The 53,668-nt window shown below is 63.2% G+C and overlaps 4 protein-coding genes across 5 annotated transcripts; all 4 read left to right on the top strand.

Annotated features, from left to right (window-relative positions):
- Positions 1-4,946: 4,946 nt before the first annotated feature.
- Positions 4,947-9,436, top strand: LOC120390567 (transmembrane protein 47-like). Its single transcript, XM_039513299.1, has 6 exons — positions 4,947-5,048; positions 5,299-5,492; positions 5,964-6,110; positions 6,571-6,705; positions 8,336-8,484; positions 9,377-9,436. The coding sequence occupies exons 1-6, from the start codon at positions 4,969-4,971 to the stop codon at positions 9,434-9,436; spliced, it is 765 nt and encodes a 254-aa protein (XP_039369233.1). The 5' UTR covers positions 4,947-4,968.
- A 7,322-nt stretch (positions 9,437-16,758) lies between these two features.
- On the top strand, positions 16,759-21,880 carry LOC120390704 (protein NKG7-like). The gene is made up of 5 exons (XM_039513522.1): positions 16,759-16,919; positions 18,265-18,481; positions 19,221-19,367; positions 20,146-20,280; positions 21,600-21,880. The coding sequence occupies exons 2-5, from the start codon at positions 18,307-18,309 to the stop codon at positions 21,650-21,652; spliced, it is 510 nt and encodes a 169-aa protein (XP_039369456.1). The 5' UTR covers positions 16,759-16,919; positions 18,265-18,306; the 3' UTR covers positions 21,653-21,880.
- Positions 21,881-25,909: 4,029 nt separating this feature from the next.
- On the top strand, positions 25,910-32,714 carry ETFB (electron transfer flavoprotein subunit beta). The gene is made up of 7 exons (XM_039513520.1): positions 25,910-26,094; positions 26,624-26,779; positions 28,905-29,063; positions 30,078-30,140; positions 30,833-30,991; positions 31,932-32,113; positions 32,578-32,714. Exons 1-6 carry the CDS (start codon positions 26,038-26,040, stop codon positions 32,100-32,102), a joined length of 765 nt encoding a protein of 254 aa, XP_039369454.1. The 5' UTR covers positions 25,910-26,037; the 3' UTR covers positions 32,103-32,113; positions 32,578-32,714.
- Positions 32,715-34,071: 1,357 nt separating this feature from the next.
- VSIG10L (V-set and immunoglobulin domain containing 10 like) lies at positions 34,072-41,047 on the top strand. 2 transcript variants are annotated; one of them, XM_039513518.1, is made up of 11 exons: positions 34,072-34,192; positions 35,694-36,026; positions 36,391-36,654; positions 36,829-37,113; positions 37,406-37,660; positions 38,380-38,652; positions 38,799-39,068; positions 39,571-39,684; positions 40,373-40,434; positions 40,561-40,704; positions 40,887-41,047. In XM_039513518.1, exons 1-11 carry the CDS (start codon positions 34,132-34,134, stop codon positions 41,031-41,033), a joined length of 2,208 nt encoding a protein of 735 aa, XP_039369452.1. In that variant the 5' UTR covers positions 34,072-34,131; the 3' UTR covers positions 41,034-41,047. The 2 variants fall into 2 exon arrangements, with proteins under 2 accessions (XP_039369452.1, XP_039369453.1); XM_039513519.1 differs by having other exon boundaries at positions 40,882-41,029.
- The last annotated feature ends 12,621 nt before the right edge of the window (positions 41,048-53,668 follow it).

A 53,668-nucleotide genomic window follows, 5' to 3' on the forward strand; every position in this document is an offset into this window, starting at 1 on the left:
TGCTGCCTGGTCTTTCCAAACTTGACAACTCAACGTTGGCTTGACACGGCTTGGAGATGTTCCTGTGCAGAAGGAAAATGCTGCTCTTGGTGTCACTGAAACACCGACACTGTTTCATGGCCTCGTCCGATCTAACGGGAGTTTTGCGAGGGAGTTTACGGGCGGGGGTGGGGGAGGGTGGCGCTAGATACACTTAATATTCCTTAAACGTAAAGCCCAAATCACCCCCAATAGAAAGAAAACAACAGAGGAAGGAGCTTTGGGAGTAAAAAGACGATGCAGGCAGAAGTCCAGCAACCGGGTGGGAACTACCCGGCTGATTGCACCCAGTGCAGCATGTCTGATGACCCGCACCATGAGCAGGTGGCGTATGGGTGCGTTCGGTGCAAGGAGCTCCTGGCCCTCAGAGACCACGTACGGAGTCTGGAGACCAGAGGGGCTGAGCTGGAGGAGCTGAGGGAGACAGAGGTACATAGATGAGACTTTCTGGGACACAGTAGAACGGTCCCACCCCCGGTCTCCCAGCCTCTGTGCTGCTGAGGGGGATGAAAGCCTCAGGGAAGGAGAACGTCCAACTGGAGAAGACGATGAGGTGGTTTCCTCTCGCCCTGAGGACACCTTGCCGGGGGAGGGAACTCCAGTTATTAGGAAGAGGAAGGTATTAGTAATAGGTGATTCGATTATTAGAAACATACATAGCTGGGTTTGTGATGAGTGGGAGAACCGCACGGTGACTTGCCTGCCTGGGGCGAAGGTTGCAGATCTCTCGAGACATCTGAATAGACGTATGTGTACTGCTGGGGAGGAGCCGGTGGTCGTGGTACATGTAGGTACCAGTGACATGGGGAAGGACAGGAGAGGGGTCCTGGAGGTCAAATTTAGGCTGCTAGGGAAGAGATTGAAGTCCAGGATCTCCACGGTGGCATTCTCTGAGATGCTCCCAGTTCCACACGCAGGGCCAGGTAGGCAGAACTGCAGCGTCTCAGTGTGTGGCTGAGATGATGGTGTGGGGAGGAGGGGGTTAGATTTATTAGGAACTGGGGAAACTTTTGGGAAAGGAGGAGCCTATCCAGGAAGGATGGGCTCCACCTAAGCCAAAATGGAACCAGATTGCTGGCGCCTAACGTTAAAAAGGTCGCAGAGCAGTTTTTAAAGTAAGCACTGGGGGAAGCCAACAGGTGCGGAGGAGCACGTGGTTCAGACAGAGACATCCCTTAGCGGAGGATCGATTCATGGAGATTCTCTGTGTCCTAGTGAGGAGGAGAGGATGGAAGATGATCAAATACAGGCAGGGTCTGATGAGAAACAGTCAAAGGAAAAAAGCCCCATTCAATTACGTCGTGTGATGGCAGACAGCTAAAAAGTGACATTTTTTAAAATGCTTCTATACCCACGCTGGGAGTCTAAATAACAGGCTGGGTGAACTCGAGAGCCTCGTGTTAAAGGAGGCTGTTGATACAAGAGGCATCACAGAAACCTGCTGGAATGAGGATCAGGAGCCCTGGCAGCCGTTTTGGCGCCTGAGGCGGTGGACGGTCCCACCCCCGAAATACCAACGACAACCGGATGTTCGGCCCCCATGGTCGCCGCCCCCCAAACGTCAGTGCCCTCGGCGACCGCCTAGGTCACCTAATGGGTTGCACCCGCCCTGATGAGGATAATCACTGGGATTCTGTGATACCAGGGTACAAAATGGATCCGAAGGACAGACCGGGTGGTGCTGGATGGGGAGCGGCACTATCGGCAAAAGAAAGCGTAGAAGCAAATGAAGTCAGAATCTTAAATGAACCAAACTGCACCACATAACCACTGTGGATAGTGTCAAAGTCAGACTCAGGACTCACAATTTGTCAGCCCGCTCTGTTTTATTAGCACAGCGCTCTGCTAACACACCCAGACAATGGGAGCACCATGCAGGACCCACCCTACCTTATTTTATACAGATAAGAAGGGCGCGAACTTAACAAGAGGACAAAGGAAGCAGAACTGAGAGGTTTACCTGAGGCCGGACGTACATCGTTAATTTCCTTACTAACTTTTACCAATCTCCGGCTAATGTTCCACCATTAGCTTAAGTGGAGTCATTTATGCCTTAATGTTTCTTTTCCTGACACCTGCAGTTCAACAGTTCTTATGTCTGCTTAAAGGTACATCCAGCGTTTCTTTAATCCAGTCCTTTTTCCAGTAGAATTCATTCTACTTTCACAATAGTAATCCCATGCTCTAATAATAATATAGTGGTAGGGATCTATTACCGACCACCTGGCCAGGATGGTGACAGCGATTGTGAAATGCTCAGGGGATTAGAGAGGCTGTTAACATTTAAAAAAACCCTCAATAATAATGGGGGATTTCAACTGTCCCCATATTGCCTGGGTACATGTCACCTCGGGACGGGATGCTGAGATAGTTTCTTGACACCTTAAATGAAGAGGTCGCGGAGCAGCTGGTCCTGGAACCCCCAAGGGGAGAGGCAATTCTTGATTTAGTCCTGAGTGGAGCACAGGATCCGGTCCAAGAGGCGAATATAGCTGGACCGTATGGTAATAGTGACCATAATATAATATAATGCAACATCCCTGTGGTAGGGGGAACTCCCCAGCAGCCCACCATGGTAGCGTTTAATCTCAGACAGGGGAACAACGCAAACCCGAGGACGTTAGTGAAACAGAAATGAAAAGGTTCAGCGGCAAACGTGAAATCCCTGCAAGCTGCGTGGGCGCTTTTTAAAGACGCCATGATAGAGGCTCGACTTAAAGGTATCTGATCAAATGAAAACACATAGTCAGAGAACCAGAAAAGTGCCCCCGTGGCTAAACACCAAAGAAAAGAAGCTTTGAGAGGCAAAAGGCCTCCTCTAAAAAGCGGAAGTTAAATCCTAGTGAGGAAAATAGGAAGGAGCATAAACTCTGGCAAGTGGAGTGTAAAAATATAATTTGAAAGGCCAAAAAAGAATGTGAAGAACAGCTGGCGAAAGACTGGAAAGTTACAGCAAAAATTACAGCCGAAGCAGGAAGCTGCTAAACAACCAGTGGGGCCACTGGACGACGGAGATGCTAAAGCAGCACTCAAGGACGATAAGGCCGTTGCGGAGAAACTCAATGAATTCTTTGCATCCGTCCTCACGGCTGAGGGTGGGAGGGAGATTCCCAAACCTGGGCCGTTCTTTCTGGGTGACAGATCTGAGGAACTGTCCCAGATTGAGGTGTCAGTAGAGGAGGTTTGGGAACAAATTGATAAACTAAACGGTAATAAGTCACCAGGAACAGATGGTATCACCCAAGTGCTCTCTGGGGACTCAAATGTGAGATTGCAGAACTACCAACTGGTCTGTAACCTAGCACTGAAATCAGCTTGTGATAGCGACTGTGACTCCAGTTTTTACAAACGGCTCCGGAGGTGACGCTGGCAGATCCAGGCCGGTGAGCCTGACCTCAGCACCGGGCTCACTGGTGAAACTTCCCTGAGATTTAATCTCAATCGACTCTGCTGCAGTTTGAACCCGTTGCCCCTTGTCCTGCCCTCTGGGGCGAGAGAGAACAACTTTTCTCCAGCTTCTCTCTGGCAGCCTTTCAAACGCGATCATGTCCCCCTCCCCCAGCTCTTTTCCACACTACCCCTGCCCGGTTCCCTCAGGCTGTGCCCCTAGGGCTTCCATTCCATCCCTCTGATCAGCTTCATCCCTCGCCCCTGAATCCTTTCCACTTTCTCTGCATCCTTTCTATACATTGGTGACCTGAACTGGACACAGTCCCCAGCTGAGCCCTACCCAGCGCCGAGTAGAGCGGTACTGTCACCTCCCGTGACTCGCATGCTCTGCCTCTGTTCATGCAACCTGAAAATGCATTTGCTTTTTTGCAACAGCATCGCATTGCTGACTCCTGTCGAGGTTGTGATCCGCCCCAACTCCCAGCTGCTTCTCAGCAGTGCTGCTGCCAAGCCAGTTCTTCCCCATCCTGCATTTGGTTTTTCTTCCCTAAGTGGAGCATCTTCCGTTTGTCCTTGATGAATTTCATTGTGTTGTCTACAGCCCAGTTCTCCAATTTCTCGAGGTCCCTCTGAATTTTAGCTCCATCCTCCAAAGCGTTGGCAACTCCCCCCAGCTTTCTGTCCTCTGCAGATCTGATCAGTCTGCTCCCTAGTGCTACACCCAGGTCATTGATAAAGACATTAAACAACACGGGACCCAGCACCGATCCCTGTGGAGCCCCACTTGGGACCTGCCGTCAATCGGCCAGTCCATTCTCCGTCACTCCTTGTTTGCCATTGAACCAATTCTGTATCCACCTAACGGTAGATCCGCCGAGCCCTCTGGCACGGTGACAAGCTACGAACCTCTGGCAGGTCCTGCACTGACACGGCCACCCCCAGGCAGGGCCACGCCCGGCCGAGTTCCAGGAATGGTCTCCCAGCCCCTCGTGAACCATCAGTAGGGAGGCTCCAGCCAGTTCCACCCCTGCCCCCGGCTCCTCGGCCTCGCACCCCAGAACTGTCCGGCCCTGCCCTGGTCACAAGCCCGGCCAATGTAGGCTCACTGGAGAGGACACTGCCCGGCCTTCCGAAACTCAGCTGAACACAGCGCCCCCTAGTGCTGCCCAGGGGCGTCGGCGCCAGCCCTGAGTGCCGGGGAGACCCCCACCTGCCCCCTGCAGCACAGCGCCCCCTAGTGCTGCCCGGGGGCGTCGGCGCCAGCCTTGACTGCCAGGGAGACCCCCACCTGCCCCCTGCAGCACAGCGCCGCCCTGGGGCATTGGGGCCCGCCCTGTCTCAGGGGAGACCCCCCACCTGCCCCCTGCAGCACAGCGACCCCTAGTGCCGCCCAGGGGCATTGGGGCAGCCCTGAGTGCCAGGGGAGAGCCCCCACCCCGCCCCCTGCAGCACGGCGCCCCCTAGCACCCGGGAAGGTTCCATGGCAGTTGGAGGCGGCTGCAGACAGGCCGGGGCGGACGGGGTCTCTGGGGCCATGGGATGGAGCCGCGATCGGTTCCCCGACCTGAGCCTGCAGCCACGATGGAAACAAGGGTCCCAATGCCGGGAACAGCCAGTGAGTGAGTGAGGCCGGGAGGGGAGAGATCTGGGCCCCAAAAACACCCTGAGAGCAGCCAGGCCCAGACAGAGAGAGAGGGAGGGAGGGGGTGTGTCTGGGGATAGATAGAGGGGGTGGATGGGGATGGCTAGACAGACGGGGTGTAGGGGGCTGGACGGACGGACAGATGTGGTGTTGGATGAGGGGTGGGGGATGGGGACGGTGCCAGAAGGGGTCTCCCCGCCCCCGCTCAGCCTCTCGTCTCCCCGCAGGGCTCCCCCGTCCCGTGGCCCGTGGCCCCTGCGCTGTCTGGGCGCTGGCACCACCTGCTGCAGCCTGGCGCTGCTCCTCTGCGCCGTCCTGAGCCCGCGCTGGCTCCTCATCGACTCCGAAGACGACGGGTACCACAGCGGGGTCTGGTGGCTCTGCTCCCGCCCCGTGTGCGCCGGCATCATCACCGAGACGTGTAAGGGACGGGCCTGCCCCCGCCTTCACCCCCCCCCCAGCTCTGCCGGTGCCCCCAGCTCTGCTGGTGCCCCCCTGCCCCGCCTTCACCCCAGCTCTGCCGGTGCCCCTCAGTCCCGACCCGCAGCCCCCTGCGCCCAGGCCGTGGGCTTCCCCAGCTCTGCCCCTCACTCCCGACCCGCAGCCCCCTACCCCCGCCTTCGCCCCCCCAGCTCTGCCGGTGCCCCTCACTCCCGACCCGCAGCCCCCTGCACCCAGGCCCTGGGCTCCCCCAAGCTCTGCTGGTGCCCCTCACTCCCGACCCGCAGCCCCCTGCGCCCAGGGCCTGGGCTCCCCCCAGCTCTGCTGGTGCCCCTCACTCCTGACCCGCAGCCCCCTGCACCCAGCCCCCCCCCCACTCTTCTCCCAGCGCGGCCCCCCCCAGCTGTGCTGATGGTTCCGTTGAGCCCGCCGGATTCCTGGTTCCCCGCAGCTTCCTTTAAGGCGATCCGGGCCCTGCTGCTGTTTGCGCTGCTGGCCTCGTGTGTGGCCGTGGCGTCGCTACTCGTCTCCGTCAGACCCTTCGCCCGATGGCGGGGCGCTCACTTCCTGCTCTCGGCCACGGCCAATTTCATCGCAGGTAAAATAATCACCTCCCTTCCCTCCCCCGTGCCCCACGGGGCACACGCGCCCCAGGCAGCCGCCAGCCCCGGCTACCTGGCACCAAGATGCAGCCACCTCTGGGGCGGGGCAGTTGAGGAACAGCCGCACATAACGATGCACAGGGACAGGTCGCCCCGTGCTGAGATGCAGCCACCTCTGGGGCGGGGCAGCTGAGGAACAGCCGCACATAACGGTGCACAGGGACAGCTCATCCGGTGCTGAGATGCAGCCACCTCTGGGGCGGGGCAGCTGGGGAACAGCCGCATAGGCTGTGCATTGCCCCCTGGTGGCTGGTTACGGGTGGAGCAAGGAGCCAATGGGAAACGCCCCCTAGTGGCCCCAGCTATGGGAGCAGTTTACCTGTAGATCCCATCACAGGTGCATGGCGGGGGGGGGGGGGGGGCTGGCTCCATTCTGGGGGTGTCTGGTCTCCCCAGGGCTGCTGGTGCTGATCAGCGTTGTGATCTTCACGGCCCATGTGATGCTGGACTCCGTCAACCCGCAGGCCAGGGCCTCCTTCCAATGGGCCTTTTTCCTCGCCTGGACCCTCTGCCCCCTCTTCGTCCTCAGCGGTGAGACCTCCACCCCCCCGCCCCGCTCCTCCTCTGCCCCCCAGGGCTCTGCCCCGGCCAGGCCGGAACCTGGAGCCGCCCGGGGAGCCCCGGACCCCCAAGAGCTGCCCCAGCCCGTGTCCCTGCCCCCCAGGGTGCGCCGCTGCCCACGGGACCCAGAGGCGGGGGCTCCGGTCTGGGCTTCTGCCCCCTCCCCGGGGCCTGCAGCAGGGCTGCCCAGAGGATTCCGGGGGCCCGGGGTCTTCGGCGGCGGGGGGCCCTTCCGTTCCGGGACCCGCCGCCGAAGTGCCCCAAAGACCCGCGGCGGGCCCCCTCCCCCCGCCGCCGAATTACCGCGGCGGACCCACCGCCGACGTGCAGCCCGGTTCGGCGGTAATTCAGCAGCGGGGCCCCACCACGGTCTCGGGGCACTTCGGCGGCGGGTCCCGGAACGGAAGGGCCCCCCGCCGCCGAATTACCGCCGAAGACCAGGCTGCACGTCGGCGGTGGGTCCCGCTTCGGCAGTAACTCGCCAGTGGGCGGTCCTTCCGCCCCGGAGTGGAAGGACCCCCTGCCGGCGAAGACCGGGAGCGTAAGAAGCTCCTGGGCCTGGCCCCGCAAGAGTTTTCCGGGCCCCCCAGAGCGAGTGAAGGACCCCGCTCCAGGGGCCCCGAAAAACTCTCGTGGGGGCTCCTGTGGGGCCCGGGGCCTGGGGAAAATTGCCCCTCTTGCCCCCCCTCTGGGCGGCCCTGGCCTGCAGACGCGCTCTGCGGGGAGCCCCGGGACGGTGCCAGGGAGTGCCCCCAGGTGCAGCCCCTGCGGCTACTGGCCCAGCCTACGCGGGCGCCACCCTCTGCCCGGGCTCACTCAGAGCCTGTGCCTGGGTCCCTCCGCTGCCAGGCTGCGCCCCTGGGTCCCTCCGCTGCCAGGCTGCGCCCCTGGGTCCCTCCGCTGCCAGGCTGCGCCCCTGGGTCTCACCGCTGCCAGGCTGCGCCCCTGGGTCCCTCCGCTGCCAGGCTGCACCCCTGGGTCCCTCCGCTGTCAGGCTGCGCCCCTGGGTCCCTCCGCTGCCAGGCTGTGCCCCTGGGTCTCACCGCTGCCAGGCTGTGCCCCTGGGTCCCTCCGTTGCCAGGCTGCACCCGCCGGGTCCCTCCGCTGCCAGGCTGTGCCCCTGGGTCTCACCGCTGCCAGGCTGCGCCCCTGGGTCCCTCCACTGCCAGGCTGCGCCCACCGGGTCCTTCTGCTGCCAGGCTGCGCCCGCCGGGTCCTTCTGCTACCAGGCTGCGCCCGCCGGGTCCCTCTGCTGCCAGGCTGCACCCCTGGGTCCCTCTGCTGCCAGGCTGCACCCCTGGGTCCCTCCGCTGCCAGGCTGCGCCCCTGGGTCCCTCCTGCGCCCGCTGCCACCTGGGCTTTGTGCCTGAGGCAGCAACCACATGCGGCGCCGCTCCTGCCGCCCCTGGGCCGCGGCTGCCAGTTTGGGGGGCAATGGCCCCCCCAGCCTCCCTGGCCCCCAAGTGTGGGGGGGGAATTGTTCTCTGTGCCCAGGGCCCCTATAAATCTTCATCCACCTCTGCCCCCCCCATCCCTCCGCCCCGGGGGACAGACCGGGGGGGGGGCCTCTGCCATCTAACCCCCCCTCCTCTGCCCCCAGGGATCCTGGCTCTGTTCGTCCACAGCAGCTGCCCGGGGCCGAGCCCCCGCGTGGGACCCTGGGGCCAGCCCAGCCAGGACCTCGAGGAGACGCCGGCCCCGGGGGGGCTGGAGGGGGGGCCGGGGGCAGAACCCCTCCCACTGGGGCAGGTGACGCCGGCCCAGGGGCTGGAGGGGGCCGGGGCAGAGCCCTCCCGCTGGGGCAGGAGACGCCGGCCCAGGGGGGGCTGGAGGGGGCCAGGGACAGAGCCCCTCCCACTAGGGCAGGCGACACCGGCCCAGGGGTTGGAGGGGGCCGGGGCAGAACCCCTCCCGCTGGGGCAGGCAACACCGGCCCAGGGGGTTGGAGGGGGCCAGGGACAGAGCCCTCCCACTGGGGCAGGCGACACTGACCCAGGGGTTGGAGGGGGCCGGGGCAGAACCTCTCCGCTGGGGCAGGTGACGCCGGCCCAGGGAGTCTGGAGGGGGTTGCAGGGGGCCGGGGACAGAGCCCCTCCCGCTGGGGCAGGTGACGCCGGCCCAGGGGTTGGAGGGGGCCGGGGGCAGAACCCCTCCCACTGGGGCAGGCGACGCCAGCCCAGGGGGGACTGGAGGGGGTTGCAGGGGCCGGGGGCAGAACCCCGCCCGCTGGGGCTGGTGACGCCGGCCCAGGGGGGGCTGGGGGAGGGTTTGGAGGGGGGGCCGGGGACAGAGCCCCTCCCACTGGGGCAGGCGACGCCGGCCCAGGGGGGGCTGGAGGGGGGGCCGGGGACAGAGCCCCTCCCGCTGGGGCAGGTGACGCCGGCCCAGGGGTTGGAGAGGGGGCTGGGGACAGAGCCCTCCCGCTCAAGCAGGCGACGCCCGGCCCAGGGGCTGGGGAGGGTTTGGAGGGGGCTGGGGCAGAGCCCCTCCCGCTGGGGCAGGTGACGCCGGCCCAGGGGGGGCTGGAGGGGGGGCCGGGGACAGAGCCCCTCCCACTAGGGCAGGGGGAGGCAGAGGACCCCGAGGGTGAGGTCAAAGGGGGTGTTTTGCCCTAGGCCCCTTTGGTGCCAATTCGCCCCAGGACGCAGCGCGGGCCCTGGGCCGGGCGCTATGGCGGGTGTGCGATGGGGCGATTGTGTGATTGCACTGGGGGGGGAGATTGTGCGGTTGTGTTGCCGGGTGTGATTGTGTCTGTGTGTCTGGGGTTTGCTGCCTGGCGTTGCCCCGGACACGCGGGTCGCGGCTCTGAGCGCAGAGGCTGTTTCTCCGGATTCACAATTATTCCGATGAATTAATTCTCAATCCCTCCAATGAAGGCTCCATTGGTGACACATCCGGCCTGTCGGCTCCTGAGCTTTGTGTGTGTGTGTGGGGGGGGGGGGGGGGACTGACCCCAAACTGGGTGTCCCGGGCGGGACCCGCGCCCCACAGGTATTTGGGTGCCCGACTCCCCTGGGCTGCGGGAGTGTTGGGGTCACTGGGCAGGGGGCGAGAAGGAGGCAGGAAAGGCCCCAGCGCGGCTCTCCACAGCCAGGGTCCGCCCACCCCCGGGACACGGCACCGACCGGCCCGGCCCAGCTCCGGAGAGACACCCTAGAAATGGCAAAGGCCGAGCCTGGGTGCGAGGCAGCTTCCGTACAGGAAGAGCCGGAAAAGCCAGCACGGGTCAGCGTGGGAACGAGCCGGCAAAGGGGACCAGGTGGGGGCTGGGGAGTGATCCGAGAAGTGGGTCTGACCCGTCCCGGGGGACGAAACCCACCGGTCGCCCGATGCCATGAGTGGTGCTGGGTCTGTAACCCCGCGTGGCCCTTGGTGTCCCCGGAGATCTCCAGGGGCCACGCGCATCTGCCTGACCCTCGCCGCTCTCGCCGGCTTCGTGGCTGCTGTGGCCAGTGGTTTCCCCAGGAATTGAAATTGGGGGGGTGTTCGAATTTACAGGGGCGGTGTCAGGACCAATGAGATATATAAAAGAGATATGAATAAAGTAAATGTTTTGTTGGGATTATGCAAATTTAACTTAAGAATAATGCAAGTTACACCAAAACACATAACAGGTCTAGATTTCTAAAAAAACATACATTTTAAAAAAAAGTATTTAATTTAAATTGACTTTTGAAAAGTAAGCCATCATGGGGTAAGAGGAAAGTCCTCTCATGGATCAGTAGCTGGTTAAAAGATGGGAAACAAAGGGTAGGAATAAATTATCAGTCTTCAGAATGGAGAGAGATAAATAGCGGTATCCCTGAAGGGTCTGTACTGGGACCAGCGCTGTTCAACATATTCATAAATGATCTGGAAAAATGGGTAAACAGTGAGGTGGCAAAATTTGCAGATGCTACAAAACTACTCAAGATAGTTAAGTCCCAGGCAGACTGCGAAGAGCTACAAAGGGATCTCACAAAACTGGGTGACTGGGCAACAAAATGGCAAATTAAATTCAATGTTGATAAATGCAAAGTAATGCACATTGGAAAGCAATCTCAACTATACATACAAAATGATGGCATCTGAATTAGCTGTTAACACTCAAGGAAGAGATCTTGGAGTCATTGTGGATAGATCTCTGAAAACATCCACTCCATGTGCAGCAACAGTCACAAAAGCAAACAATGTTGGGAATCATTAAGAAAGGGATAGATAATAAGACAGAAAATATCATATTGCCTCTATATAAATCCATGGTACGTGCACACCTTGAATAGTGTGTGTAGATCTGGTCACCCATCCTAAAAATATATATATTGGAATTGGAAAAGGTACAGAGATGGGCAACTAAAATGATGAGGGATATGAAACAGGAGTCGAGATTAAAGTGACTAGGAATTTTCAGCTTAAAAAAGAGATGACTAATGGGGATATGTTAGAGGTCTATAAAATCTTGACTGGTGCGAAGAAAGTGAATAAGGAAATTTTATTTAATCCTTCACATAACACAAGAACTAGCAGTCACCCAATGAAATTAATAGGCAGCAGATTTTAAAAAAACCAAAGGAAGTATTTCTTCACACAATATAAAGTCAACCCAGGGAACTCTTTGCCAGGGGATGCTGTGAAGACCAAAACTATAACAGGATTTTAAAAAGAACTAGATAAATTCCTGGAGAACAGGTCCATCTGTGGCTATTAGCCAGGATGAGAGGGATCCAACGCCATGCTCTGAGTGTCCCTAGCCTGTTTGCCAGGAGCTGGGAATGGGCAACAGGGGATGGTCACTTGATGATTCCCTGTTCTGGTCATTCCCTCGGAAGCACCTGGCCTTGACCATTGTTGTAAGACAGGGCACTGGGCTAGATGGACCATGGGTCTGACCCAGTATGACCATTCTTATGTAAAAATTAATTATAATAAAAATGTTTAGTACAGAAACTCCCCAACATAATGACCTCCCAAGATAGCAACAATGTGAGATACCAACCTTGGCAAATACTGCATTTTAAAAATCTTGGCCTACTGGGAAACATATTTATATAAGTTTCCATTCCCAGTCACAAATCCAGCATTCTGGAGCAAAGTGACTAAAATATAGTCCAACAAACGTTTATTTAATGTGCCCCTCACTTTTCCCTCCACCGCACTCCACTCACCGGTGTTGTCCTTGGTCAGTGGAGACTCAGAGTTCAGAGGTGCTTTCACGTGAGTACCCCTTCCAGGTGGGGGACAAAAAGGCACAGTTCGCTCTGGCCACGGCTGTTCGTTGTGCCACCGTTCACTCCACCGCTCTGTTGCCAATGGCCCTGCACGGTCACCTTCTGCTGTCACCTACCACTGTGACCTCTGCGAGTTGGTCTCTTGAGGTTCCACCAGCACTTGGACCTGATTGTCAGTGAGTTCAGCTGCAGTGGTCACTTAACAGAACAAAAGACTCTCTATGGAGCCTAATCAGCTCTGTCTTTAAACAGTGGAGAGGGGCAGGTCCCCACCCTCTCTCTTGATGCCTTCAGATAATCACAGGCTAAGCACAGTTCTACTGCCCTTTACTCATACAATAAGAACAACATTTCATCCCCTCTTCCCCCCACATTCAAGTGGTTTGTAACCCAACCCCAGCCAAAATCTATCACTTGGACAACACAGCTCTGTGTGCTGGATCCCTAGGTAGATTAGGTGTGAATGTCGAGACCTGTGGATCCCCCCGTTGGACTCTATCCCCTAAGCCCTGAACCCACCAAACCGACCTCCACCATGTGAGGGTCGTCCTAGCCCCATTATTCAGCCCGTTTATTCATGCCCATGACTATCTGTAACCCGGTTGTATGAGTGATGTACCCTCACTGTTTACTGGCTGTACCGTGAACTCACCCACCGTATACCCCGCATTGGGGACAGGACAGACTGTATATGGTATATGCCGCCTAACACCAAAACGTTAACATCCCCCCACAACCTGTATGCTACCCCCAATGACACAATTACTGACGCTTCAAACACTTGGTATCGTTTATTTTTTAAATATTCTCTAATAAACTTTTAATCTGGCCCTGAAGCCTTAGCCCCAGCGCATCACCAGCTGTCAGGGAGAGCTCATTTCGACTTTGCTTACAAATCATCATTTGAAATGATTAGGTTGGCCAACATCACCGAAATGAATGCACTGACATTGTCATAAACAGCTGTATAAGGAAGCTAGTCTATGTTCATACTTTTAAATCTATTATATTTTTCAGATACACGTATTTTATCATACACTGTATAAGCTTTTAAAGTGTGTATTAATGTTTCAGTTTAAATTCAGATTTCCAAACAGTCACTGAATTGGGATGTAACTAGCTCACAAAACTGGGGGGGGTGTTGGGGAAATTCGGGGGGGGGGGTGTAGGGAAATCACTGGCTGTGGCCGTTCTCAGGCGCTGCTCCCGGCTCGCCCGCGTTGGGAAGGTGCCCGGCCTGCTGAGCTCCGCAGCAGCCAGCTTCACCGCAGGGAGCCAGGGCCGCCCGGGGGGGGGGGCAAAGGGGGCAATTTGCCCCGGGCTCCGCAGGGGCCCCCAAGAGAACAGCGGAGGCTCCCGACCCCACCCCCATCCTGGAGCCTCAGCGCATCGAGCGCCGTGTCTCCGGGGGGCCCCTGAGCCCCGCCCCCTCCGAGCCGCGTGGGGAGGGGGTGGGGCTGGGAGCTCCGGACTGAGCTCAGCTCCCGCCGCTCGGCGTGGAGCTCCCAGCCCCGCCCCCTCCCCATGCGGCTCTGAGCGGGACGGGGCTCAGGGGTCCCGCCGGAGACGCTGCAGCTGTTCAGCGCGGCGCTGAGGCTCCGGGTGAGGGGGGCGCCGGGGGTAAGAAGCTGGGGCCGGGGGGGTTGATAAGGGGCAGGGAGTCCTGGGGAGAGTCAGGGCACAGGGAGGGGCAGAGGTTGGGGGCAGTCAGGGGCAGGGAATGGGGTCATTGGATTGTGGGCATTGGGGGCTGTCAGGACTCAGCGGGGTGGATAGGGGTTGGGGCAGACAGGGAGCAGGGTGGGGTCCCAGGGCGGCGGTAGTGGTGGGGGTCTCTGGGGACGGTGAGGGACCAGGAGCAGGATGGGTCAGGGATTCTGAGGGGGGCAGTCGGGGGGCAGGAAGTGGGTGGGGGCCGGATAGGGGGCAGGGCCAGGCTGTCTGGGAGGCACAGCCTTCCCCACCCTACAGCTCATTCAGCAGTTTGAGGCTTGCAGAAGAGCCGAGCTGTTAGCTTCTCCATTAGGGCCACCGTCCCTGTCACTTCTCAAATGCCAAATTATAGTCTACAGGTAATTTCAGTGCCACAGGGAGATTCACAGGGCCGTAGCAACAAAGAACGTGGCCCCCTCTGAACATATGACCGGGGCCCCTTACAATGCAGAAACTGGATTTTTTTTGCCACTTTTAGAGGCCCCCTTCCTTGCGGGGCCCCCTCCGGTCGGAGGGTACGGAGGGTGCTCGCTACGTCTCTGGAGATTCAGGTCAGGGGAGGGAGCTTCATTTCAAATTAGCCACTGGGGGGAGGGATCACATGAGAAGAGCAATATCCTACACCACCTACCTCCTTCCCAACCCTACCAAGGGAGACCCCCTCCCCTGCATTCCCTGAGGCTCCAGAGGGGTTAATTCAGGGGTTCTCAAACTTTTGTCCTGGTGACCCTTTCACAGAGCAAACCTCTGAGTGCGACCCCCCCCCTTATAAATTGAAAACACTTTTTTATATATTTAACACTATTATAAATGCTGGAGGCAAAGCAGGGTTTGAGGCGGAGGCTGACAGCTCATGACCCCCAGTAATAACCTCGTGACCCCCTGAGGGGTCCTGACCCCCAGTTTGAGACCCCCTGGGGTAATTTAATTTTAGCACCCTGTGTCCATTCACATGCATGTGCTATTTTGAGCATTTCAGTTTTGACAACATAGGATCATCCCAGATTCTGGAACAAGCTCAAATGCTCGGTTTGTGGAGTATGTACATAAGCTTTACTAAAGACAAACCCACAGTAACCGTCTCCAGTTTGTGAGGGACCCCATGGAGCCAGTCTTTAGGAAACAGATAAATCCATGGAGGTTAAGTCCATTAACAGCTATTAGCCAGGATGGGTAAGGAATGGTGTCCCTAGCCTCTGTTTGTCAGAGGATGGAGATGGATGGCAGGAGAGAGATCACTTGATCATTATCTGTTAGGTTCACTCCCTCTGGGGCACCTGGCATTGGCCATTGTCAGTAGACAGGACACTGGGCAGGATGGACCTTTGGTCTGACCCAGTCTGGCTGTTCTTATGTTCTAGCCTAAATGAACCCAAAGTTATGGAGACAGATATGAGTCAAGGAAGCCAGCAGAGGATCAGAAACCTGGAAAAATCTCTGCCTGGATGAGCTCAGGCGTTTGGTCACGAGCCGAGGTGCTTCAAAAGTTTTGGATTTTTTTTTAAGCAGAATTTTTTTATTGTTTCTTTAAACAATCAAACACAGCCAGCAGCAGATATTTGGCCACACACTTCTGAAACCTCAAACCATGTTCAGGGTTTGGCAGACTAATTTCAGCTTTTCAATTAAAAAAACAACACATTTTGAGGGAAAGCAGACAGTGTCCGTGATTTTTTTCTGCTTTTTAAAACCCCCTAGTTTTTGATCCAGAAAAATTTTTGATGGAAAATATTTGTCCAACCCTTTTAATGAGCTTTAGTGCCTTCTAGCACTAGCTGATGCTGAGAACCGGTGATACCTTGTAAAGAAGTTTTCTCAAAACTGGGTTTGTGCCGAAATGCGGAAGGTTTATTTTTCCCAGGGGCACCCGTGGGGAGCAAGTGGGGCAATTTGCCGTGGGCCCCGCAAGGCCCTCAGGAGAATATAGTATTGCAATTTTTTTTATAGAAGGGGCCCCCAAAATGTCTTTGCCCCAGGCCCCCTGAACTCTCTGGGCGGCCCTGCAGGTAGCGCCGTGTTTCCTCCCTGCCTGGCGCTGGCACACAGACAAGTCTGGGGTGGGGCGCGGGGGCTGGTTATACAGGGACCCCTCACTCAGTGCTGAGATGCAGCAACCTCTGGGGTGGGACACGGGGCTGGTTATACAGGGACCCCTCACTCGGCACTGAGATGCAGCCCCCTCTGGGGTGGGATGCGGGTTATGCAGACACCCCTCACCCAGCACCGAGATGCGACCACCTCTGGGGTGGGGTGCGGGGGGTGGTTATGCAGACACCCCTCGCCCAGCGCTGAGATGCGACCACCTCTGGGGTGGGGTGCAGGAGCTGGTTATACCCCTCGCTGGTGCTGAGATGTGGCAGGCTCCCAGAGCCAGGGAGAGAACCCAGGAGTCTTGGCTCCCACCCCCCTGCTCTAACCCACCAGCCCCCACAGCCAGGAGAGAACCCAGGAGTCCTGGCTCCCACCCTTGAAGCAGCAGCATCCCACTGAAGTCAAAGTGGGCCGAGTGGGGGTGGGGTGGGGATTTCTTGTCTCCTTGTCACTGGCGAGTTGCTGAGCTGTGTCTGCGAAGCCCCCCCCCCATAACCACAGAGACAGGAAGCCGGGGGGGGGGCGGGGGAGGAAGAGGGGGGAGGTGGCCGGGTGCAGAGAGAGACACGACTCAGCCGGGGAGAGAGAAAGGGCTGGGTGTGGGGATGGGGAGATACAGGGGGTGTCAGGGAAAGGATAGATAACGGGGTACACAGGGATGGATGCATGGAGGTACACAGGGACTGGGGTACACAGGGGTGGTTGGAGGGATGGATGGGGGTACACAGGGATGGGGGTACATGGGGTGGTTGGAGGGATGGATTGGGGTACACAGGGATGGGGGTACACGGGGTGGTTGGAGGGATGGATGGGGGAACACAGGGATAGGGGACACGCGGTGGTTGGTGGGCTGGATGGGGGTACACAGGGATGGGGGTACATGGGGTGGTTGGAGGGATGGATGGGGGTACACAGGGATGGGGGTACATGGGGTGGTTGGAGGGATGGATGGGGGTACACAGGGATGGGGGTACATGGGGTGGTTGGAGGGATGGATGGGGGTACACAGGGATCGGGGTACACAGGGCTGGACACACACTGTCTCCTTGGACACTCACTCGCCCCACCCAGCCCCACAAGCTCCTTTCTGCTAAATATCAGCCCCGCCCCCCGTGACCCCACCCACCGGACGTGGGTGCAACCGGCCAGACTGTGCAGGGGGCACCCAGGAAGGTAAGGACACGCCGTGCTCTGCTCCCCAACCCCTGCCATGCACCCCACTCTGGGCCCCTCCACCCTACAGCCCCCCACAATCGCTAGACCCCACCCCCCTCCCCGAGCCAGGGAGAGAACCCAGGAGTCCTGGCTCCAAGCCCCCCCTCCTCTAACCACTAGACTCAACTCCCCTCTCAGAGCCGGGGACGCCACCCAGGAATCCTGAGCCCTGTGGGTGGTGTCGCGGGTCCCCAGTACCAGAGAGGGGCTGGGGGGCAGAGTCCATGGGGTGGCCGTCCAGGGGCAATGGAAAGAAATGAAACCAAAGTGGGGAGGGGGGATGAGGGGCCAGATGCTGGGCTGGGGGGGCCCATGGGGCTGAGCTGGGGGGACAGGGAGGGGCAGGACACCAGGCCAGGGGGGCCCATGGCGCTGAGCAGGGAGGGGGCAGGATGCCAGGCCAGGGGGGTCCATGGGGCTGATCCCGGGGACGAGCTGGCTGAGGGGGCCCATGGGGCTGAGCTGAGGGGACAGGGAGGGGCAGGACACCAGGCCAGGGGTCCATGGGGCTGATCCCGGGGACGAGCTGGCTGAGGGGGGCCCATGGGGCTGAGCTGAGGGGACAGGGAGGGGGCAGGACACCAGGCCAGGGGGGTCCATGGCGCTGATCCCGGGGGGGTGGGGGAGGAGCTGGCTGAGGGGGGCCATGGGGCTGATCCGGGGGGGGTGGGGGATGAGCTGGCTGAGGGGGGCCCATGGGGCTGATCCCGGGGGGGGGCGAGCTGGCTGAGGGGGGCTGGGTTTACGCGGGTCCCAGGCTGACGAGAAGGTGTAAGAGCGGCTCAAGGAAGTGGCTGGGGTGTGAAATGCAGATGCGAAGAACAGCAGCTACGCTAACCACTAGATAACACTCCTCCCTGCCCCCACCGGGGCTAGCGAGAGACCCAGGTGTCCTGGCTCCCAGCCCCCACCCTCTAGCTACTAGGCCTCACTCCCCTCCCAGAGCTGGGGAGAGAACCAAGGCGTCCTGGCTCCCAGCCCCCCCCCCATCTAACCACTAGCCCCTACTCCCCTCCCAGAGCCAGGGAGAGAACCCCGGCGTCCTGGCTCCCACCCCCCTGCTCTAACCACTAGCCCCTACTCCCCTCCCAGAGCTGGGGAGAGAACCCAGGCGTCCTGGCTCCCAGCCCCCCCTGCTCTAACCACTAGCCCCCACTCCTCTTTCCAGAGATGGGGGAGAACGTGAGTCACTGCAGCAGTTTGACTCAGCGGGGCCCAGCTGGGGCGACGGGGACGCGGGGTGGGGGGAGGGGGTGTCCCCCGATTCCAGGGCTCATGCGCCCAGCTCGGGTTCCTCTTGCAGCTCCGGGAGCCAGGACTCTGCCCGGTGGCGGCTCGGCGGGAGATGTTGGCCTGTAGGGTGGGGAGCTGCCTGCTGGCCGTGCTCAGCCTGGTGCTGCTCTGCATGGCTCTCTTCACCGACTACTGGCTCGTGGCCCTCGGCCCCAGTTTCACGGGCCACAGCGGCCTCTGGCAGGAGTGCGTGGCCGGCGTGTGCGTGAGCCCAGCCCCCGTCACCGGTGAGGAGACGCCCGGGGCTCGGATGCGGCCACCTCTGGGGTGGGGCGGGGGGGCTGGTTATCCAGGGGCCCCTCACCCAGCGCTGGGATGTGGGATGCAGCCACCTCTGGGGTGGGGCGGGGGGCTGCTTATCCAGAAGCCCCTCACCCAGCGCTGGGATGTGGGATGCAGCCACCTCTGGGGTGGGGCGGGGGGCTGGTTATCCAAAGGCCCCTCACCCAGTGCTGGGATGCGGGATGCAGCCACCTCTGGGGTGGGGTGGGGGGCTGGTTATCCAGAGGCCCCTCACCCAGCGCTGGGATGCGGCCACCTCTGGGGAGGGGCGTGGGGGGTGTTTATACGGGGATCCCACGCCCGGCGCTGAGACATGGCCATCACTGGGGGTTGGGGGGGGCTGGTTAACCAGGGCCCCCTCACCCGGCTCTGGGATGCGGCCACCTCTGGGGTGTTGCACCTGGCGCTGCGATGTGGCCCCTCTGGAATGGGGTGAGGGCTGGTTACACAGGGGCCCCTCACCCTGCCCTGAGATGCAGCCACCTCTGGGGGGGGACATGGGGGGTATTTATACAGGGCCCCCTTGCCCAATCCTGGGGTGTACACGGACAGCTCTGCCGGTGCCCCTCACTCCCGACCCGCAGCCCTCTGGTCTCCCAGCCCTGGCCTCCCCTGGTGCAGGTGGGGGGTTGGGACTTGGGCTGGGGGGGGGGTTCCTCATTAACCCTTCTTGTCCCCCCCCAGAGTATATACAAGCCACACGGGCCTTCCTGATCCTGGGCGCGCTGGCCACCGCCGCGTCCCTCCTGTGCCTCCTGCTCTCCCTGACCTCCTGCGTCCACATCCCCGTGAGCACCAACCTCCTGGCCTCCATCGCCGCCTTCACCGCCGGTAGGGACTGGGTTCGGGCCTGGCCCGGCGGGGAGGGGGCTGGCTGGCCCGGGGGGGCGGGGAATGGGGCTCGGGGCCTGTCCCCTCTCGGGGGCGCCGGCTCCCATCCGGCCCCAGGGTGGGGGACTGACAGGCTCAGGGGGTCTGATCTGGCCCCATGGGGGGAGGGGGCTGGCCCAGGGGGTCTGATCTGGCCCCATGGGGGAGGGGGCTGGCCCAGGGGCTCCGATCTGGCCCCATGGGGGAGGGGGCAGGCCCAGGGGGTCTGATCTGGCCCCACGGGGGGAGGGGGCCGGCCCAGGGGGTCCGATCTGGCCCCATGGGGGGAGGGGGCTGGCCCAGGGGGTCCGATCGGGCCCCATGGGGAGGGGGCCGCCCAGGGCTCCGATCTGGCCCCATGGGGGGAGGGGGCTGGCCGAGGGGGTCCGATCTGGCCCCATGGGGGGCGGGGGCTGGCCCAGGGGATCTGATCTGGCCCCAGGGGGGGCGGGGGCTGGCCCAGGTGGTCCGATCTGGCCCCACGGGGGGAGGGGGCTGGCCCAGGGGCTCCAATCTGGCCCCACGGGGGGAGGGGGCTGGCCCAGGGGGTCCGATCTGGCCCCATGGGGGGAGGGGGCTGGCCCAGGGGGTCCGATCTGGCCCCACGGGGGGAGGGGGCTGGCCCAGGGGGTCCGATATGGCCCCATGGGGGGAGGGGGCTGGCCCAGGGGGTCCGATCTGGCCCCACGGCGGGGGGAGACCGTCCGGCTCGGGCGCTCTAACCCCCCCGCCCCCTCAGGCAGCTGCACCCTGGTGGCCATGGGCGTTTACACCGGCGAGTCCTGGCACAAGAACCAGGACGGGCAGATCCAACTGACCTTCGAATGGTCCTTCTACCTGGGCTGGGCCGCGCTGCCCCTGCTGGCCCTGAGCGGTGAGAGCCGGGCCGGGCTACCGGGGGGGCAGGAGCCAGTGGGTGGGGGCTGGGGGCTGGGGCAGGGAGCCATGGGGGCAGGGTGCTGGGGAGAGGACAGGGGATGGGGTGCTGGGGGCAGGAGAGGGGTGCTGTGGGAGCAGGGTGCTAGGGGCGTGGTGGGAGGGGCGCTATGGGAATCTGGGGCAGGGTGCTGGGGGAAACGGGTGGAGCCATGGGGGAGCAGGTGGCGGCTGGGGTTGTGGGGGGCGAGGTGCCGTGTTGGGGAGGAGGCTGGGGGCTGCAGGAGGGGATGCTGCACAGGGTGAGGGGAGGCTGTGGGCAGGCAGATGGGGGCGCTGTGGGGGCTGGGGGCTGGGGGCAGGGCTGCTGGAGGGCTGTGGGGAGATGGGGGCACTGTGGGGACCGGGGCTGTGGGACAGGGGTGCTGCAGGGGCTGTGGGGCAGGGGTGCTGGAGGGGGCTGTGGGACAGGGCTGCTGCAGGGGCTGTGGGGAGATGGGGGCACTGTGGGGGCCAAGGGCTGTGGGGCAGGGGTGCTGCAGGGGCTGTGGGGAGATGAGGGCACTGTTGGGGCCGGGGCTGTGGGGCAGGGGTGCTGGAGGGGCTGGGGGAGATGGGGGCACTGTGGGGGCTGTGGGGCAGGGGTGCTGCAGGGGCTGTGGGAGATGGGGGCACTGTGGGGCTGTGGGGCAGGGGTGCTGCAGGGGCTGTGGGGCAGGGGTGCTGCAGGGGCTGTGGGGAGATGGGGGCACTGTGGGGGCTGTGGGGCAGGGGTGGTGGAGGGGCTGTGGGAGATGAGGGCACTCTGGGGCCGGGGCTGTGGGGCAGGGGGTGCTGCAGGGGGCTGTGGGGAGATGGGGGCACTGTGGGGGGCTGTGGGGCAGGGGCGCTGCAGGGGGCTGTGGGGCAGGGGTGCTGCAGGGGCTGTGGGGAGATGAGGGCACTGTGGGGGCCGGGGGCTGTGGGGCAGGGGTGCTGGAGGGCTGGGGAGATGGGGGCACTGTGGGGGCTGTGGGGCAGGGGTGCTGCAGGGGCTGTGGGAGATGGGGGCACTGTGGGGGCTGTGGGGCAGGGGTGCTGCAGGGGCTGTGGGAGATGAGGGCACTCTGGGGCCGGGGCTGTGGGGCAGGGGCGCTGCAGGGGGCTGTGGGAGATGGGGGCACTGTGGGGCTGTGGGGCAGGGGGCGCTGCAGGGGGCTGTGGGGCAGGGGGTGCTGCAGGGGGCTGTGGGGAGATGGGGGCACTGTGGGGGGCTGTGGGGCAGGGGCGCTGCAGGGGGCTGTGGGGGCGTCTCCAATCTCTCCCATCTCCCCCCAGGTACCTTTGCCCTTGTGGCCCACCAGCGCCAGGAGGGGTACGAGAGCCTGTGACCGGAGCCCCAGAGAGATGGGGGGCGGGACGGACCCGCTGTCCCCTGCTGGAGCAGAGCCGGCGCCCCCGAGAGGGGAAAGGCCTCGGGCCCCATTCCCTGCCCCAGCCGGCCCCGCCCCCTGCCGTGGGGCTGGAGGGCAGGCGGCGCCCCAGAGGCTCACGTCGGTGGTTTTAGGGTCTGTTCCTCGCTGGGCCTTTTCCTGCTTTGAAATAAATCGTCTCTTTGCATCCGAGCCCCGTCGCCCCCCGTTCCTGGACCCACGCGGGGACCGGGCTGGGTGGGCCCCGGGGCCGATCGGGGGGGGCAGCCTGGACCATGGGGGTTCCAGAATCTTGGGGTTACCATGGGAGTCCAATGTGATTAGAGCCGGGGGAGGGGGGCCTGGCTCTTTGGCTCTAACCACTAGGCCTGACCCCAAGGGATACCTGGCCAGTTCCCAGCAGCGGGGAGTCCCAGGGGTTAACCCCACCAATGCCCAGCGGCAGGGAGTCCCCGGGGTTAACCCCGCCAATGCCCAGCGGCAGGGAGTCCCGGGGGTTAACCCCACCAATGCCCAGCGGCAGGGAGTACCCGGGGTTAACCCCACCAATGCCCAGCGGCAGGGAGACCTGGGGGTTAACCCCGCCAATGCCCAGCGGCGGGCAGTCCTGGGGGTTAACCCCGCCAATGCCCAGCGGCAGGGAGTCCTGGGGGTTAACCCCACCAATGCCCAGCGGCGGGCAGTCCTGGGGGTTAACCCCGCCAATGCCCAGCGGCAGGGAGTCCTGGGGGTTAACCCCGCCAATGCCCAGCGGCGGGCAGTCCTGGGGGTTAACCCCGCCAATGCCCAGCGGCAGGGAGTCCTGGGGGTTAACCCCACCAATGCCCAGCGGCAGGGAGTCCTGGGGGTTAACCCCACCAATGCCCAGTGGCAGGGAGTCCTGGGGGTTAACCCCGCCAATGCCCAGCGGTAGGGAGTCCTGGGGGTTAACCCCACCAATGCCCAGAGGCGGGCAGTCCTGGGGGTTAAGCCCGCCAATGCCCAGCGGCAGGGAGTCCTGGGGGTTAACCCCACCAATGCGCAGCGGCAGGTGGTCCCGGGGGTTAACCCCGCCAATGCCCAGTGGCAGGGGGTCCCGGGGGTTAACCCCGCCAATGCCCAGTGGCAGGGAGTCCCGGGGGTTAACCCCACAGTTTTTTCAGCGTTGCTGTGCCTGGTCTCCCCTGTCTATGATGGGCTCCAAGCTGGGGGAAGCCGGGCTCTGTCTCTCCTGCGTGGCGACTGTCCTGCTGGCGGTATCTGCTGCCACCGAGTCCTGGCTCCGGCTCTGGGTCCTGGGCATCGTCATTCACCGGGGGCTGTGGAGGCAGTGTGAGCTGGGGGCCTGCACCCCCCTCCAGGGCCAGCGAGGTAGGGACGTCGGGTTAACCCTGCTCTGATCCAGTGGCGGGGAGTCCCACTGGTTAACCCTGCTCTGATCCAGTGGCGGGGAGTCCCACTGGTTAACTCTGCTCTGATCCAGTGGCGGGGGGTTCCACGGGTTAACCCTGCTCTGATCCAGTGGCGGGGAGTCCCACTGGTTAACCCTGCTCTGATCCAGTGGCGGGGAGTCCCACTGGTTAACCCTGCTCTGATCCAGTGGCGGGGGGTTCCACGGGTTAACCCTGCTCTGATCCAGTGGCAGGGGATCCCACTGGCTAACCCTGCTCTGATCCAGTGGCGGGGAGTCCCACTGGTTAACCCTGCTCTGATCCAGTGGCGGGGAGTCCCACGGGTTAACCCTGCTCTGATCCAGTGACAGAGGGGGAGGGGGTCCACGGGTTAACCCTGCTCTGATCCAGTGACGGGGGGGGCGGGGTCCATGGGTTAACCCTGCTCTGATCCAGTGGCGGGAGGGCGGGGTCCACAGGTTAACCCTGCTCTGATCCAGTGGCGGGAGGGCGGGGTCCATGGGTTAACCCTGCTCTGATCCAGTGGCGGGGGGGGGGGCGGGGTCCACGGGTTAACCCTGCTCTGATCCAGTGGCGGGGAGTCCCACGAGTTAACTCTGCTCTGATCCAGTGACGGGGAGTCCCACGAGTTAACTCTGCTCTGATCCAGTGGCAGGGAGTCCCACGAGTTAACTCTGCTCTGATCCAGTGGCGGGGAATCCCACCAGTTAACTCTGCTCTGATCCAGTGGCAGGGAGTCCCACGAGTTAACTCTGCTCTGATCCGGCGGCGGGGAGTCCCACGGGTTAACCCAGCTCTGATCCAGTGGCGGGGAGTCCCACGGGTTAACCCTGCTCTGATCCGGTGGTGGGGAGTCCCACGGGTTAACCCTGCTCTGATCCGGTGGTGGGGAGTCCCACGAGTTAACTCTGCTCTGATCCGGTGGCGGGGAGTCGCACGGGTTAACCCTGCTCTGATCCAGTGGCGGGGGGGCGGGGAGTCCCACGGGTTAACCCTGCTCTGATCCGGTGGCGGGGAGTCCCACGGGTTAACCCTGCTCTGATCCGGTGGCGGGGAGTCCCACGGGTTAACCCAGCTCCTATGTAGTGGCAGGCAGTGATCCGCCTTAACCCTGCCAGCTTAAGGCCTCATGCTCCATCATCAGGGAGTAGCTGGATGGGGAAACTGACTGAAAGAAGCGGTGGGGGGGGCTCAGCTCTACCCCCCAGGAGGAAGGCCTGGGTTCGGGGGGAGGGGCAGCTCCCCCTTTTCCTCCCCACGTTGCTGCTGTCAATGCACCGCGCATTGAGCGTTGGCGCCATCCACCGGCCACATGGGGACCCGGCAGGGCACGGAGACACGTCCTGGGGGTTGGGGTGAGCCCAGACCAGGTACTGGGGATCCCAGGGCAGGAGTTGGGGGGACCCCAGGGTGTGCAGAGGCGTGGGGGTGGCAGGGTGAGGTCTCACTGACACCCCCATTTCTGCTCCCCCCAGGGTATGTGGGAGCATCGAGGGGCTGCCTGGTTCTGGCCATCCTGGCCGGGTACCTCTCCCTGCTGTGTGGGGCCCTGGCACTCGCCCCCCGCCCGGCCCCCAGGAGGCTTGACTGGGCCCGGGGGGCTGCGGCCCTCTGCTTCCTCACAGGTACGGGGAACCCCCCCAACCCCTCTCCTACCCTCTGACCCCCATAATGCCTCCCCCCTTCCCAGCCCTCCTGACCCCCAACCCAACATCTGACCCACAACTCCACCCCTGCCCCATCCCCTGCCCCCCACCCTCCCTCCATCTGCCCCCCAAATCCCTCCAGTACCCCCCACCTTGACTTCCCACCCCCCAGCCCCACATCTTGTGTCTCGCAGGCACCTTGGCCGTGGTGGCTCTGGGCTGTTTCATGGGCGGATCGGCCGGGGAAGCCGGTGGCAGCTGGGCCTGGTCGCTGGTGGTGGCCTGGGCGGCGGTGCCCGCGGCCGGGTTGGCAGGTGAGCACCCAGAGGGCACAGGGAGGGGGGGACACATGGAGGAGAAGCGTCTCTCAGCCATGCTGACCCCCCCGATCTGTTCCAGGCACCTGCCACTGCCAGGCGCGGAGGAGGGAGCGACACCCGCACGGCCGCCCGAGAGGATCACCTGGCTCGGGGTGATGCCCCCGCAGGGCGCTCGGACGCCTGGGTCCCCCGTCTCGCCTCCCAAGCTGAGCTATTAAACCCTCTCTGCCAGCCAGAGATGCCCCGCAGGACTCGGGACCAACTCGGCTCCTCTGGTGTTGGGATGCAGCCACCTCTGGGGTGGGGCCGCGGGGGAACAGCCGCATATAACAGCGCGCGGGGATCGATGGCCCCGCCTGGGGGCGCAGCTGGGTGTAACTAACGGCCCGGACGCCTGGGTTCCCTCCCGAGGGGGCGGGGCTCCAGGGCCCGGGCGGGTCCAGCCCCGTCAATCTTCACCGGGGACGTCAGAGACCCGCCCTTTGTGACTGGCAGCTGGCGCTGGGTCACGTGGCCCTGCCCGCCTCATCCCGTGGCCGCGGAGATGCAGGCTGCGCGCCGATTGGTCGGCGTGTTGAGGCCCGCCCATCGGGCACGGGGATTGGTTCCGGGAGAGGTACTGCCCCCATCGTGCTTGGTCAGGTGGCTAAAGCCCGGTCTGGCCGCCATGATTGGCTGGTTCACGAACCGTTGCACGTTTTGATTGGTCGGCTTCGGGCCCTCTATCCACTGATAGCGCCGATTGGAGTCACTCTCTCCTGATTGGACAACCGCGCGGCCTGGCTGCGACTGGCTGAACGCCCCACATGCCGCGTCCCCATTGGCCGAGACTGCGGTCACGCCTCTGAGCTACGCCGGTTGGTTCCGCCGCCGGCCCACCCCTCAGCCTATTGGTCGCAGGGCTCCAGCCCCGCCCTGCGGCCTGACCCCGCGCGCTGATTGGCTCCGATCCAGGAAGGGGGCGTGGCCAGGCGCGGAGCGGGGCGATGGCGGCGTTGCGGGCGCTGGTTGGGGTGAAGCGGGTCATAGACTATGCCGTGAAGGTGGGCGGGGCTCGGACGCCTGGGTCCCTGTCCCGCGGGGCGGGGGGCGCTCGGACGCCTGGGGCCCTGCCCGGGGGGGGGGCGGGGGGCGCTCGGACACCTGGGTCCCTGTCCCGCGGGGCGGGGGCCGGGGGCGCCCGGGCACCTGGGTCCCTGTCCCGAGGGCGGGGCAGGGGCGCCCGGGCACCTGGGTCCCTGTCCCGAGGGGGCACTCGGACGCCTGGGTCCCTATCCCGGGGGCGGGGGGGAGCGCCCGGACGCCTGGGTCCCTGTCCCGGGGGAGGGGGGGAGCGCCCGGACGCCTGGGTCCCTGTCCGGTGGGGGCGGGGGCGCTCGGACACCTGGGTCCCTGTCCGGTGGGGCGGGGAGCACTCGGACGCCTGGGTCCCTGTCCCGCGGGGCGGGGGGAGCGCCCGGACGCCTGGGTCCCTGTCCGGTGGGGGCGGGGGGAGCACCCGGACGCCTGGGTCCCTGTCCCGAGGGGGGGCACTCGGACGCCTGGGTCCCGCGGTGACGCTCTGCCCCCCAGGTGCGGGTGCGGCCGGGCGGCGGGGTGGTGACGGACGGGGTGAAACACTCCATGAACCCCTTCTGCGAGATCGCGCTGGAGGAGGCGGTGCGGCTGCGGGAGCGGCGCCTGCTGCAGGAGATCGTGGTGGTCAGCTGCGGGCCGCAGCAGTGCCAGGTACCCCATGGGCCCCCGGGCCAGGTACCCCCATGGGCCCCCGGGCCAGGTACCCCATACCCGCGCCGCCCCGGGCCAGGTACCTCCCATAGCCACCCCTCCCCGGGCCAGGTACCTCCCATAGCCACCCCTCCCCGGGCCAGGTACCTCCATAGCCACCCCGGGCCAGGTACCTCCATAGCCACCTCCCCCGGGCCAGGTACCTCCATAGCCACCACCCCGGGCCAGGTACCTCCCATAGCCACCCCTCCCCGGGCCAGGTACCTCCATAGCCACCACCCCGGGCCAGGTACCTCCCATAGCCACCACCCCGGGCCAGGTACCTCCCATAGCCACCCCTCCCCCGGGCCAGGTACCTCCCATAGCCACCACCCCCGGGCCAGGTACCTCCCATAGCCACCCCGGGCCAGGTACCTCCCATAGCCACCCCGGGCCAGGTACCTCCCATAGCCACCACCCCGGGCCAGGTACCTCCCATAGCCACCACCCCGGGCCAGGTACCTCCATAGCCACCACCCCGGGCCAGGTACCTCCCATAGCCACCACCCCGGGCCAGGTACCTCCATAGCCACCACCCCGGGCCAGGTACCTCCCATAGCCACCACCCCCGGGCCAGGTACCTCCCATAGCCACCACCCCCGGGCCAGGTACCTCCCATAGCCACCACCCCCGGGCCAGGTACCTCCCATAGCCACCACCCCGGGCCAGGTACCTCCCATAGCCACCACCCCGGGCCAGGTACCCCTAGCCACCACCCCGGGCCAGGTACCCCATAGCCACCCCGGGCCAGGTACCCCCATAGCCACCCCTCGGGCCAGGTACCCCCATAGCCACCCCGGGCCAGGTACCCCATAGCCACCCCCGGGCCAGGTACCCCATAGACCTCCTCTGCCCTCCTACTGCCCCCGCTCCTACAGACACCCCTGCCAGGTACCACCCCCCCACGCCAACAGACCCCACCTGCCAGGTACCGCCTGTCACGGCCCTGCACCCCCGGCTTCCTGCGATTCACCGCGACTTGCATCCGAAGAAGTGGGTATTCACCCACGAAAGCTCATGCTGCAAAACGTCTGTTAGTCTATAAGGTGCCACAGGATTCTTTGCTGCTTCTACAGAACCAGACTAACACGGCTACCCCTCTGATACTTAACGCAGAAGGTTTATTCAGACGACAGGACACAGGCCCAGACAGGTCTTGCAGGCACAAACAACAGGATCCTCCCCAGTTAGGGCCATCTTGGGGTCCCAGGAGCCCCACATCCCCACTGGGGGGTCAGAGCCCTGTCTGGGCTCCCTCCATCCCCAGCCAACTCCTCAAACTCTCACCCCCCAGCGTCTCCTCCCCCCCTTTGTCCAGCTCCCCGGGCAGAGGGGTCCCCTGGCCTCTCACCCCTTCCTGGGTTCTCCCGTTACCTGCTCAGGTCTCCTCCCTCAGGTCAGTCTCCCCTCCCCCAGTGCAGCCCCCCCCCCCCGTCAGCATTCACAGCCCCCAGTAAGAACAGTCCCAGTTCCTCACCCCACCCCCCCCGTGCTCCTACAGACCCCCCCCCCCCATGCCAGTACTGTCCTGCCCGTCTCTGGCAACATCCCCTGGCTCCCCTGACCCCCACTGCCTCCCTACAGCCCTCATCGCCTCCCAGACCCCAGTGCCAGGCACTGCCCCCAAGCTTGTATAGACCCCCAGTGCCAGGTACCAGCCCCCAGTGCCAGGTACCAGTCCCCCTCCTCTGACAGCCTCCTTCCCCACAGCTCCCCTGACCCCCGCCTCCCTACAGCCCTCATCACCTCCCCAAACCTCCAGTGCCAGGTACTGCCCCCGGCTCATATAGACCCCTGCCTTCCTACAGCCCCCTCCCTGGTGTCAGGTACCGTGCCCCCTCCATGTTTCCTGACCCGACCCTCTTCCCGGTACCAGTCCCCACCCCGGCTCCTCCTGACCCCGGCCTCAGCCCCATTGGCAGAGGAGAGCTGCTGACCCCGGCCTCAGCCCCATTGGCAGAGGGAGAGCTGCTGACCCGCCCCCTCTGGCTGCGAGGCCAAGGGCTGGGCGGGCCCCGGGCTCGGGGGCGCGTGTGTTGGGTGGGTCCTGCCCAGCCTGCCCTGAATTCGAACTCCGCCCCCGCAGGAGACCATCCGGACGGCGCTGGCCATGGGGGCCGACCGGGGGCTGCACGTGGAGATCCCAGCCCCCCAGTACGACAGTCTCGGCCCCTTCCAGGTGGCCAAGATCCTGGCGGCGCTGGCCAAGAAGGAGGGGGTCAGCCTGGTGCTGCTGGGCAAGCAGGTGAGCTCCCCTCCCCCACCCTGCCCCACGGGCCCATCTGCCCCGGTATCCCGCCTGCTCCCCACTCCTCCCCCCTCTGCCCCACGGGCCCATCTACCCCGGTATCCCGTCTCCTCCCTGCCCCTCACCCCTCCCCCCTCTTCCCCACGGGCTCATCTGCCCCGGTATCCCACCTCCTCCCTGCCCCCACTCCTCCCCCTCTGCCCCACGGCCCATCTATCCCGCCTCCTCCCTGCCCCCCCCTCTACCCCACGGGCCCATCTACCCCGGTATCCCACCTGCTCCCTGCCCCCCACTCCTCCCCCCTCTGCCCCGGTATCCCGCCTCCTCCCTGGCCCCCACTCCACCCCTCTGCCCCACGGGCCCATCTTCCCAGGTATCCCGCCTCCTCCCTGCCCCTCCTCCCCTCTGCCCCACGGGCCCATCTGCCCCGGTATCCCGCCTCCTCCCTGCCCCCCACTCCTCCCCCCTCTGCCCCACGGGCCCCTCTACCCCGGTATCCCGCCTCCTCCGTGCCCCCCACTCCTCCCCGCTCTGCCCCCCGGGCCCATCAACCCCGGTATCCCACCTCCTCCCTGCCCCCTCTCCTCCCCCTCTGCCCCACGGGCCCATCTGCCCAGTATCCCGCCTCCTCCCTGCCCCCACTCCTCCCCTCTGCCCCACAGGCCCATCTACCCGGTATCCTGCCTCCTCCTCCCTGCCCCCCACTCCACCCCCTCTGCCCCACGGGCCCGTCTACCCCGGTATCCCGCCTCCTCCCTGCTCCCCACTCCTCCCCCCTCTGCCCCACGGGCCCATCTACCCGGGTATCCTGCCTCCTCCCTGCCCCCCACTCCTCCCCCCTCTGCCCCACGGGCCCATCTGCCCCGGTATCCCGCCTCCAACCCCCTCTGCCCCACAGGCCCATCTACCCTGGTATCCCGCCTGCTGTGCCATCCCGGCTCGTGACGCTGCTCCCTGCGGCAAGTGATGGGAAGGGCCCGTCCTGGGTGTGACTTGTTTTCTCCTTCCCAGGCCATCGACGACGACTGCAACCAGACGGGGCAGATGACGGCGGCGCTGCTGGACTGGCCCCAGGTGGTTGCCCCCCTGGTCGGGGGGTCCTGGCAGCGGGGGGTTCTGGAAGCTGCTGAGGGGGGGCATCCCAGCCGTGGCGGGGGGGCAGGGGGTTGGATCCTGGCAGAGGGCATCTCTGGGAGCTGCAGGTGGGGGAGGGTCGGATCCCAGCAGCAGGGGGGGCTCTGGGAGCTGTGTGGGGCAGGGTCAGATCCCAGCAGTAGGGGGCTCTGGGGAGGTGGATCCCAGCAGCGGGGGCTCTGGTAGCTGTGTGTGGGATCCCAGCATGGATCCCAGCAGCGGGGGCTCTGGGAGCTGTGGGGGGGGGGAATCCCAGCAGCGAGGGACTCTGGGAGCTGTGTGTCGGGGGGAGGATCGCAGCAGCAGGGGGCTCTGGGATCTGTGGGGGGCAGGGTTGGATCACGGGAGTGGTGGGTTCTGGGAGCTGTGGGGCAGGGGGGATCCCAGCAGTGGGGGGCTCTGAGACCTGTGGGGGGGAGGATCCCATCAGCGGGGGGCTTTGGGAGCTGTGGAGGGGGAAGGGGGTTGGATCCTTGCAGCAAGGGGGTTCTGAGAGCTGCGGGGGGGTGGTTGGATCCTGAGAGTGGTGGGTTCTGGGAACTGTGGGGCAGGGGGGATCCCAGCAGTGTAGGATTCTAGGGGCTGGGGGTGAAGGATCCTGGGTGATGGGCGCTAACCCCCGGGCCCTGCAGGGGACCGGCGCCTCCGCGCTGACGCTGGAGGGGGAGCAGCTGACGGTGGAGCGGGAGGTGGACGGGGGCCTGGAGAGCATCCGGCTCCGGCTGCCGGCCGTGGTGACGGCCGACCTGCGGCTCAACGAGCCCCGTTACGCCACCCTGCCCAACATCATGGTGAGGTGGGGGGGAGGCCGCCTCTGGGGCGGGGCTGACCCCTCCCCCGGCTCAGAGACATAGCCATCTCTGGGGCGGGGCAGGGGCTGGTTATGTGGGGACCCTTCCCCGGGGGTGCAACCTGGAAATAGGGGGCTGAGCCCCCTTTCCCTCTCCTGGGCTGACTGGCCGCAGACCCCTCCGGGCGCTGGCATCCCTCAGCTGCCAGCAGGTGGCGCCCCACACCCAGCCAGGCTGCGGGCATGCGCCCAGAGCCGCTCACCCAGGGAAAGGCCCCGGCCTGGCACCCCACAGCTGTACCCGCCGGCCCTGGGCGGCTGCCTGACCAGTGTACGTTCATCACCCAGCCGGCCCCGCCCTCGGTGCGGACCAGCCACGCGCCCGCCTTCGCCAGAGGTTTCCCGAGTGCCCCGTTTTAGGGAGAGCTCAGAGGCGACTGACCCCCGAGAGCTGATTGGTCGCCATCACAGGGCAGAGAGCAAAGAAAAGGGAAGCTAAAGGCCCAATGTCAGTCTGACACCATCTCTCACTGGGCAGGGTTGAGATCTGCCACTTTCTCACCCCGCTGCACGTTGCCGGCCGTAAGGCACCGGGTTCCCTCCCATACCAGGACCAGGCTCCTCGGTTGAAATTTTCTCTTCCCCAGCGCACTGGGTGCTGCCAGCGTAGGTGCAGGAGGAGAGAGGCCGAGGCAGAAGGCCGCCGTACCTTGGTGTATCCCCTCAGGCCGTGTGCCTGGCAGCCGCGCACCCTGATGGGACTCCTGGGTTCTGTCCCAGCTCTGGGAGGGGAGTGGGGTCTAGTGGTTAGAGCAGCGGGGGCTGGGAGCCAGGACTCCTGGGTTCTGTCCCAGCTCTGGAGGGGGGATGGGATCTAGTGGTTAGAGCAGCGGGGGCTGGGAGCCCGGACTCCTGGGTTCCACGCCTGGCTCTCTCCCCAGAAAGCCAAGAAGAAGAAGATTGAGGTGCTGAAGGCGTCGGACCTGGGGGTCGATCTCTCCTCCCGGCTGGCCGTGGAGCGCGTGGAAGAGCCGCCCCAGCGCCAGGCCGGCGTCAAGGTGGAGACTGTGGACGACCTCGTGGGCAAGCTGAAGGAGGGGGGCCTGATCTGAGCCCCCAGCCGGTGAGTGCGGCCCCTGCCCCGGCTCGCCCCTTGCAGACGCTGACAGTGCTGGGGAGAGAACCCAGGAGTCCGGGCTCTCAGCCTCTCCCCCCCCCTCCCCGTCCACCAGCTCTAATCACTAACCCCCGCCCCCAGCTGGGGGGAGAACCCAGGAATCCTGATACCCAGCCCCCACCCCAGCACTGCTCTAACCACTAGAGATCACTCCCCTCCCAGAGCTGGGGAGAGAACCCAGGAGTCCAGGCTCTCGCGCCCCCCCCAGCTCTAATCACTAGGGAACTCAGGAATCCTGATGCCCAGCCCCCCCCCCCCCCCCCCGGCACTGCTCTAACCACTAGAGATCACTCCCCTCCCAGAGCTGAGGAGGGAACCCAGGAATCCTGGCTCCCTCCTTCCTGCTCCCCCCATAACCCGTGGAGTCCCCCCCCCCCCACTGATCTCTCCGTGGCTTGTTTCTCTTCCAGCCCCTCCTGGAGCCGCTGCGCCCGGCTCTCCTGCTGCTGTGACGGGCGGTGCCCCTGGGGGTCCCCGGGACCTGGCACTGCCCCCCGTGATTGTAACCGTGCTGCCTTCCGGCCCCGCGCCGCTGCTCCGTCAGCCCCAGGGCTCGGGACCCATAAACCCCGCTGGGTCTTTGGAGAGTCGCTGTCCGTCTGTCCTTCGTCCGGCCCAGCCCGCCCGCCAGGGGCCTGGCTTTGGGGGGCCGCCCAGGCCCAGAGGCGGGGTTTGGGGGGGCTGAGGGTGGGGCGTACAGGGAGCGGGGGTGGGATTATGGGCAATCTGGGGGTGGGGTTTATTGTAGGATGGGCGTGGCTTGGGAAGACAAGGCGGGGTTTAGTGGGGGAGAGGAGGGAGGAGTGGTAGGGGTGGGGTTTATTGTAGGATGGGCGTGGCTTGGGAAGACAAGGCGGGGCTTAGTGGGGGAGAGGAGGGGGGAGTGGTAGGGGTGGGGTTATTGTAGGATTGGGGTTGGGTGGATGGCGGCCTGGGGGGGGCAGTGGGGGCGTTACTGGCTGAATGATGCCCAGGAGCTGCTGCAGGGCCCCCCAGGAAGGCCCGGACAGACGGGGGCCCCTCACCGGAGCCGGGATCCATCCCTGCTGGGCTCAGCCAGGCGGCTCCTCCCCTCGCTCCCACCCCAGGAGCCTGGAGGAGGAGCCGAGGGGGCGGAGCCTGCTGTTCCCCTGGGGAACTCCCTGCCCCTGGATGCCCCTGGGCTGCCGGCAGAGCTCGGGCCTGGGGGGCAGGGGGAGAGGAGCCCCCCCTGGTGACAGCCCGGCTCCCCCACCTTCCTCTGCCGCAGCTGGCCAGGTCAGTGCCCATCCTGCCGGAGATGCGTCTCGGCTCCTCCAGCCGGGCCCCCCGCGCGCCCCATCCCGGCTCCGGGCGCCAGGCCTGGGGGGGCTTTCAAAATGGGTTCATCAAATCACTGCCCAGGATGGGGGGAGGATCCCCCCAATCCACCATGGAAAGGGGGGTTTGGAGTGTTCCCCGCAGGCAGGGGCTGGCCTGGGGGGGGTCCCTGCAGGGTGAGGAGGGGGGAGGTGGTTTCGGGTGTGAACGGCCCCCTGAGCCGGGCCCCCTGCTGCAGGTGGGGGGTGTCTGGGAGTCCATCTGCTTCCAAGCCGAAGCGCTGGTCACCCCCCCCCCCCAATTTCCCCGGCTCTGCACTGGGGGGCTGGGCCCTGATGCAGCCACCTCTGGGCTGGAGCAGCCGCATATAATGCTGCAGGGGGGTGGTTTGCTCAGATGCAGCCGGTTTCGGGGGGGGGCAGTGGAGGAGCAGCCCCGCCCCACAGAGGTGATGATGCTTGTGGCTAATTACACTGGCTTCCCCGCCAGGGACCCTCCTGTGCGCCGCCCCGGAGCTATTCCTAGAAAGGTCCCGACCGCTCCCGGGCAGATTCCTCCTCCTCCCCGGGCACACCCCGCCCCTCCCCCGCCGGCTTAACCGGTTCCCCGCCCGCATCGCCGGGAGCCCTGAGCCTTTGTCCGGCTCCTCCCCCCCCGCCCCTGTCATGGCCGGCAGGTGCCCGGACACCTGGGCCGGCGCCGCCCGGCTCCTGCTGCTGCTGCTGGGTGAGTCCGGGGGGCCCGGCCCAGCCGGGGTCCGGTCCTGAAAACGTCACCGGGACAGACTCGCTCAGGGAAGATTCACCGGAGCCTCCAGGGCACCCGGGGACCTGCCCCCCCCCACGGGGCGGGGGATTCGGTGCCCCCTGAATTGGGGCGGGGGGAGGAGACGGCTCGGGAGAGAAGCCAGGATTTCTGACCCCCCCCCCCGCCCAGAGAACCCAGGAGTCCTGGCTCCCAGCTCCCTTCCCCCCCCCACCCGTTCCCCCGGCCCATAGAACCCTGGAGTCCTGGCTCCGCCCCGACTAGAACCCCACCCAGAGACCAGGAGTCCTGACCCCCACACTAACCCCCCCCGCACCCAGAGAACCCAGGAGTCCAGGCTTCTAGCCTCCCCCCCACTGTAACCACTAACCCCCCCCTCCCCTCCCACAGCGTCAGGCCCCATTTGACCCCCCAGGGACCCGATGAATCAGCCGCAGCGAGCGCCCCCCTGTGGGCTCAGCCCCCCCATCTGCCAGCGCCTCTCGCGCCCCCCGCCCCGACTCAGCCCGAAGCCTCTGGGCCCAGGCCCAGCCCACGGCGCCGGGCTGCTTCCAGGGGATGGTAGGGACGGCTCAGCCAGTGTGGAGATGCGGCCACCTCTGGGGCGCAGCAGCTGGGGAACAGCCACATATAACACGTGTGGGGGGACAACTCCCCGGGCTCAGAGCTGCAGCTGCCTCTGGGGTGGGGACACTGGGGAATAGACACATATAACGGGGACGGCTCCCCGGGCTCAGAGCTGCAGCTGCCTCTGGGGCGCGGCAGCTGGGGAACAGCCGCACACAACGCTGCTCGGGCGCAGCTCGCTAGAGTTGAGGCCGGGAAGGGAGGTGGATCCTGTGTTAAATCCAGGCACAGGAGGGATCCGGCAGCGGGAAATCACCCTCCTGGGCTATTAGCAAATCACCTGGGCCACGAAGGAGCCAGGCGGGTCGGGAGTGAGGGGCACCGGCAGAGCTGGGGGTGGGGAGCACAGGGCTGGGCTAGCAGGGGCTGCGGTCGGGAGTGAGGGGCACCGGCAGAGCTGGGATCGGGGGGAGCCCAGGGCTGGGCTAGTGGGGGCTGCGGGTCGGGAGTGAGGGGCACTGTTCTGCCAATACCTGTCAGGCCTGGCTCTGGGAGGGGAGTGGGGTCTAGTGGTTAGAACAGGGGGCGCTGGGAGCCCGGACTCCTGGGTTCCATCCCCAGCTCCAGGGGGGGAGTGGGGTCCAGTTATATCTGGAGGGAGCTGGGAGCCCGGACTCCACTGGCTGCCCATAGCTGGCGCGTGGGGTGGGGTATGTGTGGGTGTCTGGGGGCTACAGCGGGTGGGGGGCGACTGACAGAGGAGAGGATCCAGTCTCTGTGTTGGGGGTGAGGGGGCAGGCGGTGGGGGGAGGGGAAAGGCTCCCTGGGACCCCTGGCTAGGGGTGGGGGGTGGAATCGAGCCCAGAACTAACCAGCCTCCCTCTGCCCCCCCCAGGCCCTGTGCTCCCCTTCCCCCTCCAGCTGCCACCCGGCCCCCTGGCGGTGCTGCTGGGGGGGAACCTCTCGATCCCGCTCTCCTACCCCCCGGCCCAGCCGCCCCCCAGAATCGTGTGGCAGAGGAACCGGACGGTGCTGGCAGACGGACACCTGGGTCCCAACGGCTCGGTGGCCGTGGCCTCGGCCTACCAGGGCCGGCTCAGCGTGGACCCCCAAGGGGGCGCGCTCGCCATCGCCCCCGTGGCCCTGCAGGATGCCGGCCCCTACACGGTCGAGGTCTTCCCACTGGGGGGCCAGGTGTGGAGGGGGGACGTCCAGGTGGAGGTGTACGGTAAGTGGGGGCGGCCCGGACGCCTGGGTTCTGTGCCGAGCCCTGGGAGGGGAGTGGGGTTTAGTGGTTGGAGCGGGGGAGCTGGGAGCCAGGACACCTGGGTTCTATCCCCCCTCTGTGGGGGGGTGTCTAGTGGATAGAGAAGAGGTGGGAGGGGTTGGGAGTCAGGACTCCTGGGTTCTCTCCCCTCTTGGAGGGTGCGGGGGTGGGAGGTCTAGTTGATAGAGCAGGGGTGGGGGGCTGGGAGTCAGGACTCCTGGGTTCTCCCCCTCTGGGGGGAGTGTCTAGTGGATGGAGAAGAGGCGGGAGGGGCTGGGAGCCAGGACTCCTGGGTTCTCTCCCCACGCCTGTTTCCCCCCTGCAGAGCTGGTAGGGAATGTCTCCGTGACGCCCCCGGCCCTGGCAGTGAGCGAAGGCGCCAGGTCGGCCGCTCTCACCTGCGCCCCCGTGCGGGGCACCGTCACCTGGACCAGGAACGGGCAAAGCCTGGACCCGAACCCCCGGTACCGGGTCTCGGCTGGGACCCTCCAGATCAGCCGGCCTGAGCGGAACGACAGCGGCACCTACAACTGCACCGTGTCCAACCCATTCGGCACCGGCGCCGGCGCCGCCCACATCCGGGTCTATTGTGAGTGCAGGCCGGACGCCGGGGTAGATGGGCCTGAGCCGGGCCAGAAAGGTGGGGAGGGGGGCGGCCTGGGCCCATCTGGGGCGGGGATCCCGGGCTGCCTGGGCCGAGGGGGGAGCAGGGGAGACCAGACTCGCTCCCCCCGTTCTGACTCGGTTCTGGTTCCCTTCCCAGACGGGCCGGAGCCCCCCACGATCAGCCTCTCGTCGGACCGGGACCCGGAGCCCCGGCGCTACGTCCGGGTGAACAGCACCGTGACGCTGGCCTGCCGGGCCCCCTCGGACCCCCCCGCCCAGATCTACTGGAGCCTGGCCGACGCCGGCGACCCCCTGGTCCCGGCCCAGCCGGAGCTGACGCTGCCCCGGGTGCAGCTCAGCCAGGCCGGGCTCTACTCCTGCCTCGCCAGCAACCCGCAAACCCAGCGCCAGCTCCGCGCCACCCTGATCCTCACCGTCACCCGTGGGTGCCCCCGGGCCCTTCCCCTCCAGGGGGCGCCAGCTCCCGTCTCTCCCCAGGGCAGGGGGGCAGGGAATGGGGCACAGGGCTTTCCCCGCTAGGGGGCGCCGGGTTCCCAGACAGCCCCAGGGCAGGGGATTGGCTGGCTCAGGGGGGCGGGGAATGGGGCAGGGGGCCTGTCCCCTCTAGGGGGCGCTAGGTTCACAGCCAGCCCCAGGGCAGGGGATTGGCTGTCTTGGGCGTGGGGGAGGGGCTATGGGGCTGATCTGTTTCTCTCTCTCTCTCCCCCCTCCAGAGATCCCCCCCGGATCCCCCTTCTGCTCCCTGGACTCGGTGGCCAATGGCACGGCCCTTCGCTTCCTCTGCTCGTGGCCGGGGGGCTCCCCGGCTCCCAGCCTGAGTCTGCAGGGGCTGCCGGGGGGTGAGGAGCAAGGGGTCGGCCCCACCCTCGAGCGGACCCTGAGCCCCCCCCTGCCCGCCCTCAATGGTACCCGGGTCACCTGCCTGGGGAGACACCTCGCCGCCGAGGGGAACTGCAGCATGACACCCGGTGAGACCCCAGCCCCACCGCCGGGGTGCAGTGCCGGCTTCGGCCACCGGGGGCAGCACTGGGCTGGGGCACTGACCCTGACCCTAATTCTAGGGAGGGGCTGGCACCCCCAGGGGGGAGGGGCAGGGGGTCCCTGCCATGTGGGCGGGGCATGGGCCATGTCGGCAGAGTTGGTGTTCAATGGATGGGTGGGACGGGAGGAGTGAATGCAGGGGAGAGGCCCTGATGTCCAGTGGGTGGGGCATGAATTGAGTGGGCGGGGCTAGTATCCAATGGGTTTGGCCTGGAGTATGGGGGCGGAGCTAAAGTCCAGCTGGTGGAGGCAGGGCCAGGACACTATGGGTGGGGCTGGCCTCCAGAGGGAGGGGCCAGGATACCATGGGAGGAGCTAGTATCCAGGGGAGGGCCAGGACACTGTGGGAGGAGCTAGTATCCAGGGGAGGGGCCAGGACACGATGGGAGGAGCTAGTATCCAGGGGAGGGGCCAGGATACCATGGGAGGAGCTAGTATCCAGGGGAGGGGCCAGGACACTGTGGGAGGAGCTAGTATCCAGGGGAGGGGCCAGGACACTATGGGAGGAGCTAGTATCCAGGGGGCGGGGCCAGGATTCTGCAGGTGGGGCTACCGCCAAGGGGGAAGGGCCTGGACGATGGGGCGGGGTTAACACCTGGGAACTCCACCCAAATCAACTCCCCAACTCCCCTCCCTCGCCCCCCAGAAGCCCCCTCGGGGGTCTCTCTCTCATTCCAGGCCTCCCTGGCCCCGGGGGACACTGTCCTGCTGGATCTGCAGTGCCGGGGCACCTACCGGCCTGTGGAAATCGCCTGGGCCCGGGACGGGGCACCGCTGGGTCCAGGCGGGCGGTACCGGGTCAGCGCCGACGGGGCCCGACTCACCATCAGCAACTTCACGGCCCCGCAGGACCTGGGGGGCTACTCGGTGCGGTGCCAAAACCCGCTGGGCTCGCAGGAAAGTAACCTCACGCTGACGGGTGAGAACCCAGGAGTCCTGGCTCCCAACCCCCCCCCCCCACCACCACCACCAGACCCCACTCCGTTCTCCGAGCTGCGGATGGAGCCCAGGAGTCCTGTCCCCACAGATCTCCCCGGCCCCTCTAACCCACCCTCCTCCCTGCAGGTCCCTCCGTCTCCGGCTGGACCCTGGTGCGTGGTTCGGAGCCCGGCTCGGCCCGGCTGAGCTGGGCGGTGCCAGAGGGCTCCGTGGTCACTGGGTTCTTGATCCAGATCCGGGCGGCCGGGGAGTGGCAGACGCTGCAGACGCTAGGGGGCGCCACTCGCTCCAGCACCGTGGGGGGGCTCCAGCCCCACACCTCCTATTCCTTCCGGCTGCTGCCCCTGCTCGGAACCCAGGCTGGGGAGCCCAGCCACACGCAGACGCTCCTGCCAGGTGAGTCCGGGGGGCTGGGAGCCAGGACTCCTGGGTTCTCTTTCCAGCTCTGGGAGGAGAGTGGGGTCTAGCGGTTAGGGCAGAGGGGCTGGGAGCCCGGACTCCTGGGTTCTATCCCCAGCTCTGGAAGGGGAGGGGGGTCTGATGGTTAGGGGGAGCTGGGATCCTGGACTCCTGGGTTCTCTTTCCAGCTCTGGAAGGGGAAGGGGGTCTGGTGGTTAGAGCAGAGGGGCTGGGAGCCAGGACTGCTGGGTTCTCTTTCCAGCTCTGGGAGGGGAGTGGGGTCTGGTGGTTAGAGCAGAGGAACTGGGAGCCAGGACTCCTGGGTTCTCTTTCCAGCTCTGGAAGGGGAAGGGGGTCTGGTGGTTAGAGCAGAGGGGCTGGGAGCCCGGACTCCTGGGTTCTATCCCCAGCTCTGGAAGGGGAGGGGGGTCTGGTGGTTAGGGGGAGCTGGGAGCCCGGACTCCTGGATTCTCTCCCTGTCCCCCTTCTCTCTCTGCAGCCTCTACCCTGAGCCCCGGCGCCATCGCGGGCATCGTGTTGGGCTCGATCCTGGGCATGATCCTGCTCCTTGCCCTCCTCGTGCTCCTGATCTGGTTCCTCCGGGCGCGATGGGGTGAGTACGAAGCCGGGGTCCCCCCCTCCCCCCGCCGAACATCCCGGGAAGGAGGTCTAGGGGCAGGATACGCTGCTCTCGGCCAATCAGATGCAAGGGTAGAATTGTTACCCTGATCCCAGCCAATGGAAGGGAGGGCTGCTTTTATCCAATCAAATGCAAGTGGGGATGGGGTTGCTAAAATATGTGCTGACCAATCAGATGCAGGGGTGGTCATTGAACTGTTTCTAGCCAATCAGTTGCAAGGGGTGGAGTCAATGAGATGTTGTCCAATCACAGCCAAAAGACAGAATTGGTCTCCTGTTCTCAGCCAATCAGGTGCCAGGATGGGCTCAGTGGCCTTCTACTGCCCAAGCAAGAAGAAGGGGCCATTGTCATTGGCCAATGAGCACCAAAGGGTCATGCTGCCATTAACCAATCCAAACGCACTGGCTCTGGTATTATCCAATTGGAATTCGGGGCGGGAGAGGAGAGACATGGGGCTTCGGGCACCAGCCAGTCAGAATTCACTGTTTCAGTTGGGGAAGGGGGGCTGGTACTGGCCAATCAAAATACAGGGAGATAGGAAGGGGCGTGCCCTGGCACCAGCCAATGAGAAGCAAGGGAATCAATCAGTGGTCTTACCACCAGCCAATGAGAATTGGGTGCTCCTGGCACCAGCCAATCAGGCTCCTTTTCTCCATCCTAGGAAAGAAGGAGAAGATGCCCCTGACCCCGCCCGGGACCCGCCAGCATTACCTTCCCCGTCAGGTGAGTGCGAGGGGGCGGGGCCAGATGGGGCGGGGCCTAGCGCTGGGTTCTGCCGAGGATGACTGGCCCGTGCCTCAGTTTCCCCATCCTGAAGCGGGACGCTGACGACGCGTCGCTCTGTTCCAGTTCCCGCACGGGAGAGAGTCCGACCCCGTCGAGCCCCCGGCCCCCCCCTCCCGGGCATCTTCGCGCTGCTCCTGGGGGGATGGCGACTTGTCCTTCATCAGCTACGAGGAGCATCTGCGCATCCACGGCCCCCCCGCCCCCTGGGTAAGTGCCCCCCCCGCGGCACGGTGCCCCCTGCTCAACCCTCGCCCATCCCCCCAGCACCCTGCTGCCCCCCCTTTGCAGCACGGCACCCCCTGCTGCTCCCCAGAGCTCTGACTGCCAGGGGAGAGCCCCCACCCTGCCCCCGACTACGTCTCTCATTCGCCTTCCTCTCCCCAGCCCAGGCGCCCTGGAGACGGCAGGGGCCCTGGGCTCCCATCTCTGGCCAGTTGGCAGGGCCCCAGGACAGCGCGCAGCGCCACACGGGTGTGACTGGCACGGGAGAGCCAGCGTGGGAGCCAGGCGTCCGGGAGAGCCTTACAGGGGACTGAGTGCCAGCAATGAACCCAGGCGTCCGGGAGGCATCGATAGAATGGACTGATCCTGCATAGGATGAGGCTCTGTGGGCCCCCCTCCCCCCTGAGTGTCCCCTGGTCCTGTGCTGGCCCCCCAACCTCCCCAGAACTGACTATGGGACTAGCAGGGGCCACATGCTTCTGCTGGAAGAAAGGGAGTGGCCAGGAGGGGGCAGGACTTCCTGTTTTTCTTGGTGTGCTTGGGGAGAGGGTGGGACTTCCTGTTTTTGCAAATGATCTCAGGTTATACATGGCTCTGATTAGCTCTCTGGAGAGAGCGAGAGGGAGAATTACATCTGTCTGTGCCTGCTTCCCCCACCCCCATCCCCACCTCTTGGTCCACCCATCCCTCCATCCATTAATCCTTCCATCCATCCATCTCCATCCACATCCATCCAGCCCCGTACATAACCCACTATCCTTCCATCCACCATCCATCCTTCCTCCCTCCCTCCCTCCATCTGTCCACATCCATCCATCCCCAGACACAGCCCTCTATCCTTCCATCCATCCATCAACATACATCCCCATCCATCCAGCCATCTCCGTCCACATCCATCCAGCCCCGTACATAACCCACTATCCTTCCATCCACATCCATCCTCCCTCCCTCCCTCCCTCCATCCGTCCACGTCCATCCATCCCCAGACACAGCCCTCTATCCTTCCATCCATCCATCCATCAACATACATCCCCATCCATCTCTGTCCACATCCACACTGTCCTCTATCTTTCCATACATCCTTCCTTCCTTCCTCCCTCCCTCTCCGTCCACATCCATCCAGCCCCATACATAACCCACTATTCTTCCATCCATCCGTCTCCGTCCACATCCATCCATCCCCAGACACAGCCCTCTATTCTTCTATCCATCCATCTTCATCCTTTCATCATTCCTTCCTTCCTCCCTCCATCCATTCATCCATCCCCATACACAGCCCCCTATCCTTCCATCCATCCATCCATCTCTGTCCACATCCATACACTGTCCTCTATCTTTCCATCCTTCCTTCCTTCCTCCCTCCCTCCCTCCCTCCCTCTCCATCCACATCCATCCCCATACATAACCCTCTATCCTTCCATCCATCCTTCCTTCCTCCCTCAATCCATCATCCATCTCCGTCCACATCCATTCATCCCCATATACAGCCCTCTATCCTTTCTTCCATCCATCCACATTCATCCTTCCTTCCATCCCTTCATCCTTCCTTCGATCCATCACCATCCACATCCTTCCCTCCAGCCATCCACATCCCCGCCCCCAAAACGCCTCCATCCATCCTTCCAGCCCCATCGACCCATCCTCCCCCCACCTGTTACACGGATGAAGACGCCTGGTTTTGCTGGCTGGGGGCGGGGTGGGGGAGGGAGGACGGGAGATTGACAGCGGGTGTTTTGGCAGACGGTGCCACTGTTACAGGTGATTAGTTTGGTGCGTAACAGAGCGATTTATATTTTTAATAACATGTTTCTGGAACTTTTCTTGCCAATCCAACCCCTCCCGCCGGCGCCTGCGGCGGAGGCGGGTGTCTGCTGACTACCTAGACTGGCCTGAATCCACAGGGAAAGACTCGGCAGTGGGGCACATTTCCTTTTAAACACAATTAACCTGTGGAACTCCCTCCCCCATGATCTGAAGGCCAGGGAGAGCCTGGAAGGACTGGAGCTGCCCCCTCCTGCTGTGTGTTTTCCTGGCTGCAGCCCACGCTGACCCCCCCCCCATCTCAGCCCCTCCCCCCAGGGTCCCCCCCACCCCCGCTCGCGGCACCCCCCCCCCCCCCCCGCATGGACAATCTGTCCCATCCAGACTGATGGACCATGGATTTGAATCATGGCCCCAGCGCTGGCCTGTGCAGGGCCCCAGCCCCAGGCATGGGTGGGGGGCAGCCCCCAGGCTGGCTGATCCATGGGGCGCAAGGGAGGGTAACAAACCAGGACAGGCCAGGGAAAAGAGAGACCCTAAGTAGGAGGTGAGATGGCAGGGGGCTGCGGGTCGGGATTGAGGGGCACCAGGCGGGGGTGGGGCAGGCCTGGGATACGGTATCTGTGCACATAGAAACAGGTGCCAACAACCGATACTAGAACCCAAGAGTCCTGGCTCCCCCTTAGGCCTCCCCCCACCACACCAGACCCCACCCCCTTCCCAGAGCTGGGGATGGAACCCAGGAGTCCTGGCTCCTGGCCTCCCCGCTCTAACCACTAGACCCCCCTTCCCTCCCCCCGGGCCCTTTAATTTGCCCCTGAGCCCCGGGGGCTCCCAGCCACCTCTGCAGCTGGGAGCCCCGGGGTGATTTAAAGGCCCTGGGGCTCCCAGCCACAGCCGGTGCCCCAAGGCCTTTAAATCTTGAGGGGCCCCGCCTCTTCCTGTTGAGGCCACGCCCCTTCTGGGTGAGGCCACGCCCCCTCAGGACTCCAGCTGTACGGGTCAGTCCTGTAAGTTACTTTCACCCGTGTGCGCGTCTCCCCAGAGCTGAGCCACCGGGGGGGGGGGCTCCCTCCATCCCGCCCCCCATCCAGCTCCTCCTCCAGCCATCCCCTGCCCCCACCCACCCAGCCCCCTTCTCCCCCTCCATCCTGTCTCGCCACCAGTCCGCCTCCCCCTCCCTCCACCCCATCTCCTCCCCCTCCAGCCAGCCCCGCCCCATCCTTCTTCCCCAATCCAACCCCCACCCATCTATCTACACGCCCCCCTCACCCACTCCCCAACCATCTAGCTCCATACACACCCCTCCTCAGCCCCCACCAGCCATCCCCGCCCCTCAACCAATCAACCCCCACACAACCATCTCTCACCCCTCCCTCCCTGCTCATCCTCCAACCAGCCACCCCACCCCATCTAGCTCCACACACACCCTCCATCCATCCATCCTCATCCCCTCCAACCAGCCACCCCACCTACTCCCCAACCATCTATCTCCACACACCCCTCCTCACCCCTCCCCAACCATCCATCTCCATACACCCCGCCCCTCCAACCAACCAACCCCACAACCATCTCTCACCCCTCCCTCCTGCTCATCCCCTCCAACCAGCCACCCCCACCCCGTCTAGCTTCATACACCCCCTCCCTCACCCACTCCCCAACCATCTATCTCTACACCCCTCCCTCCCTCACCTCCCACCAGCCATCCTCTGCCCCATCCTTCTTCCCCATGCACCCCCACAACCATCTAGCTCCATACACCCCCTCCTCCCCACTCACTCCCCAACCATCGATCTCCCCACACACCCTCCATCCAGCCTCCCACGGAACGGCCGGACTGGGTCAGACCGAGGGGCCATCCAGCCCCGTCTCCCGTCTGCTGCCAGTGGCCAGTGCCAGGTGCCCCAGAGGGAAGGAGCCGAACAGGGAACCAGCACGTGACCCATTCCCAGCTGCTGGCAAACAGCGGCTCGGAGCCCAGCCCCACCCCACACCAAACGCCAGGCCTGGGGCGCTGCTTTTATTGCATTTTATTGGAAAAAGGAGTTTCGTGAATTAGTTTTGATGATTTTTTTTTCACGTTGGTTCCCCCCCCCTCCCCCGCCCCCCATGGAGTTTGGACAAATTAAACAAAAGGGTGTTTTGAAAAGGAAAATCGAGTGACTCACCCGAGAGACCCCGGCGAGTCCCTCACGAGGGGGATCCAGGGGGCATGGGGGGACCCACCCCCTATGGCCCCAGACCCCCGGTGGGAATGGAAGACAAAGTGGCTTTTTAGTGGTTTCTTGCAATAACGTTTTTTTCCCCTTTTTTTTACAATAGATTTTTTGTCCTTTTTTCCCAGTTGTGTTGCAAACGTTGAGGTACAGAATCGAGCCGCATGCCCTGCCCCCGGTGCCCCGCACGGCCAGCACGCCCGGCCTCCTCGGGGGGGGGGGCTGCTGCGGCCCCTGCGGCCTGCCCCCCTCGGCCTTCCCCGCTGCTTTCCTCCTGCTCCCTTCTCCGGCCCCTTCCTCCCTCGGCTACCCCTCCACTGCTTCATTCCTCCTGGTCCCTTCCCTGGTCCTTTCCTCCCCGGCTACCCCTCCACTCCCTCCGCTGCTTCATTCCTCCTGCTCCCTTCTCTGGTCCCTCTCTCCCCGGCTACCCCTCCACTCCCTCACATATTCCAATTCTCCTTCCTCCATTTCTCCTTCCACTCCCTTTTGCATTCCCTTCATCCTGCTGCTCACCTTCCTCTCCTCCCTTCCTCTTCTGCCTCCTTCCCCACCTCCCTCCCAGTGCAAGGTGCACCCCAGCCCCTCCCACCCTTAACCTGCCCCACGGGCCTGAGATCCCAGCACCACCCCTGGCTGGAGAGAACACGGACTCCCCCCTCGGGGTCACCTGCAGCAGCCACTCAGCCCTCCAAAGCTCTTACACCCCATCAGCTACCCCCCCCCCCTTGACACCTGCCTGGCACTGGGAGAAACCAAGTCAGGAGCCAGCCACTGCTTTGCACGAGCGCTGAGCGTGCAAACCGAAAAGGAGGCCACGTGGGCGGTTTCCCCTTCTCTAGCTGGGGTTTGCACTGTGGTACCACGTGGCTTGCACCATGTTTCCATGTTGACAGTCCGCACACGCTGCTTACAGCTGCTTTGCACAGTGTCACTGCATGCGGGCCGCCACGTTTACACCGGCCTTGCACAGTGTTTACACCCTGTTTACACGGACTTGACGTTAGGTCTGCAGAGGCCTTGCCCCACGTTTCCACTCAGTTTACACGTGCTCGCTGCACGTTTACACACACTGGGCTGAGCGTTTACACCAGTTACCCGCACTGTCCGCACCGCGTCCACGCCGTTTCCCCGTGCTTCCAAGACAGGGCGTGACGTGTCTTCTGCACAGACCAGACCCGCTGCCTGCACCAGCCTTGCACTGTTGCCACGTGGCTTTACACCTGGTTTACGTGCAGGTTGCAAACCCTTTACCCCCTGTCTGGCAGGCTGATGCACTCGGTGGGCGCCGGGCTGCGCCTCGCTCCACAGAGCCGACGAGGAGTTTGCACAAAACGGCCATTGGGCTTGCACGTAGCGTGCCTGAAATGTGCACCGGGTTCACGTGGGGCTTGCACCGGGTTTGCTCAGGGTTACATGCTCTTGTGCGTGGGGTTTACACCCTGTTGAGATGATGGGCACAAAGCGGGTGTGGACACCGTTGCCGCATGCGTTACCCAGGGGTCAGCGAGGGGGGGGCTGCGGGTGCTTTACACGGCACGTACAATGGGCTTGCGTGTAACGGCCTCATGCTTTGCACAGACTGTACAGCTCATTTACATGTATTTGCATCTGCGTTACACTGAATGGACACCCGCATGCCCTGTACACACGCTGCTTTACCCAGCGCTCAGGCCCTGCCCCCCCAGTGTTTGCGCGTGATTTACCCAGAGTTTGCACCTTGTTTACATGGGTTTGGCCTGTAGTTTACCCCTCATTCACCCTGCTTTACCGACAGCTCACGCCACGATTACGCGTTGCTTGCACCGCTTTTGCACAGCGTCTGCTCCTTGTTTGCACAGGCGTGAGACCCGGTTCATAGCAGCTGAGCGCTGCCCGAGTCACCCGTGGACGGGTGCAAATCACATTCTCACCGGCCATTTGCTGCGTTCGATCGCAGCAGGGTGTAAACACAGCGTAACCCCAACGGAGTCGCTCCACACTCGCGCTGAAAGCAGACGCTGGCTCACACGTGTCCTTATTAACTAGCACTGACACGTATTGCACGTGATTCGTCATGTTACATGATACAGCATGGCACGTGGTTTGCATATTTACTACCGATAGCGTGTACATGTAACTCACATGCTTAGCGTGTGTTAGTGCACGTGATCTCCATCCTTAGGAATCTCCTGCCTTAGAGGTTTTTAAGGTCAGGCTTGACAAAGCCCTGGCTGGGATGATTTAGTTGGGGATTGGTCCTGCTTTGAGCAGGGGGTTGGACTAGATACCTCCTGAGGTCCCTTCCAACCCCGATAGTCTCTGATTCTATGATCTCTGCACATGGCTGTGGCAGACATACTGTTTACATGCAGTAGCGGGAAACTTACATGTGACTTCCACACAGTTAACAAATGATTTACTCATGGGTAACGCATGCTTTGCTCATGCTTCACACAGTGGCTTACTCGTGATTTGCATGACGTTTGCACATAGTTTACGTGTGTTCTGCCCTGTGTTGACTCATGGGTTGCATATGATTTACTCATGCGTTACATATGGCTTACTCGTGATTAGCGTGTGTCTTGCGCATCTGGCTTTCACATGTTCACTCATGAATTCCACATGCTTTGCATATGATTTTATGCACTGCTCACTCGTTTGCAGGTGGTTTACTTGTCTACACGTGATTTACTCACGGTTTGCACATGGTTTACTCATCGTGTGCATGTACTTTAGATCTTCTTCATTGCTTGCAAGTGCGTTGCGTCGTTTACACACGGTTTACGCGTAGCTTCCACATGCCTTGCACATTGTTCACGCGCGCTTCACATACGGTTTACTCATCGGTTACATGAGTCACTCGCTCACATCAGCTTTACACAGTGTCCGCACACAGTTTGGCCCTGTTTACCGACGCGTCAGCCGGCCCTTTCACACGGCTGGCTTACGCTTCCAAACTCAGCATCTAGCTTCACTGTCAACACACGGCGAAGTAAGCGAACAACCTCGCAAAAACGACAGAAACCGTTATTCCACTCACGGAAACTCAATATTACCACCGAGGGCTTTTGGCAACAGAAATAACAAAGGGTCAGACCCCAGGGGCCAGGGAAAGAACTGAGAATCCGTATTCTAGTCTACGCGCTCGTGCCACAAAGACGGAGGAACGTTGCCGAGTTATGTGGAGTGACTCCAGATGCCCCCTAGGGGAGCTAAGATCTGAATCGAGCCCTGAGCTCTGAACCATCTTGCAACTTGGGCTCTGAGCGTTCCCATAATGCCCTGGGCGGAGGAAGCCATGTTTTGATCCCATAATGCCATGCAAGCAGCACGAGCTTTCAGGCTGGCGAATGAACCCATTTACACACCCGAAGTAGGTTGAAATCTCTCCCCTGCCCAGGGCCGGCTTTAGGCCGATTCCCCTGCCCAGCGCCTAAGAGGGCCCCACACCCAGTGGGGAGCTGGAGCCGGTTCCCAAGCTCCGGCAGCCGTCCGCCCCGGCCCCAGCTCCCCTCCCCCTCCCCCTCCTCCCCTGAATGCTCCGCCCCCTTCTCCTCCCCCTCCCTGCTTCCCGCCAATCAGATGTTCGCGCGGGAAGCCTGGAAACAAGCAGGGGCAGGTAAGCTGGGGCGCGGGGCGGAGTGGGGGGGGCGAGGAAGGCTCCAGGGAGGCCCAGTGCGGCCCCGACTCTGGCCTGGTGGCGCGGCTCCGGCTCCAGGTGGCCTGGCTCCGGCCCAGCTCCGGCGGGGGTAAGTGGCATGGTAAGAGACCGGGGGTGGGGGGTTGGATAAGGCAGGGGCAGCGAGTCCCGGGGACAGGGAGCGGGTTGGGGGGGATCGGGCAGAGGTTCTGGGGGGCAGTCAGGGGATGGGGAAGGGGGGGGGTCGGGGCAGTCAGGGCACAGGGTGAGTTGGGTAGGGGGTGGGGTCCTGGGGCAGTTAGGGTGGAGGGTCTTGGGAGGGGGTGGTCAGGGGACAAGGAGCAGGGGGGGTTGATGGGTTGCGGTTTCTGAGGGGTGCAGTTGGGGGCAGGACATGGGTGGGGGTCGGATGCGGGGGGGATGTACCCCGACCCGCGTTCCCAGTGCCCAAAACGGAGCCGCGACAGCCGCCGGGGGCTGGCAGGTGGGATGCCGCGTCCAAACGCTCTGTCCCGGTTTCTCCTGGCCACCCAAGAGCGCCGCTGGCTTCCGAACGAACCGTTACGCCTGGCCGGGATGACGTCCCCAGAGCGAATCAAGCTCCAGCTCCATGACGTGCCGGGGCGAGTTGCAAGGCCCGGGAAGAGGGAAGCGGCGAGGAGCTCGTTCCGGGTGCCAGTCCAATGGGCACGTTGGGTCATGAGAATTATCCAAGGCTCCGTCGCTCTCCGGGCGCGCGGCAGGGAGAACAGAGTCACGCTGAGCTCGAAGGCAAAGCAGAAGGTGGTGGGGACGGAGCTAACCGCAGGTCGGGTCGGCGTTTGCTGGTGGTGGCCGGAGCTCAGCGAGATGAGACTTTGGGTCAGGGCAGCACAACTGCTGTGCGAACGCGACGGAACAATGCCGGGGCGCCGGGCGAAAACCAAACGAACACACGTCCGGCACGGCCGATGCCAACCCCGCGGACGGTACCTTATTCCTGCCAAGCCCCTTCCACATGGCGACCGCAGCGGGACGAGCGCTCGACACACCCGGATCTGCTAACGCCGGCTGAGATTTGTCTGCACCCTTTGTTATGAGGCGCCAGGGAAACACCGGCCCGAGGACGAAATCCGCCTTGCGTCTGACGCGCATGCAGAGGAATCGATGGGAAATAATCCTGCAGAGAAGAGACCCTGCGGTGCGGCCCAGTGACTCCACGTATCTCCCCGATAGCCCAGCGAAGACGCTGCTGGCACCGAGGCGGCGTTAACCTCGTCCCTCGCAGGACGAAGGCTCCAGCGTGCGAATTGTCGCTCAAAGGATTTGACCGGCGTGTGGCGTGATACAGCGGTTTTCAGCCTGGGCTCTGCAGGTTACGCCGATGGGGGCCGTGCCCCCCTTCCAAATGTGTCTGGGTCTGCAAATGAGGAAAGGCTGCAGGGCACCGGGGTAACGTCGCTTGGCGTCAGCCCCCAGAGACAGTCACCGCTGAGCTCCGCACCGGCCCGGAGGCGTCTCGCCGCCACGGTTCTCGTGGGAAGCCCAGCACGACGCCCCGCGCAGCGCTCCCGGGGGGATGCAGCCGTGCCGCGGACAGGGGGAGCAGTTACACCTCCTGGCGAGAGGCAAGTGACCAAGCGGGGGAAAGGCTCCGGGGCTGAAGCACCCACCAGCCACAGCTGTTCAGCGGGACCCCCAGTCAGCTGTTCGGTGGGAGGCGGAGGCTCTTGGGGAGGGTGGAGTGGGGGTGGTAAGAGGCAGATCGAAGGTGGGACCTTGGGCGAAGGGGCGGAGTGGGGGGGCGGGGTGTGGGGGCAGAGTGAGGGGTGGGAAGAGGCAGATCAAAGGTGGGACCTCAGGAAGGGGCAGAGTGAGGGGAGGGGCCTCGGGGCACAGTGGGGGGTGGAGCCCCCCCCAGGAAATATAAAAGTCAGCGTCTCTGGGATGGCTGAACCCGGGGCACCAGGCACGGACGGGTCTTGGAGGCCGGAGCATCGGGCCAGTGGTGTGTGAAATACCCTGCGCTCCCCAATGGAGGGGCGTGAAGCGGAGAACGCGGCTCGTGGGGAACCCCCGCCTGCCCGCCCGGACGCTGGGGACTCCGTGGGGTGAGTCCTGCGGGCGGGGCTGAGCAAAGCAGGCCAGGAGCTAACGCATCAGGAACGCCGAGTCGTCAACCTCCGGAGCGACGTCCCGGGGGCGCCCTGGGGTTCAGGGCAGAGGGGGCTTTCCCACGATACCCGACTCGCCCCAAAACCCACATACACCAAGAGCCGAAGCTGGCCCAAGGGGGCCACACAGGAGGAAGGGAGCAGGGTCCCCCTAGGGCTGACGGCTGTTGAGTCCATGACTGTGATGTCACCGGGGGGGTGATTCCATAACTGTGACATCAGAGATCAGGCTGATCCCATGACTGTGATGTCACCAGGGAGGGTGATTCCATAACTGTGACATCAGAGATCAGGCTGATCCCATGACTGTGATGTCACCAGTGAGGGCGATTCCGTAACTGTGACATCAGAGATCAGGCTGATCCCATGACTGTGATATCACAGGCGCTGATGACGCCTGGACTCTGACGTCAGGCTCAAAGCTGGGACGACAGAGGATGCCGCCACCGAAGCTATGACATCACAGGTGCCCGGTAGTGCCCCCCGCAGGTAGGAAGAACACCCACACACACACCTGCTCTCGCTCCAGCCAGCGCGGAGACCCCGTGAGCACGGTGTGAAACACAAGGGTCAGATACTCCAACAAGCCGGGATTCCCAGGGACCCTGAACTGTCTAGTTCTCCTGGGTGCCCATCACCGTGGCATCTGGGTACCGCTCCTCCAGGCCCGGCCCCACTGTACCAATGGGGAAACTGAGGCAGGGCACCACTTGCTCAACATGTCCCAGGAAGTCTGTGGCAGAGCCGGAAATAGAACCCAGGCGTCCGGAGGCCCAGGCAGCCTCCTTCTCTAGCTGGGGTTCTGGCTGACACCGTAATACACCTAATAAATAGCACACAGGGGTCCTAGGCCATGACTGCAGTGCCTGGGTGTTACCGTAATACACCTAATAAATGGCACTCGAATGTACAGCACCTGGCGCGATGGGGCATTGGTCCATGACGGGGGTTCCTGGGCACGACCGTCACACACCTGATCAATAATAACGACCGCTAGTTAGTGAATCATCTTCCTTACGGAGTTTTGTGTTTGCTGGCACCGCAAAAATAACTAACTAACTTCGCTAAATCTAGCGCCTGGGCAAAAGACATTCACAATTGTTCTAAAAACCCAAAGGCCCTTCCCAGGGGAGACCAAACCAAACCTTTGTCAACCCGGATTTTGTCTCCTGGACAAAACCAAACAAGCATATTTTTATACCGAACAATATTGGCTCCTAGAAATTAAATTCAAATAGCCTACGAGAAAAAAGAACCTCGAGACAATACACTTAATACATAACAAATTAGGCTTTTAAATTCTTTAGACGTCTTTGGCCACCACAGCCCTCAGGCCACTGCGCTTCGTTAAAAACCAAATCAAATTAAACAAAAACCTAAGAAATTCCCAGACCAAAAACTTGGGGACCTTTGTTAATATCTCAGTCAAGGTGACCAAGTTTCTATTTCTCAACCCAGCCCTGACTCAAGGGTCTGATCCGATGCTGTTTTTTCTCCTGTTCTGTGTTGAGAAAAAAATCCAGTGGGAATTTTTCCCCCACCGGAGTTTCAGGATGTTCTCCAGAGCAGATGGCAGGATACCAGCCTAGATGGGCCCACGGAATAACCCATCATCCTAGGACCTTAGAGGATCAGTGATGGAGGAGATGTTTACTGGGTAATACGCCTGGAATGAGCGCTGCCCTCATGCTGTAAGCACGCACACACCTCTCTCCCAGGAGACCCTACAATAACAAACCAAGCCTGCACAGCCCCTGGCACTCCCAGCAGACCCTACAATAATAAGCCAAGCAAGAACAGTCCCAAGCACTTCCTGGAGACCCTACAATAATAATCCTAATTTGCACAACCCTCAGCCATCCCAGAAGACCCTACAATAATAAGCCAAGCCTGCACAGCTCCTGGCATTCTCAGGAAACCCTGCAATATTACACCAAGTCTTTACAGCCCAGCCATTCCCCGGAGGCCAAATAACAACAAGCCAAGCGAGCAACCTCCAGCACTTCCAGGAGACCCTGCAATAACAGACCCACGTGTAATTCCTTCCAGCCAGCCCCCGAAACAGTCCGGGAAAGTCCCAGGTCAGGTTCATTAACTTAATTTCATTAAGGTGATAAATATCAAGCTGGGACCGTTGGGTCTCTCAGGAAAGTTGATCCTGAGTCCCCTGGTTTTGTTATTGTAGGGTCTCTTGGGACGGATAGGGCTGTACACATGCTGCTTTGTTATTATAGGGTCTCTCAGGAGGGGTTAGGGCGACCAGCCAGCAAATGTGAAAAATCAGGACAGGGGATGGGGGGTAATAGGAGCCTATATAAGAAAAAGACCCAGAAATCGGGACTGTCCCTATGAAATCAGGACATCTGGTCACCCTAGGAGGGGTGGGGCTGTACCTATACCAGTTGTTATCGTAGGGTCTTTTTGGAGGGGGAGAGCTGCACTCATGCTGGTGATTATTGTAGGGTCTGTTGGGCAGGATAGGGCTGACCACATGCTAGTTTGTTATTGTAGGGTCTCTCGGGCAGGACAAGGCTGTACCCATGCTGGTTATTATTGTAGGGTCTCTCAGGCAGGACAAGGCTGTACACATGCTGGTTGTTATTGGAGGGTCTCTCGTAAATGCCAGGACTGCGTTTGCAGGCAGTTACTCTAACGTCTCCCACAAGCAGAGGGGATCGGCAAACTGGTGCATCATTGCAGCAGCTGGGACTGAGTGGGCCCCTTTGTTATTGTAGGGTCTCCCGGTCTCCCACTGCCAGGTCCCCGCTTTGCGAACGACGACACCAACTTTGCAAACGTTTGTCAGACCCCAGGACAAGCCCCCCCCCGCCACCACCCCACCCCCGAGGCAACTGCTCGAAGCCCGAGCCCCATGAAGCCCATCCCAGTCAGTCCCCTCCCTATTGACTCACCCTGGCTCGGTGTGGGGGGGATGGAGAGGAGCAGATGCGACGTCTCGGACCTGACCAGCCGCCCCACCATGCACGGAGAGCGGGGAGGGGAGCTCCTCAGCCGAAGAGACGGGTGGTTTCAACGCTCAGCTATAAGCCTTCCTCCGTCCAGAGCCGGGGAGCCGGACAGCTTAGAGGGGCGTGTGAACCCCCTCGTGCCCAGAGCGCAGGGATGGAGCAGAATCAAGGTGCTGAATCCAAATCCCCCAGGAGGCAGCCAGCTTCCAACTCTGTCTTCTCCGAGCC

Source organism: Mauremys reevesii, linkage group 24, assembly GCF_016161935.1.
Source record: "Mauremys reevesii isolate NIE-2019 linkage group 24, ASM1616193v1, whole genome shotgun sequence".
Classification (NCBI taxonomy): Eukaryota; Metazoa; Chordata; order Testudines; family Geoemydidae; genus Mauremys; species Mauremys reevesii.

What these genes read in the sequence shown, in the direction of transcription:
- ETFB (XM_039513520.1), top strand. Translation starts at nt 26,038, where the DNA reads ATGGCGGCGTTGCGGGCGCTGGTTGGGGTGAAGCGGGTCATAGACTAT. An exon ending in TGGTGCTGCTGGGCAAGCAG is followed by an intron (nt 29,064 to 30,077) that starts GTGAGCTCCCCT and finishes TCTCCTTCCCAG; the next exon opens with GCCATCGACGACGACTGCAA. An exon ending in CGCTGCTGGACTGGCCCCAG is followed by an intron (nt 30,141 to 30,832) that starts GTGGTTGCCCCC and finishes CGGGCCCTGCAG; the next exon opens with GGGACCGGCGCCTCCGCGCT.
- LOC120390704 (XM_039513522.1), top strand. Translation starts at nt 18,307, where the DNA reads ATGTTGGCCTGTAGGGTGGGGAGCTGCCTGCTGGCCGTGCTCAGCCTG. An exon ending in GAGCCCAGCCCCCGTCACCG is followed by an intron (nt 18,482 to 19,220) that starts GTGAGGAGACGC and finishes GTCCCCCCCCAG; the next exon opens with AGTATATACAAGCCACACGG. An exon ending in GCCCCTGCTGGCCCTGAGCG is followed by an intron (nt 20,281 to 21,599) that starts GTGAGAGCCGGG and finishes ATCTCCCCCCAG; the next exon opens with GTACCTTTGCCCTTGTGGCC.
- VSIG10L (XM_039513518.1), top strand. Translation starts at nt 34,132, where the DNA reads ATGGCCGGCAGGTGCCCGGACACCTGGGCCGGCGCCGCCCGGCTCCTG. An exon ending in GCTCCTGCTGCTGCTGCTGG is followed by an intron (nt 34,193 to 35,693) that starts GTGAGTCCGGGG and finishes TGCCCCCCCCAG; the next exon opens with GCCCTGTGCTCCCCTTCCCC. An exon ending in GAACTGCAGCATGACACCCG is followed by an intron (nt 37,661 to 38,379) that starts GTGAGACCCCAG and finishes CTCGCCCCCCAG; the next exon opens with AAGCCCCCTCGGGGGTCTCT.
- LOC120390567 (XM_039513299.1), top strand. Translation starts at nt 4,969, where the DNA reads ATGGAGCCGCGATCGGTTCCCCGACCTGAGCCTGCAGCCACGATGGAA. An exon ending in CGGCATCATCACCGAGACGT is followed by an intron (nt 5,493 to 5,963) that starts GTAAGGGACGGG and finishes GGTTCCCCGCAG; the next exon opens with CTTCCTTTAAGGCGATCCGG. An exon ending in CCCCCTCTTCGTCCTCAGCG is followed by an intron (nt 6,706 to 8,335) that starts GTGAGACCTCCA and finishes CTCTGCCCCCAG; the next exon opens with GGATCCTGGCTCTGTTCGTC.